Source organism: Anabrus simplex, chromosome 4, assembly GCF_040414725.1.
Source record: "Anabrus simplex isolate iqAnaSimp1 chromosome 4, ASM4041472v1, whole genome shotgun sequence".
NCBI classification, from domain to species: Eukaryota; Metazoa; Arthropoda; class Insecta; order Orthoptera; family Tettigoniidae; genus Anabrus; species Anabrus simplex.
In genome coordinates, this window is record NC_090268.1 from 127,814,562 (window position 1) to 127,886,650 (window position 72,089).

Consider the following 72,089-nt stretch of genomic DNA (forward strand, 5'->3'; position numbering starts at 1 on the left):
TAGATTTTTTACCTGAATTCTGTTGTTATAACAAAAATGATAATTATTGGAAAGTTGTTCCTTGTAGGCAATTACATTTTTCCGTTAGTCATTACTAGGGCCCGGATTATTTTTAAATGCATATGCGCATATGCAAATGCATATTTTGAACGTTCGAGCATAATTTGAGTGTTAGTGCATATACGGACATATTTTTCTCTTATCTGTGATAAATTATCTAAGATTTCTGAACGAAATGAAAAATCCAATGAACTCTGTATGTTGTACATTCCTTGGGAACATAAGAAGCATTCCCTGATCAAGGAAAAATGTTTCACTGTCGCAATACAACCAGCTAGACAACAGCTATTTCCTTCTTTCTGACATTCCTTCCTCCTCCTTAGAGTAGTTTCCCAAGGTTTGCTTAAACAAGTGTTAACTTTTAACTTGCTCTTCGTCGACTGCAGTGTTTCACCAGATTAAACTGTAAAAATGCCTAAAGTCTTTGCCAGAAGAATGTTCCGAGCAATCAGTGCCAGTGTAGAAGTATTGCCCAGTTACGTCCATCGACGTAGAACGATCATTTTTAGCTATAAATTAATTCTGGCCCACAACAGAAAGTCATTGACTCCTGAAAACATTGAAAAGCTGTTGAAACCTATTGCCATGCTTCATTTTTCAAGAAATTATTTCATGTTTATCAATTTAACAGTGAGTTAAAATTAAATAATGCTTCTGGTGAGTTTATTTTGTTTTGTTTTAGTGCATATTTCTGTGCATATTTACAACATTTTTAGTGCATATGTGCATGCATATTTTTGGAGTTTTTAGTGCATATGAATCCGGGCCCTAGTCATTACACAGTTCAATAAAAATACTAGGGTCTAGGCACTCGTATGTCTCTCTCTCTCTCTCTCTCTCTCTCTCATATGAGCTCGGCTGGTGACAGTTGCAATGTTGATTAATAGTTTATCTGCAACAGATCCTGGATCGTTGTACATATTGTGACCATGGAATCCTGCAGCAACAATGTGAGTAGAACTGTAAACAAAATTTAACTTAATAAACTAAATAAATTATACAATTTATAAACACAGAGTGTACTAAATATTGTACAGTCCATCGTTTTTGTTCTATCTTTGTACCACATCTTCAAGGTATGAAATATGCCCCCAGAAGATTTTTTCTGAAATAAATCCTGTTAACTACAAGTGCACTAATTTGGAAAATCATAAGTGAAAAAATAAAAAAGTGAATAAATGAATGAAGCGCCTAACTGACGCTGAGGAAATAAAATGTGCCAGCTGGTGAGGCCTATTGCACTCCTCTGGACAGTGATTAATCACTGAAAAATGAAGAGATTGTGAAAAGTGATGCCGGGATGAGAGATGACAGGAGAAACCTGAATAAAGTTTTTCCCACTCTGCTTTGTCCAGCACTAATCTTGCATTTAGTGATCAGTGTTTCAACCACCAGAGCAATTGTGGAAGGCCGACGTTTTACCAACTGCGTCACAGAGCTATCTTGGAGAATCATAAGTCATTTAAACTCTTTAAAACAAAAATGCAGGTCCATTTTAAAGAAAAGGAAATTATTACATAATAAGAAAGGTAATAAAACGAAACTCGCCTCAAAGAAAAATTCTGAGGGATATTTCTCCTCGCTGCAGTTCTTCAATGAGAGTAGCTTTGGTCTGCCAAGTGATGCCCAGAGATGACCCATTTGTCAGCGACGGTAACTGCTCAATCTCAAAGGGGGCCCATGGAGTTTAATAGTCATCAGAGCCTGCAAAGTGTTTACCAACAAGCGATTTCTTTCGGTTGTTTTGATGCTATAAGCAACGCTGAAACTCGTTCACAAGCGGCGGTTGACATAGGCACTGAACGAATTTTGCGTATTAATCCTTTCAAATCGAACCAAATCATTTAGGGTTTTAGAGCCTATCTTATACTCCCTCCATTGCGATACCACAGTATCACCATCCAAACCAAGCAACTCAGCTGCTTTATATACATCAGAATTGCCATAGGCTACAAACCACTCATATCACTACTTGTTTCTTTTTCAAACACTGCAAAGCACTTCAGTACTTTTTTGTTTTTTTGCTAGTGGCTTTACGTCGCACCGACACAGATAGGTCTTATGGCGACGATGGGAGAGGAAAGGCCTGGGAGTTGGAAGGAAGCGGCCGTGGCCTTAATTAAGGTACAGCCCCAGCATTTGCCTGGTGTGAAAATAGGAAACCACGGAAAACCATCTTCAGGGCTGCCGACAGTAGGATTCGAACCCACTATCTCCCGGATGCAAGTTCACAGCCGCGCGCCTTTAACCGCACGGCCAACTCGCTCGGTACTTCAGTACTTCATTTGAAGGAAATATTCTTTCTACTTCATCTACTAAACCCTGAATTGTTTGTCCTCTTACTCTGTCAAACTCCCTCTTCATTATTGGTTCCGTGTTGAATTAAGATTACACATAAAATAAAATGCAAAGGTTTAATCCACCTACTCGATACATTTACAGTAATTGCTATGTTTATAAGAACATTACAGTATATTACGAGGTACTAGTTTCGACCCTAAGTGGGTCATCATCAGCCTAGCCAAGATGCATATGCCACGAACCTACTACGCTGGCGTAGCAGGAGGAGAGGTGATAACTCCCACGTGGCGCGTCCCAGGTGGCGGATAGGGGGGTCCTAACCGGCTTGCCGGCGGACTTGAGGGAAATAAAATACCTCTCGCGGACCAAACACACAACCCCCTGTGGGTGGGGGACGCCGACGAAGAATACACCCACGCTATCCCCTGCCTGTCGTAAGAGGCGACTAAAAGGGGCGACCAAGGGATGATTGGATTGGAATCATGAAACTACTTGTGATTAGTACCACCACGCGGGGAACGCCATGGGTCGCTATTACTTGCGCGTAGTACCACTATGTTAGGTACGAAATAGGTTTGTGATTAGTAGCAATCTGGAGCACCGTGCGGTCAGACTTTTACGGTATCTGTGATTAGTAGCACTATATGAGCGATACCAGGGTTGTGGCTTGCCTATGATTAGTACCCACTATATAAGGAACACCACGAGATAGTACGAGTCCCAGTGGTTAGTACACTTAGTCTATGTGATGAACACCATAGGTTTGCGTTGCCTGTAAATGGCGCCGCTATGTGTGAAACACCATAGGTCTGTATTACCTGTGCGAATTTCATTACCTGTGAGTAGTACCATAATGTGTGGAATACCGCGAGTCTACGATACTGTTGATTAGTACCGCACCATGTCAAATACCATAGTTCTACTTTCCAAGCGATAAGTACCATTATGAGAGGCCGATGGTCTATATTTTGGACCCCTTTAACTTGCAAGGATCATCGATTCAGTATTGAGCTATAGAAGCAGTCCCTTGGTCAGTATTACTATTGTTTTCCGTCAGTTTCTGAGACTGAGGCATTGCGGGTCCGCTCCACTGATTGTTTTTAACTTCATATCCATCCGTTCATTTTTCGTCCTCACGCTTTGATTTCTGGTCAGTGGAGGATTTTGAATTTTTATTTTGTCATTGCATTTCGTCTCATTTCGTACCATCAAGGGCCGATGACCTCGATGTTAGGCCCCTTAAAACAACAAGCATCATCATCATCAAGATGCATATGGATATGCCAAAGTCCTAAAGCAGAATTACACGGTGGAATGAAATATAAAAGAATGATCTGAATATGTGATTGAATGATGTGCGTATAAAATGGTGAACCAATGAACACTTACATATGTGATATTGTTATGCTTATCAGTGACGAATAAAGTTTGGATTTATGTCGCATACAATTAAACTATAATAATATTTATCATACAATTATTGCAAAATGAATAAAAAAAGCTCCGTTGGTGAACATTCTAAAATTGCACAGTTAAAAAATGTAATATGTCGGTTTTAAAGCAAAATCCAAATGCTTCTATTGAGCTTCTAGAACTCGGAATGTGTCTTCACATATATAAAAATCAACATTCTCGCATAATGTCCAATAAATCCAAAACAGAAGTTAAATGTTGATAGGATTGTTCGACATTCTTGTAATATAATGAATCTTGCTGTGCTATGAGGAATACACACAATTCAAGTAGGAACCAATAGAACCTTGCGCGCAATGTGAACAACCTTCCCGGTGAAGTGCATCTATGCATCGCAATTACTGCGAATGTATTGAGTAGGTGGATTAAACCTTTGTATTTTATTTTATGTGTAAACTCCCTCTTTTCATCTTCCTCAGAATCGCATTTGGAATATGTTAAATACTTTTCCTTGGAAAGAGTCAAATAAACATCGTCTTTCACGCGCATTCCTTTAAGGGCCTGTATTGTAGAATTAAGCTTGTTTTCTATTTCACCATAAGAATCCGATTCCTTTTGCATTATTGTAGTTAGCAGGGACAGTACACACGACACATCTAACAGAAAACCCAACAATAGAATATTTTTTCTCTGCGACAACTTTCTGTACAGCCCTGAAAATTTACAACAATCTTTACTCAAAACTACACGGTTTTCATATTCACGGATTAGGTTCTCCATGATGCAAGGGAAATCTTTGAAAACTGCCAATAAACAGTCCTCACTTGAAATCCAATGAACTTGGAAGAGTTCTTTTGATTTTCAAGAACCCTGAAACACCTGTGACTGCCGCAATATGTCTCAGTTCAGCAGCTGCAGAAGGTCTACTGAAAAGTTTATAAAGTTCGTCTAGTACGCATTGAAAATTATGAACAGCATTCGCAACACTAAAGACTTGTTCTGAAACACGGTCCATTCTATGAGCCATACAATGCACGTTGATCAAGTGCGGAGATATGTTCCTCCTGATTCTAGCAGCAACACCTTCATTTCGGCCAGTAAACACTGCAGCTCCGTCCGAACCAAACCCCACAAATTTATCTTTGAGCATTTCTACATCTATATCATGTTCTGAAAGGGCTTGAACAATTTTCTCTTCCAGCGACTTAGCATCAGCATTTTGAACAGGCACTAGCTTATAGAAACAGCACCAAGCGTCATTCTGTTCGTCAAAGTACGTAATGTACAAAATCAAATGTTTTTCATAAAACCTATCCGTAGACTTGTCCACAGAAATTGAAAAACAGTCAGTCACTTTGATGAAATTCACTCATTTTAAACGTAATTGTTCCGCAATAAAATTGGCCATTGCCGCCGCAGTCTTGTTTGTGTTCCCATATCTAAGCCATTTGCGATCTGTGGTTTTATAAGCTCCGGGTGGTCACAGAAACTCCACTCTATTTTCGCTGCTACATAAACTGACCTTAACACTTTAACAGTTGTATCTAACTTTTCCTTTCGGCTTTTCATGAACAAATCACGAGCACTCGCTGCACACGCTTCTAGAACCTGTTTCTTACACATTTCATTCTGCTGCACACAGTGAGAATGTATTACGCTATTTTCGTGTTTCCACGAACCTGCTACGCAGGCGTAGCAGGGGGAGAGGTGATACTCCCACGTGGCGCGTCCCAGGTGGCGGATAGGGGTGTCCTAACCGGCTTGCCGGCGGACTTGAGGGAAATAAAATACCTCTCGCGGACCAAACACACTACCCCCTGCAGGTGGGGGACGCACATGTAGAATACACCCGCGGTATCCCCTGCCTGTCGTAAGAGGCGACTAAAAGGGGCGACCAAGGGCTGACTGAATTAGAACCATGAAACTAATTTTGAATCGTTCCATCACGCGGGGAACACCATAGGTTGCCTGTACTTGCGAGTAGTACCACTAAATTCGGTACGAAATAGGTTTGTGATTAGTAGCAGTTAAAGCCTAGCCTGGTGGATTCCAGTAACCGTGCGTCGTACCCATGTGTGCAACACCGCGGGTCTGGGCGTAGCCTGTGAGTTGTACCACTATATGAGCAGCACCGTGGGTCTGCGTTGCCTGTGATTAGTACCCACTATGTGAGGAACACCACAGGAATACCGGCGCCCGTGTTTAGTACACCTAGGTGGGGAACCTTCTCGGTTTGCGTTGACTCTGAGTTGGGCCATTGTGTGAGACACACCATAGGTCTGCGTTACTTGTACGTATTGCAATACTTGTGAGTAGTACCATCTTTTGTGGAACACCGTGAGTCTTCGCTACTTCTGATTAATACCCCAACATGACACATGCCATGGTTCTATTTTACTCGCGACATGTACCATTCTGTGGGGCCTTAGACGTAGATTTTGCACCCCCTTTAGACACCAAGCATCATTGTGCTTTATAAGTGGTTCCTTGGTCGGTAATAATGTTATTTTCGATCTGTATTGAGTCGCATCCACTGGTTTTTGTTTGTTTGTTTTGTGTTTTGTTGAGTTCCTGTCCATCCATTCACTCTTCATGCCATATTTTATTTTTATTTTGGTCAGTGGATGCCTTTGCAATTTTTGTTCTTTCATTTCGTACCATTAGGGGCCGATGACCTTCGATGTTAGGCCCCTTAAAACAACAAGCATCATCATCATCATCATCATTTTCGTGTTTATAAACAGTGTCCAGATTCTTCTATTTATTTTCCCCATTACACCGTATTTTGCCCAAGGTAAATCGTTAGATGAAGTTCCTACCATTTTACACACGTGTTGGGAATGTTTAACACACACACACTACACATCATTACTTGACAGTCTTTCTCATTCGTAGTAAACAACAACCAGACTCGATTTTTCTGCCTAGACATCAAAAACTTCCCGGTTGCCACCAGCATTCGACACTGTGCTCGCTGTGTGAAGGATATTCCGCAGTCACCTTATGTAACACTTCATCACATTTAGGTTTTTTATTGGATTTTTCCTGCACATCATCTTCATATGTCACTGATTGAACTTGCGTTGTGACTGGTAGTGACAGTATATAAACATTACCAGTTTTAAAGAAGTTAGTAATTAAATTATTATTACTTTTTACCGCATGTTTCATTTCTAGATTCTCGACCTCGACTGTTCGTTAACATTTACAAGCTAACAGATTGCAGTCTGGTGCCAATAGCGTATTTGGCAGCGGTAAAGTCAGACAAGTTCATCTAAAATCCAGACGGGAGGGCTGTTCTACGGAGTAAGAGAGAAGTCGGTGCAGCGAAGGAGAAATAATATCGGCTGAGAGGTTTATGAGACACTGTCCCTTTCCTAAGAAAGGCCAGGCGAGGCGCGGTTTTTCCTGATTTACTGATTTATTAATGGAACCTTCCTCTATCAGGGGTAAATTCTAACTGAACAAATTTGTCAGTACGTACACTCCTTAAGTGAATATTGTCATATGCGCTACCTATCGGAAAAACACCCTCTCTAAGAAGTACAGGAGTGGTGTACGCTCAAGCTACTTATTCTTGCCCGGGTTTCGGATGGTCCTGCCAGACTGAAACAGGAATAGGTTGCAGGTGCTACGTTGCTTCATTGCCCAAGGTCTGGCAGTCATTACATTATTTCTATATTATGTGTATTAATGGCAAGGTATTTATGAAAAGATGTACAGTAAGAATATTCATTTCAGTTAGATATGTTATACATTTTCCTCATCACTTTATAATGAAAGATTCCTCACGGGCAATTTCAGTCGGGGTGGGGGGGACTTCTGAGAAAAAATCGTCGGTGTGGGGGAAACCCCCATACCCCCGCGATTTCTCACCCTGACCTGGATTCATGAAGTCAAGAAGGATATGGAAACAAATAATATATGAGAAGAAGAAGTAACAGAGAGAGAGAGAGAGATGTTTAGAAAGAAATTCCAAGGATTCCAAAGGTCGGGAGGGAAAGAAAACGGGCTCAAAATTACTATTTTTCTTGAGGAAAAATTACAATTTTCCACAAGTCATGAAGGTGTGAGAAAACGGATTATTGGAGGAAGGAGGTTGAACAAAAAAGAATGCCACGAACCTGCTACGCAGGCGTAGCAGGGGGAGAGGTGATACTCCCACGTGGCGCGTCCCAGGTGGCGGATAGGGGGATCCTAACCGGCTTGCCGGCGGACTTGAGGGAAATAAAATACCTCTCGTGGACCAAACACACACCCCCTGTGGGTGGGGAGGCAGACGAATAATACATCCACGGTATCCCCTGCCTGTCGTGAGAGGCGACTAAAAGGGGCGACCAAGGGATGATTGGATTAGAACCATGAAACTACTTTTGATTAGTACCATAACGCGCGGAATACCATCGGTCGCTTTTACTTGCGAGTAGTACACTCTGTAAGGTACTCCATATTTTTGTGATTCGTAGCACTCGAGTGGGGTTCAGTGTGGGTTTCCAGTACCCGTGAGTCGTGCCCGTGTGTGCAACACCACAGGTTTGGGCGTTGCCTGTGAGTTGTACCCGTGTGAGCGACACCACGCGTCTGGGCGTAGCCTGTGAGTTGTACCACTATACGAGCGACACCATAGGTCTGCGTTGCCAGTGATTAGTACCCACTATGTGAGGAACACCACGGGAATGCCGGCGCCCGTGATTAGTACACCTAGGTGAGGAAACTCATTGGTTTGTGTTGGCTATGAGTGGCGCCATTTTATGAGAAACACCATAGCCCTGCGATACCTTTACGATGTACGATACTTGTGAGTAGTACCTTAATGTTTGGAACACCGTGAATTTACGCTACCTTTGATTAGTACCGCAGCTTGAGAAATACCATGGTTCTATTTTACTCGCGACATATACCATTCTGAGGGGCCTTAGACATGATTTTATACCTCTTTAGACATCAAGCATCCTCGATTCAGGATTGTGCTTAATGAGTGGGCTCTTGGTCAGTAATGAATTATCTATGATCTTTTTTGAGTTGGATCCACTCCTTTTTTGTTTACTCGTTTTTTGTTGGGTTTTTTGTTTTTGGTTCATGTCCATGCATTCCTTCTTCATGACGAATATTTTTTATTCTGGTCAGTGGATGATTTTGATTTTTTTTGTTGTCATTTCATTTCGTACCATTAGGGGCCGATGACCTCGATGTTAGGCCCCTTTAAACAACAAGTATCATCATCATCATCATCATCATCATCATCATCAAAGAAGAATGAAGCATTGAAATCGTCAAGTGATCCCTATAAGACCATAACGGAGAAATAAATAAATAAATAAATAAATAAATAAATAAATAAATAAATAAATAAATAAATAAATAAATAAATAAATAAATAAATAAATAAATAAATAAAAACCACGAACCTACTACGCTGGCGAAGCAGGGGGGAGAGGTGATACTCCCACGTGGCGCGTCCCAGGTGGCGGATAGGGGGGTCCTCACTGGCTTGCCGGCGGACTTGAGGGAAATAAAATACCTCTCGCGGACCAAACACACACCACCTGCGGGAGAGGGACGCACATGTCCCCATTAAGGCCTCAAGATATATGTAATGCCCTCAATATATGTATCAAGATTGTTCAAGCAATATCCTATCATGAAGAAATTCGTTGCCTCGAGCAAGGAAAGAACATTCACTCAGCTAGCAAAATTAGGAATTTAAGCCCGACTTGGACCAACATGGCTACCACGAACCTGCTACGCAGGCGTAGCAGGGGGAGTGGTGATACTCTCACGTGGCGCGTCCCTGGTGGCGGATAGGGGGGTCCTAACCGGCTTGCCGGCGGACTTGGGGAAAATAAAATACCTCTCGCGGACCAAACACACACTCCCTGTGGGTGGGGGGGGGCAGACGAAGAATTCACCCACGGTATCCCCTACCTGTCGTAAGAGGCGACTGAAAGGGGCGACCTAGGGATGAATGAATTAGAACCATGAAACTACTCTTGATTCGTACCATCATGCGGGGAACACCATGGGTTGCATGTACTTGCGAGTAGTATCACTAACATGGTACGAAATATGTTTGTGATTCGTTGCAGTAAAAAGCCTGGCCGGGTGGATTCCAGTACCCGTGCGTTGTACCCATGTGGACAACACCGCGGGTCTGGGCGTAGCCTGTGAGTTGTACCACTATATGAGCAACACCGTGGGTCTGCGTTGCCTGTGATTAGTACTCACTATGTGAGGAACACCACGGGGCCCTTGGGACCGGCACCCGTGACTAGTACACGTAGGTGAGGAAACTCATCGGTTTGCGTTGGCTGTAAGTGGTGCCATTGTGTGCGAAACACCATAGCTCTGCGTTACCTGTACGAAGTACAATACTTGTGAGTAGTACCATCTTGTGTGGAACACCGTGAGTCTTCGCTACTTTTGATTAGTACCCCAAAATGACAAATACCATGGTTCTACTTTACTCGCGACATGTAGCATTCTGTGGGGCCTTAGTCGTGAATTTTGCACCCCTATTGATATCAAGCATCATTGTGCTTTATAAGTGGTCCCCTGGTCAGTAACACTATTATTCACGATATTTTTTGTGTCTGATCCACTGTTTTTGTTTGTTTGTTTTTTGTAGGGTTCATGTCCATCCATTCATTCTTCACGAAATTTTTTATTTCATTTTGGTCAGTGGATGTGTTTGAAATTTTGGTATTTCATTTCATACCATTAGGGGCCGATGACCTTCGATGTTAGGCCCCTTAAAACAACAAGCATCATCATCACAACCAACATGGCTATCTTCGCGTTGGTGGAAGACTGTACAATGCATCATCCATCTCTTACGAAGCTAAACATCAACTTATATTACCTCCCAAGCATCACCTCACGAAACTTATTATTTTAAGTGAACATCAAAGATTACTCCACGCTGGACGCCAACTCCTGATATTGGATTCCAAGAATTCGACAAGTCGTTAAAGAGGGCATTCATTCATGCTTGCCATGCTACAAATTAAAACTAACAACAAATCAACAGAAGATGGGAAATCTTCCCAAAGAAAGAATCACCCCTGCAAGACCATTCCTGAAGGTGGGGGTAGACTATGCTGGTCCATTTTTATAAGAAATGGAACACTGCGAAGCAAACGAACGGGCAAGGCCTACGTCGCCATCTTCACTTGCCTTGCCACAAGAGCTGTACATTTGGAAGTTGTCTCAGACCTTACAACGGATGCATTCATGGCCGCACTGCGACGGTTCACGTCACGCAGAGGATGCCCATCAAATATCTATAGCGACAATGGCACTAATTTCGTCGGTGCTGCAAAGGAGCTGAAAGAACTGCAAGAATTTCTCCACGATTCTCATCAAAACAGAAATATTGTCGAAGCTGCAGCCACAAAGGGGATCACCTGGCATTTCATCCCTCCATCAGCACCGCAATTCAGTGGAGTTTGGGAGTCCATGGTGAAATCTTTCAAGTACCATCTGCGAAGAGCTATGCGTAGCACGATGTTTACCTTTGAAGAATTAACTACCCTTTCTTCCCAAATAGAGGCCTGCCTGAATTCTCGTCCTCTAACAAGACTCAGCGATGATCCTACAGAATAATCTTGTTTAACCCCATCTCATTTCCTAATTGGGGAACAAATTACTGCACTTCCTGATCATGGCCTTGTTCACTGTTCCATAAACAGATTTTTCAGCTGGCAACATCTTCAAAAGATGTCCCAGGACAACTGGAAACAATGGCACAGGGAATATATTAACACTCTGCAGCAGCGCCACAAGTGGACTGAGAAACATCCTAATCTTCGAATTGGAGATCTTGTGTTCATCAAAGATGACAACCTCTCACCTCTGCATTGGCGAATGGGCGTGATAGAGTAAGTTCATCCTGGTGAAGACAACCTCGTACGGGTCGCCACTGTGAGAACAAACTCCGGTATCATAAAAAAGACCCATCAAGAAGTTGTGCGTTTTGCCTGAGAATGAGAAAGAATACTAAAAGTTTCGAGTTACACAATGATGTGATTTATACCTTTATGAACTCCCTGACTATCTGTGTTATGTGTTTATTTCTGAAGTGAATTATATTTCTTCTTCCCTTCTTAAAAGGCCGGTGTCTTTTGGTGGCCGGTATGTTTGGGAAATTTTTACATTTTCTTGTAAATATGTGTGTTGGTACATATATCAAACAGTTGCATGTTAATAAATATGGTGCTCGAGGATACATTCCCATTAAATTATTTTTTTATTTTTTCTCTATATTTAGTGATCTGTACACGCTATGGGGTACATGCTATTGCGAGTGCTAGTGGCTTTACGTCGCACCGACACAGGTAGGTCTTATGGCGACGATGGGATAGGAAAGGCCTAGGAGTTGGAAGGAAGCGGCCGTGGCCTTAATTAAGGTACAGCCCCAGCACTTGCCTGGTGTGAAAATGGGAAACCACGGAAAACCATCTTCAGGGCTGCCGACAGTGGGATTCGAACCCACTATCTCCCGGATGCAAGCCCACAGCCGAGCGCCTCTTCGCTATTGCGAGTGACTGGAGGAAGGGAGTCCTAGTGCTCATTGCCTCAGTCATCCCGTATTAGGCATCGTCCAACATTGGATCCCGGGCAGTACCTGCTATGACCAGGTGGGTATTGCTTTGGCTGCTTGGTTCGGCTACAGAGACCACTGATCGAAGTGGTTGGCATTCGGGGAGGAAGTTTGTCGGGCATGGCTTCCAAACGAAGTCACCACTCTCAAGGGGGTTCCCCACCGAAGTCTTTAACTTTTTCTTCCCTAAGAGGTTCAACTCCCTGGGAACAGGCGCAGCGTGAAGGACTGGGATCAAGCTTCCCTAGGTTTCTGGTCGCTACCAGAATCGATGGGCATGATTAAAGCTGGTGAAATCGATCCTTTTTAGTAGACACATTGAAGACGACTACGACGAACTTGAGGAACTCAACAAAATGCGCAACGGTAGTTTTGCTGTTGAAGACTCGTACCGCACTGCAAGCTGATCAGTTGCTTAAGTGCGACCACTTTGGCGACATCCCCGTCAAAGTGGAGGAGCACAAGTCCTTGAACCTGGTTCGCGGAGTCATCTTTCACCGCGACCTTATTTTGAACACTGACGACGAGTTGATGGAAGACATGAAGAACCGTGGCGTGACAACGTCCGGCGCATTACGCGCAAGGTCAACGGTGAAGCCGTTGCCACTGGTGCCTTCTTTGTCTCTTTCAAGTTGTCAGTGTTACCAAAGAAAGTCAAGGTAACAACTTATCGTTGCGATGTGAGGCCGTACATCCCGCCTCCTATGCGATGCTATCAATGCCAGCGATTCGGACATATGGTATCTCGATGTTCGAATCCATCTGTATGTGGTACATGTGGACGAGTAGCTTAGGCGCCGAGGAGTGCACAACTCCGTACAAGTGCACTAACTGCTTCGGTTTTCATTCTCCTCGGGATCGGAACTGTCCGACATATCTGAGTGAGAAGAAGATCCATGAGATCAAAAACCTGGATGGTATTTCATACCAGGAAGCGCGCCGTATGTTTAATTCCACGAATACACCTGCCCATACACTCGACTATAGCATAATAGTTCACGTTCTTCCAGGTTCGTCGTTTACAACATCGTCACCTGTACTGATCGCTGCGCCCAAGGCGACTGCTGCTCCTCCGAGCAACGTCGCAAAGAGTAAAAGCTCGAAGGGGAGGACCACCCCACCTTCGACCAACCAGAAGTCTGTGCAGGCTCTAATTTCCCAGCCGGCACAGCAACGGGGTAAGGCTAAGTCTCCCCCACAAATAGGTCGGCGAAAGCTGTGCCCCAGCCGGCGGAGGCGGCATCGTCCACCAGGGCTGGGAAACCATCTTCCACCCCGTCTATACTAGAAAAGAAGGCGACGAAGAAGTTCCCCTGCGAAAGAGCTACCATGCCCCCATCTGGACGGTATGAGTCTGCGCCAGGAGGTACTAATGCTCCCAAACCTGCGCGCTCTCCTCGTAGGGGACATCCCTGCCCCCGAAAAACGTCGAAGTTCTGGGCGGCTTCCCCGTCGTCTGTCGATGACTGAATGGATGTCGCAATGTCATCTACATCTACGGATGTAGATCTTGATAGTGTTTAGGCTTACGAGCATTTTGTCGCTCATAACCTAACACTCCTTTTATAGTCCACACTATGGAACTGTTACAGTGGAATTGTAACGGTTATGACAGGCATCTTGCGGAGCTACGGCAGCACATTAGTGAGTACGTAGCGAGTATAGTCTATATTCAGGAGACCAACTTCAGACCTGGTCATCATACGGTCTTGAGAAATTTCAGACTATACTCGACAGAACGATATTATGCCGACCGGGCTTCTGGCGACGTGGGCATTTTTGTCCGTTCTGATACTTATAGCGAAGAGTTTGTTCTAAGGACCCCACTGGAAGCAATTGCGGTGCGGGTACCCCTGCCTGTCATAGCCACAATGTGTAACGTTTATTTTCCACCATTCCAGCTATTTAACATACATGATGTCACTGACCTTACAGATCAGCTTCCACCTCCCTTCATATTGTTGGGTGACTTTAATGGCCACCACCCGATATGGGGCTGTGAGACGCCATGCCCCCGTGGACGAGAGCTGGAAAGACTAGTAGCAGAGCTAAATTTATGTATTTTGAACACAGGGGAATCAACTCCCTTCAGTGTATGTTACGGCACATATTCTCGCATAGACGTAAGCTTATGCAGCCGAACGTTTGTTCCGCTGTTTCGATGGAGTACACACGATGATCTCTGTGACAGTGACAATTTTCCCATCATCCTTTCCTTGTTGAAACATAAATCCGTCGAGGTTCCCCCTCGATGGATTCTTAAACTTGCTGATAGGCAAAAGTACACATCACTAGCTGTCTTTAACGACGGTATCAGGCGGACCGTCGGCGGGGAAATAACTTACATCACCCAAATTATTCTTGCTGCCGCTGAGGAGTCCATTCCGTACTTCTCGGTGATTCCTCGCCGAAATCACGTTCCTTGGTGGAACGAAGAAATAGCAGCAGCTATCAAAGACCGCCGCCGCGCTCATAAACATTACCGTAGACAACCTACTGTGGCCAACTTGGTAAAATTTAAGAAAATCGGCGCTCAGGCGCGAGTTCTTATTCCCCAAAGTAAGAAAGCTTCGTGTGAGAGATATGTGTCGTTCTATGACGTCACATACTCCATCATCTCAAGTGTGGACTAAACTTCGACGCATTTCCGGTAATCGAGGATTATCTCCTGTTCCGGAAATTTCCATTGCAGGCAACATCGTCATTGAACAACTCTCGATTGCTAACCATCTAGATAGTCATTTCGCGGATGAATCTGGCTTCGGGAATTACCATCGTGATTTCCTCGCACCGAAGCGCGAGGCAGAACGTCATCAACTTAGTTTTGCCACTCAAGCTTCAGAGGACTACAGCGTACCATTTACGGAGTGGGAACTCCGCAGCGCCTTGGCGCTGTGCAAGGATACGTCTCCTGGACCAGACAACATCCATAACCAGATGTTGAAACACCTTAGTGAGGGCAGTCTTATATATCTCCTTCGTGCGTTCAACCGAATCTGGATGGAGGGTGATTTTCCGTCTAAGTGACGAGAGGGCATAGTAATTCCTGTTCTCAAGCCTGACAAAGATCCTAAGTATGCAGGAAGTTACAGACCGATTTGTCTTACAAACTGCCTGTGTAAACTATTTGAGAGGATGGTAAATCGCCGACTCGTGTGGTGTCTGGAGAAACAAGGTCTCTTGTCCGAGTACCAATGTGGTATTCGAGCCGATCGATCGACCACTGACCACTTGGTACGCCTGGAGAGCTCTATCCAGGATGCGTTTCTCCACAAACAGAATTTGGTAGCTGTTTTCTTTGACCTAGACAAGGCCTATGACACCACATGGCGATATGATATCCTTTCAGTCCTGCATCAATGGAGATTCCGAGGTAATTTGACGGTATTTATTGCGAATTTTTTTTCCTCCGTCTATTCAGTGTCCGAGTAAGGAGGACATATTCGCAATACCACGTTCAAGAAAATGGAGTCCCACAGGGATCGGTTCTTAGTGTCACTCTGTTCGCGATTGCCATAAACGGTGTTGTCGCTGCTGCTGGATCAGCAGTAGTACCGTCGCTGTATGTGGACGATTTCGCTCTTCGCTATAGCTCGCGTACTATGGCAGTCGCAGAGCGACAATTACAGCAAGCTCTTAGGAGGGTGGAGCAGTGGCCTTAGAATATTGCTTTCGGTTTTCTACCGCAAAGACCTCTGTTGTCCACTTCTGTCGTCAACGTAGCCTACACTCACATCCTGAACTTTATCTAGGAAATGTCGCTCTTCCCGTAGCTGAGACTTACCGATTTCTTGGGCTCCGCGTTGATGGTAAATTATCGTAGGAGCCACATGAGCGGGAGCTGAAAGTGCAATGCACCAAGAGGCTTAATCCCTTGAAGTTTCTTAGCTGCACTAATTGGGGAGCAGAACGCGCGGTGCTCCTACGATTCTATAGGTCACACATTTTATCCAGGTTAGACTACGGCAGCGCAGCATATGGCTCAGCAAGGCCAAGCGTTCTTGCGAAGCTAAACAGCATTCACCACAGCGGGGTTCGGTTGGCGACGGGAGCCTTTCGTACAAGCCCCATAGCTAGCCTGCTCGCTGAGTCTGGTGTGCCGCCTTTACACCTGAGGCGCCAGCAACTGCTTCTTACCTATGCTGCTAATTTGCGACAAATACCACTTCATTCAAGCTATTCTAGCGTTTTCAACAATGGCAACCGTTTGCTGTACGCCGCTCGTCCCCGAGCAACGCGGCTGGTTGGAATACGTTTAGATAGCAGCTTCAGATTCTTTGACGTACCTTCGGTTCCTTGCCTTGTCAGAAAACCAAGTGGGGTATCTCCGTGGGTAGTACCGCGACCTGAAATAATCCTGGACCTACCATCTTACCGTGGTACACATCCTTACGGAGTGCGTGGACCTGGTCGATCTGCGCCGTAGTATTAACGTTCCGAGTACTATCTCCCTTATCTTGCGCGATGACGAGCAGTCAGCAGACCTCGTCATCCGCTTTATGAGGGATAGCGGTCTGTTTTATCGTGTGTGATGTTGTCCTTTGTCCTAGTGTTGTTTATGTCAGTTGCGCTTTTATTTCATTGACTTCATTTTATTTTGTGTTGCGCATTTTAATGTGTTATTTGAACGTCTAACGTAAATTATGTGTTAATATCTGTATTACTGGGCAATGCCTTATTCCTTCAATTTCCTGTCCTTTCTCTTATTTTAATAGAACATAAGGCATTGCGTATTAGATCCCCTGACTGTTTTAATCTCACCCTCATTTTTCTTCATCACCATTCTTTTTTAACTCTAGTCAGTGGATACTTTTTAAAATTTTAACTTCATGTCTCATGTCATTCATTTCGTTCCATTAGGGGCCGATGACCTTCGATGTTAGGCCCCTTAAAACAACAAGCATCATCATCAGCAGCATCAATCCTGGACCTACACACTGACCCGAAGGAGAACACGGACCCTTCGATTTATCGGAGGCTCTTCCTGTCCGTTGTTGGCCGCTATCCAGGTTCAGTCGTCGTCTACACGGATGGTTCAAGGACGGACACGAAGGTGGGCTGTGCGTTCGTTGTCGACAATGATAGGCTTCTTTTCGCTCTCCCGGAAACCTGTAGTGTGTACACAGCAGAGCTCTATGCTCTCTGTAGAGCTTTGCGGTACGCACTGTACAATGAACGCCGACACTTTCTTGTGTGTACTGACTCCTTGAGTTCACTCCAGTCTATTGATACATGTTTCCCTCGGCACCCTCTGGTGCAGCGGATCCAGGAACTGCTGGCCGGGTGTTCGGATGGCGGCACCAGAATTACGTTTCTGTGGCTCCCAAGCCACATGGGCATCGAGGGAAACGAGTTAGCAGATCCGGCTGCCAAGGAGGCAGTCACACTGCCCCGTTGCCTTTCAAGGTTCCAGCAAGTGATATTCGCTCTCAGCTGAGACATCTGGTCATGTCTCATTGGGAGATGGAGTGGCAGGCCATTCCACTTCCCAATAAGCTGAGAGCGATAAAAGAAACAACGAAGGTATGGAGGACTTCCCTTCGGGCTTCGCGAAGGGAAGCCGTGGTATTATGTCGTCTTCGGATCGTCACGGTATCGTAACTCACTCGCATCTTTCGAAAGGAGAACCCCCTACGGTGTGTACCTGCGGCGACCATCTTACCGTGGTACACATCCTTACGGAGTGTATGGACCTGGTCGATCTTCGCCGTAGTCTTAAACTTCCGGGTACCATCTCCCTTATCTTGCAAGATGAGGAGCAGTCAACAGACCTCGTCATCCGCTTTATGGGGAATCGTGGTCTGTTTTATCGTATGTAATGGTGTCATTTGTGCTAGTGTCTTTGTGTCAATTGCGCTTTTATCCTATTGACTTCATTTTAGTTTGTGTTGCGTATTTTAATGTATTATTTTAACGTCTAACGTAAATTATGTGTGTATATATATATATATATACGAGCAGGCAATGTTTTATTCTTCTCTCCTGTATTTCCTCTTATTTCATTAGAAAATAAGGCACTGCGAATTAGACCCACTGATTGTTTTAATCTCATACTCATTTTCTCATCACCATTGTTTTAAACTCTAGTCAGTGGGTACGTTTTAATATTTTTACTGTCATATATCATGTCGTTCATATCGTTACATTAGGGGTCGTTGACCTTCGATGTTAGGCCCCTTAAAACAACAAGCATCATCATCATCAACATTTCATTTTCACGCCCTTCGTGGCCCTTGCCTTTCTTCGTCCGTTACTTCCTTTTTCGAAGTGACGGATCCCTTTCTTCTTCTTCTTTTCCTCTCTCATTGCCCCCTGTGTGTGGGGGACGCAGACGAATAATACACCCACGGTATCCTTTGCCTGTCGTGAGAGGCGACTAAGAGGGACGACCAAGGGATGATTGAATTAGAACCATGAAACTACTTTTGATTCGTACCACCACGCGGGGAACATCATGGGTCGCCTTTACTTGCAAGTAGTACCACTATATTAGGTACGAGATAGGTTTCTGATTAGTAGCATCAAAGAGTTGTTCTCCTGTGGGTTTCAAGTACCCGTGCGTCGTACCAATGTGATCAACACCGTGGGTCTGGGCGTTGCCTGTGAGTTGTGCCAGTATACGAGGTTTGTCCGGAAAATACGTATAAAAGTTGTATAATAACTTTATTTGACAATTATTTAGGTATTACAATATGGTCTCCTTCAAAGTACTCTCCCTGAGACAAGATGCACTTCTGCCAATGCCGTTTCCACTGTTGATAACATTGTTGAAGGTCTTCAGTTGTGATGCTATTCAGTTGCCGTGTCGTTTCTCGCTTGATGGCTTCCACATCACCCAAGTGCCGCCCCCGAAGCACCATTTTGCATTTCGGGAACAGGAAGAAGTCACAAGGGGCTAAATCGGGTGAATAAGGCGGGTGGACTGTCACGGTGATTGAGCTTCGGGCCAAAAACTCACGCACAACGAGCGACGTGTGAGCGGGCGCATTGTCGTGATGAAGGATCTACCTGCCCCCTTGTGCCAAATCCGGTCGAACTCGGGCCACACGAGCTCTGAGACTTGATGTTGATGCGCTGTTCCTCAATCAGAGAGAGCTCCATACCGACGGCAGGTGAAAACGGGTAACTTTCAACAAGCAGCCGCACACTGCTACTGACACGCAGAGCTCTCCGACTCGGACTGAGCGTTGAGAAGATTGGCGACAACAGCAGCGCCACCTGGCGGCGCCTCCACGATACGTGATACGTCACCCCGACGGATTTATACGTATTTTCCGGACAAACCTCGTATGAGCGATACCGTGGGCCTGCGTTGCCTGTGATTAGTACCCACTATGTGAGGAACACTACGGGAATACCGGCCCCCATTACTAGTACACCTGGGTGAGGAACATCATCGGTTTGCGTTGGCTATGAGTGGCGCCATTGTGTGAGAAACGCCATAGGTCTGCACTACCTCTACGAAGTACAATATTTGTGCGTAGTACCATATTGTGTGGAACACTGTGAGTTTTCGCTACTTTTGATTAGTACCCCAACATGACAAACACCATGGCTCTACTTTACTCGCGACATGTACCATTCTGAGGGGCCTTAGACCTGGATTTTGGGTCCCTTTAGACATCAAGCACCCTCGATTCAGGATTGTGCTTTATAACTGGTCCCTTCGTCAGTAATACTATTATTTATGGTCTTTCTTTAGTACCCCTTGCGGGTGGGGGACGCACATGTAGAATACACCCGCGGTATCCCCTGTCTGACGTAAGAGGCGACTAAAAGGGGCCCAAGGGGCTCTCAACTTGGGAGTGTGGATTGGCGACCAGGGGGTCCTTAGCTGTGTCTTGGCTTTGGTTCCACTTACTTGTGCCAGTCTCCTCACTTTCATCTATCCTAACCGACCTCCCTTGGTCAACTCTTGTTCCTTTCCGACCCCAACGGTATTAGAGCACGCCTTGACCTTTCCGTTCTTTCCGTTCTTCGTCCGTTACTTCATTTTTCGAAGTGACGGATCCCTTCTTCTTGTTTCCTCTCCCTCCCTACCCCCTGTGGGTGGGGGCGCAGACGAGTAATACACCCACGGTATCCCCTGCCTGTCGTGGGGGGGCGGTTAAAAGGGGCGACCAAGAGATGATTGATTTAGTACCATGCAACTACTTTTGATTCGTACTATCATGAGGGGAACACCATGGGTCGCCTTTACTTGCAAGTAGTACCATTATATTAGGTACGAAATAGGTATGTGATTAGTATAAGCAGTGAGTTGGTCCGCCTGTGGGTTTCCAGTACCCGTGTGTCGTACCCATGTGAGCAACATCGCGGGTCTGGGCGTAGCCTGTGAGTTGTACCACTATATGAGCGGCATCGTGGGTCTGTGTTCCCTGTGATTAGTGCCCACTATGTGAGGAACACCACGGGAATACCGGTACCCGTGACTAGTACACCTAGGTGAGGAACCTCATCGGTTTGCGTTGGCTATGAGTGGCGCATTGTGTGAGAAACACTATAGGTCTGCGTTACCTGTACGACGTACAATACTTGTAAGTAGTACCATCTTGTGTGGAACACCGTGAGTCTTCGCTACTTTTGACTAGTACCCCAACATGACAAATACCATGGTTCTACTTTACTAGCGATAGGTACCATTCTGAGGGGCCTTTGACCTGGATTTTGGATCCCTTTAGACACCAAGCATCCTCGATTCAGGATTGTGCTTTGTAAGTGGTCCTTTGGTCGATAATACTCTTATTTATGATATTTTCTTTAGTCGGATGCACTGTTTTTTGTTTTTTTGTTTTTTTGTTTTGTTTTTTGGGGTTCAAGTTCATCCAATCATTCTTCATGACATTTTTTTACTTTGTTCACGGATGATTTTGAACTTTGTCATTTCATTTCGTACCATTAGGGGCCGATGATCTCGATGTTAGGCCCCTTTAAACATTAAGCATAATCATCATCATCACAACGATGAGCTTTATGAACATCAGGATGACATCGATCGTCACGTATGTAAGAAAAAGGCGCCTGGTCTTCTAAGGGTACCTAACCCGCCTGAATCACTGAAGGCTTACCAACATGTTCTTCGCTGTGCTAGGCAGAGGGAAGGCATCCAGGAACAAGTGAATCTTTTCGGTCAAATCGGATCTGGAATAACTGGGGATCCCGCATGAGTCCACACATGACCGCCCACAGTTTCGGCACGCCATCCATCGGGGAACTTTTCCAACGTCACTTACTAGTAGGAAGGACAGAGACCAGCAGACTTATATGGACGAAGGAAAGAATGCTACTCAAGTGACGAGAAAATACGAGTTTCGTGATCCTCAATAGGCCTGAATGACAAAGAACAAGGAAAAAGGAGGAAGAGGAAAAATGTCAAAATAAATCCAACTCGAGATCCAGATTCTGTTGAGATAAATTTTGGGGCTCTCTTTACATTTCTACAGATAATAAACTCCATCTTTGCGATCGTGTCTTGACTCGGGGACTTACCATTTCAGTCAGTTACTTTTGTTTCAAGAAGTAGGCCTATTACATACACGGGGATGATGATTGAAGCTTCTGTATTCTCCTAACCAACAACAAACAAATCCTTCTACAGAGGTAGCACCATGCCCACGAAGGACGGATTGTGTGACCTACTTTTGCCTGTGCAGGTGCTACTTGCCGCCTGCTAGGCCTGTTCGCTAATTGAGTACCAGTCGCTTAATTATTCCATATGTGTTAGCTTTATTTATGGAATATTAACTCGATTCTATCACAGCAAATAACTCTGAACTTTCACTACAGTGCATTGGTAGAAGAAACTCATCTCTGCTAATAAACAGACCTGTAGCTTTGTCGGCACACTTCTGACTGTGTCAGTAATTTATAGTGGTATATAAGAGAGTAATCAGATGTCATCCTACACAGATGATTTGCATGAAACGTCTGTCGGTAGCCGACAACCACTGGTGGATTGGCAAACCAAAATATTCGTCACCTGTTACTTACTTCTTGGCTCAAGAAGCCTACGGCCCTCTGAGAGCCTTGGCATTCTTTATTATTAAAATAAGTTATCTTGGTACAGGTCGTGAAAGACCTTGGAGGGTTAGAAGGTAAAGGCTTGCACTATCCGTAACCTCGGCACTTGGTTAGGTTGAGTGCTTAGCTCTACGCCCGACCGCCTTTTCCCCCAGAAATTAACCTGGTACTCATTTTTGGTGTAGGCTGAGTGAACTTCAGGGCCATGTGCACCTCCAGAAGTGGAAATCTCGTTTCTTAAATATTTCGTCTTTCTGATTTCTTTATGGTAATCACACATTCTTTCGGTACCGCTGTGTAGGGGTAGCGTGCCTCCCTCTTAGCCGGAGAATCCGGGTTCGACTCCCGGCCAGGTCAGCGATTTTTACCTGGATATGACGGTTGGTTTGAGGTCACTCAGCCTACATGATTATAATTGAGGAGCTATTTGACAGTGAAATGGCGGCCCAGATCCACAGAGCCAAAAATAACGGCCGTGAGGATTCGTCATGCAGACCACATGACACCTCGTAATCTGCAGGCCTTCCGGCTGAGCAGCGGTCGCTTGGTAGAGCAAGGCCCTTCAGGACTTTTGCACCATGAGGTTTGGTGTGGTTTTATCAGACATTCTTCTCCACCCCGCCACTATCAGCTCTATTCAGTTTTCCTCTATAACCTTCATCTACCTCTGTCTTGGTCTTCCTACATTGCTCCCTCCACTGGGTGTACAATTGAACACCCCTTTCAAAAGTCTGGTTTCATCCATTCTTATCAAATGCCAAGCCATTTTAACCTTCGACTTTTAATGTCCGCCAATATGTCTCGATCTTTGTACAGGGTTCGTAGCTCATTTGTGTTCTTATTCTATAAATTCCATTCTCCAATAATGGTCCAAAGATGCGCCTCAGAATCTTCCTTTCCCAGATATTCAGCATCGTCATATGGTACCCATTTCTGACATAGGCCACATTTCAATACCGTACATAACCAGTGGCGTTATCATGGTCGAATCCTGGTAGTGCCAGAAATTTAAGAAAGGCAGGAGGACACGAGTTTACTAATATAAGCTCATGTTATATCGATAAATTTGAACAAATCTGAGGTCAAGTCACCATTGTTCCTCATAGTTGCTATTTTAGTATGTCTCTAAGAAATATTTAAATTCTGGTATCTGAAATTTATGTCAGGGTGACAGGAATTTCATTTCTTTTCTCAATTGCTTTACATCGCACCAACATACATAAGTCTTATGGTTACGATTGGATATGAAAGGGCTAGGAGTGGAAAAGAAGTGACCGTGACCTTAACTAAGGTACAGCCCCAGCATTTTCCTGGTGTGAAAATAGGAAACCACGGAAAAAACACCTTCGGGGCTTCCGACAGTGGGATTCAAACCCTCTATCCCCTGAATGCAAGCTGCCACCAACCTACTACGCTGGCGTAGCAGGGGGAGAGGTCATACTCCCACGTGGCGCGTCCCAGGTGGCGGATAGGGGCGTCCTAATCGGCTTGCGGTGGACTTGAGGGAAATAAAATACCTCTCGCGGACCAAACACACTACCCTCTGCGGGTGGGGGACGCACGTGTAGAATACACCCGTTGTTTTCCCTGCCTGTCGTAAGAGACGACTAGAAGGAGTGACCAATGGTTGATCAAATTATAACCATGAAACTACTTGTAATTAGTACCATCAAACAGGGAACACCATGGGTCGCATTTACTTGCGCGTAGTACCACTATGTTAGGAAGCACTAGGTTTGTGATTAGTAGCGACAGTGTGTGAATCGGAATGAGGGTCTTACAGTACCTGTGGTTCGTACCGTTATATGAGCGACACCATGGTTCTGCGTTGCCTATGCTAAATTCCCACTGTGTGAGGAATACCACGGGGATAGTTCGGGTCCCTGTGGTTAGTCCATTATGTGAGGAACGCCATAGGTTTGCGTTGCCTTTATAGGTTCACGTTGCCTGCAAACAGCGCCGCAATACGCGAAACACCATAGGTCTGTGTTACATGTGCGCATTACACCATCTGTGAATAGTAACATAATGTGTGGAATACCGCAAGTCTACGCTAATTTTGATTAGTACCGCAACGTGACAAATAGCATGGTTCTACTTTACTAGCGATAAGTACCATTATGAGGGGCCGATGATCTCTATTTTGGACCCGTTTCGACTACAAGCATGATCGATTCAGCATCTTGCTATAGAATCAGTCCCTTGATCGTTTATACTATTGTTTTGTGCCATCTTCTGTGCATGTGAGGCACTGTGGGTCGGTTCCACTGATCGTTTTAAATTCACATCCATCCATCCTTTCATCGTCCTCACGCTTTGAATTCTGGTCAGTGGAGGATTTTCGACTTATAATTTATCAGAACATTTCGTCTCATTTCGTACCATTGGGGGCCGATGACCTCGATGTTAGACCCCTATAAACAACAAACATTATCATCATCACTGAATGCAAGCTCATAGCTACGTGACCCAAACTACGCAGCCACTTGATGTGAGGTGACAAGAAAGGCAAAAAACATTCGAAGCGAGTCATTGTTGGTAACAACGAACTTTTGCAGTAATAGTAAATACATATACGGTAGGCCGTAATTATGTAATACATCGACGGTGCGAGAGCAATACCTTGTATCCCACAGTGTTCTCCCTATCCATTATTTTCCTCAAGACAAGTCACGCCTCCCAGCCAAATATGAATGTGCGGTCCATCAGAACAATGTTCGTTGTGTTCATTTTCCTATGTCATTCTTTAAAGGAAAATGAACCTTGTTGTACCATACGGTAGGAATACATATTTTCATGAATATTGAATTTCACAGATTTATGTGCCGCTGTTTCCCCGTGATTGTGTTGCGCAGGGCTGTTCGATATGGCAACCCTGTTTTCATAAGAGCAATACTGTTTTCTTAACGTGGAATGAGCCGTAGAGTACAGTGCGTTCGCTTACGGATGGGGCCGGAAGAAACTTCGCCTGCCTGGAACTGCCACTTCCGGGCTTCAGACGCGCCAGTCAAGGTCAAAGCATCGCTTGCTGGGCACTAGCCACGCTGTCGGGCGAGAACCAGCTATCCGTATGCTTCCACTCTCTATATTACAGTGCTACCAAGACACATTAATTAATTAGGAATTGAATCACTTAGCGATCCTCTTCTCCTTAGTTTATTAACAAGTCGTCTATCAGTTTCTCTAGTTGAAATTGGAGCTCATAGATATTTCACTGCAAATCGTCTGCGCACCTCTCTACATGTCTCTGTTTTTACGTATGTATCGTACATAAAAACTCGCTGTTCAAGCGGGTAATATCCTATTGCATTTTTAACCATTGCATTACACACGCACTGCACAGCTGGCTGTCTTACAACTGCCTTCCTTCCTCACCTTGACTGACGCTTCTCAAGCCCTCCCGGGACTAGGGAGGTTTCTCCCGGCCCCACCCGTAAGCAAACGCACTGTATAATGCGTTCATTTTTTTCTACACATTAGCACAGGGAATTGAACACAAAGAACGTTGTTCTGATAGGCTGCATATCCTTGTGTTGCCTGTGATTAATACCACTATATGAAGAACACCATGAGTGTACGTGGCCTGTGATTAGTTCCACTATGTGAGGAACACCACAGAAATACCGGCGCCCGTGATTAATCCCGCTATGTGAGGAACACCATGGGTCTGCGTTGCTTGTGAGTAGTATCCTTACGTGAGAAACACCGTGGGCTCGTGTTACCTGTGACTGGTGCCACTGTGTGTTCATACCATGGGGGTCTACATTACCTGTGATTAGTACCAATCATGCGAGAAACACCATTAGCCTACGTTACGTGTGTTAGTACCATTGTAGGAGGAACACCGTGGTCTGCTGTACCAGTGATTACTATTATGAGGAATCGGTGACCTGAATTTTGGAAGCATTTGGACAACAAGCATCATTTTGAAAATAAGCAATTGTGAATTGGATCCACTGACTGTTAATTTTTTCATCATCACTCGTTTTAGATTCTAGTCAGTGGATATATTTTGAAGTTTTAATTCGCATTTCGTTGCACCTCGCACCATTAGGGGCCGATGACCTTGCTGTTAGGCCCTTTAAACAACAAACACCATCGTCATTATCCTTTCTTTGATGCAAAAATATGTAACGGAGAAATGTGTAATTACACATAATATAGGTTTTGGTCATTAATAGTCTGATTCTCTCTTAATGGGAGTTTGGAAAAGGCAGTGATGGCATTTATTGATATTGAGAAAGCTTATGACAGTGTGCCCAGACAGTTGGTATGGGACACATTACGGGTAAAACAAGTTAACAGAGTAGAAGTGCAAATGATAAAAGCTACTGTATGTACAAAAATTGTGTTAGTAGCGTGAAGACTAGTATAGGAAAAACAAAATGGTTTAAAGCTGAAACTGGTCTCCGACTGGGAAGAGCACTATCCTCCATACTATTCATCGGCCATGGTTGAAATTCATAAGAACATTAAACAGAGATTCGGAAGACAGGCAACACAAGCCATGTTGTTTGCAGGTGATATAGTGATATGGTGTGAGAATGAAACGAAAGTGCACAAACAAGTAGATGTATGGAATCAAGAGATAGAAAAATTTGGGATGAGAGTAAGCACAGAGAAAAGTAAAACAATAGTGATGTCAAGGGGAAGGAAGGAAGGAAGGAAGGAAGGAAGGAAGGAAGGAAGATAAAACTGAATGGTAAAATTCTGGAAATGGTTAAAAGTTTCAAGTACTTGGGAAGTGTGTTCACAAAAGATGGAAAGATAACCGAGGAAATTGGGAAAAGAATACATTAAGCAAACAACTTCTACCAGAGTGTAAGGGGTATTTTGTGGAACGAAGATGTCCTTAAGAAATATAAGAAAGTATTATATTCAACCTATTATGAACCCATACTAACCTATGCAGCTGGATCGTGGACTACAACAAAACGAGAGGAGAGTACACTGACATAGCAAATGTCACAGGATAGTCACCTAATAGCGTGTGGGGCCTCCTCTGGCCCTGCGAACTGCAGTGAGACGCCCTGGAAGTGAGTCGACAAGTCCCTGGTAGTCCTCTGGACGCAGCTGACACCAAATCGTTTGCAGAGCGGCTGCCAATGCTGCTGTGTTCGTGGGTGCAGGATCCATGGCACGAAGCCTGCGTTCCAGGACACCCAGATATGCTCGATAGGGTTCATATCGGTGCTCCTGAGTGGCCATGGCAGTCGCTGGATCTCCGCTGCATGTTCCTGGGCCCATTCCCGGGCGACCTGGGAGCGATGTGGCGGCGCGTTATCATCTTGAAATACCGCAGAACCGTCTGGGCGCTGGAAGGCCAAAAATGGGTGGATATGGTCTCCGATCAGCTGAAAATCTCTTCCAGATCAACTAGGGGGCCCATTCCATACCAGGAAAATGCACCCCAGACCATAACAGAGACACCAGCGCCCTGGACCACACCTTCAAGGCAGGCGGGATCCATCGCTTCATGTGGTCTGCGGCATACACGATGCCTCCCATCGGCATGGTGCAGTTGAAATCGTGATTCTTCCTACCATATCACGTTACGCCATTGTTCCAGTGTCCATCCCTGGTGACTGGCGACAAATGCGCGTCGTTGTGCCCGATGACGTTGGGTTAACAGTGGCACCCGTGTGCGGCGCCGACTCCCATACCCCATAGAACTCATGTTCCTACGGATTGTTCACTGAGAGACGTGTCTAGCACGGCCTGTGTCGAATTGAGCCTTGGTTTGTTGCACGGTTGCCCGTCTGTCACTATTGACAATTCGTCTCAGATGTCGCCGGTCACGGTCATCGAGGGGGCTGGACGGCCGGTCGTTCGTCTGTTGTTCAACCATTCACGATACACCCTGGACACGGTTGATCGTGTGAAGCTTAATTCCCGCACCACTTCCGAAATCGCACTTCCTATCCGTCGGGCACCGACAACCATACTCCGTTCGAACGGTGTCAGCTCACGACGAAGTTCCATGTTACACCTGTCACATGCACAGCCACTGTTTACAAGGTCTCCTATACAACTGCCGCTGGCACAGGGGGCGTGTGGTGCGCAGACAACACACCTGTTCATCAGTGCTCCGCTATCCCATGGCATTTGCTCAGTCAGTGTAGAATACGGGCAGCGGAGATGAAACTCCTAAGAGGTATCGAGGGTAAGACCAGAAAGGATAGAATTAGAAATGAAGAGAGAAGGAAAAAGACAGGAATCTTGAAACTTCAAGACAGGATAGGAACAACAAAGCTAAAGTGGTATGGGCAAATGATGTGAATGGGAGAAGAGAGAGTGCCAAAAAAAAAAAGCTTTTTCAGAGAATTTAACAGGAAAGAGACCGCGGGGAAGACTCCGAAAGAGATGGACAGATTCAGAGTGAACATCATAGAGAATAGGGGAGGAAAACCAGAAGATGTACTAAAAAAAAGGGAAGAGTGGTGTAGAGACACGTAGCGATGGAGGTCCTTGATTCACAACCCGACCCGAGAAGCTGGAAACGGGAAATGAAGATGATGATTCTCTCTTAATCACTTCCCGGAATTCTTTGAATTACTCAGTACTTCCGTATTTTATAACGTCTAGAATCATCCTTCCTTGTCTTCTTTCCATTTCGAGTCTACATTTATCGAGCTATATATATTTTCGCGTTAACTTGATTGAACGGACAAGGTTACGAGGCCAAGGGTAGCAAGTTCGAATCACTCACCTTCAGCGCACAGTAGTTGAATGAGACATGCGGGTTGTTATAGCCTTAAGGAAGGCTCGATACTAGAAGGCAGATGTATCAGTAGCGACTCTTGCAGTCTGTAACAAGCTAGGCAGACTTAACAATTCTGTCATATTCGTCATTTCTGCCTTTATAATCATACGTGCTATCTAGCGTAATAATTAGTTCCTTTTAGAATGACACTAAGCTTCTATAGAATATCCGAAAGAGTTTAAAGGTCTAGTAGATTAATAATATAGTAGAACAGTCCCATCCCCCAGTTTTGGATCACATTAAATTTCGAAAAGAGTAATAATTTATTGTAAACCAAAAAATGTTTTGATACATATTCTTTATTACAATTTGTTTATCTATTACAAATTAAACATTACAATTAAGCTTATTAACTATTCCTACCCAGTTTCTAAATTTCATTTTTCAAAATTTATTTATTTATTTATTTATTTATTTATTTATTTATTTACGCCCTAGACGTTAACAGTGTTATATAGTCTAAGACAACGTGTATCTTACCCTTCCTAAGTTGAATTAGTGCGTACTTTTGTGTCACAAGTCTTTATAGCGTTATTCTGCAATATGACAACATACATTATCAATGAACTGGACGAATGGATGAATGAATCACTGCATGAATTTGTGAATGAATGATTTCATGATTGAATTGAGTTCATGCGTAAGTGAATTACTTCCACAGATAGCCACCAAATGGGGAGAGACCATTCATAAATGAATGAATGCTTGATTGAATGAATGACTGACTGACTGAATGAATGAATGAATGAATGAATGAATTAAATGAATCGAATTAATGCTTTCATCCTACCGCTGCAGAACGCAGCAGCTAAGGAGAGAACATTACATTCTGAATGAATGAATGAATGAATGAGCGGATTGGTCATAAAATGACTGACTGAATTCCTGCATGGAAAATATGAAAAAACCTCTCTCCCATCATGGATAACCACCAACTGGGGAGAGAGTTTCATGAATGAATTAATTAAATTAAAGAAGATTGTACCGGGCGGTACACCTCTACTCTGTTTATTTAAAAGTTGCGCCAGTTGAAACTCCTCTTCTGGAGGAAGTCTGAACTTTATCTACACTATTAATCTACTAATTTCTCAGAAGATGTCACTACCTGGAAATTTTTGAGTTTGTGAACTGTGTCATTTTTGATGTGTTTTTGTTTCGCTTGAAGTAAGAAGTGTGAACTTTCTCTTCTAGAGGACACTACTGAAGAATTACAATAGTGCAACCTAGTGCGAAATCAAAGAACTATTTTGTTGGAGAAATTTTTATTTCAAGAGTTTGTTCTTTGTTAAATTTCTTTCTGTCATGGTTTAAGTTGGCTGTATACCCCTCTTTTTCCCCTTATTTTGGATCTAGCCAATCCCGAATTTCTTTAATTAATTTTCCACCAATAATGTGTTTCTTCTTCCTCTATGTAGGGGTTTCGTTTCCCTAGCCAATAAAAACTTTGAGGGAGGGTGTTTTATTTCCCCTAACGCCTAGAATCTTCCGCGAGAGGATATAAACTGCTGATTTTGGGGTCTCCGGGCCACTTCTGTTCCATCTTTCAGTGTATTAAGTACATAGCAGGAGGCGGGAAGCGCCTCTTTCCTCGGCAGCGATCTACTACCAGGTAATGGCCTATTAATATCTTCTTTTCTTGCTAGGTCGGCAGTTTAACTCTCGCGGCGGGTTCGAAGCGTTTTCCATCATGTAACCTTTTCCTAAAATGTAACTACTCTTTTCTTCTATTCTCTTGTAAAGCTACGTTATGGGATAGAGAGTGCTAACCCTCTCGAGTTCCCACTCACATCGTCTTGAGGTGAACTTATTTTTCTCAACCAATTTTCCCGTAATGTAATGTAAATTGCCTTTAAGTCACCTCTGTAGTATGGGATTAGCCCTTGTATTAACGGCCTAGTGCCAAGTAGGTCTTAAGCAAAGTGTATTAGGAGTGCAAGTTCGCCTCCTCTCAAGTTGTATTTTAGAGGTCATGTATTAATCTTTTCTCACCTAATAGACCTCAGTAGGTTGGGTATTTTACCCCTGTGTATATGTCCTTTGAGGACAACTTGAAAGTTGAGTTTGGTGTGGCCTGGGAGAGGCTTAACTTTAAGAGCGAGTGGCTCTTTTCTAAAATTGAGAGTTGTATGCCTCGAGGAGGCTTTGCTGTGTAATTTGGAGCAAGGGCTCCAGGGTTTGAGTGGGGTCTTCTGCCCCTTTTGTTGAAATTGGTATATCGTAAAGTTGAGCTAGTTGCTCAAGAATTGTGTTTTCAGGGCTCGAAGCCCAAATTCTTTAATCCCTGTAATTGTACATTTCAAGTTGTATTTCGGCTACTAAGTACCTGTTCTATTTGTTGTTACCTAATTTTGAAAAGAAAATATAACCTTGTTAAATTTTAAAATTTAATTTCTCTTTAGTAGCTTGAGACCTATTCACCACCCAGCACCTTCTTTCATGCTTAACTACCACAAAACTCGGTAACAAGTGGTAGCAGAGCGTGGTTGAATGGGTCTCAATTTTGCCCCTCTTGACGGTCAAACATTGCTTTAATTCAAACTCTAACCATTTTCTCAGTTGCTGGCATTTGTGAGTTTTTCAAATTCGTTCTGTCATCATGCCCGGCCCTCGCGATGTTCTCCTTCTTAACTATTTGCGCAAGGAGGAGTTGATATATGAATTGACTATTAGAAATGTGCAATCGGGAGGCACGGTTGCAATAGACACTAACAAGCTTAGAGAGTCCCTTGATTTACCCATTTCCATCCCCAATTTGGGAGAGAAAGAAATTGATGATTCTCTTTCCACGATCGTCGAAAATATTACTGGGCTAGCATCTGTAGTTAGTTTTTTTGATGAAAACGATCCGTCTCCTAATCAAATTAAGCGTGTGCAAGGCAGGCTGTATCACTTTGCAAATAGAGTTAATGATCTGTTGTCTCTAAAGGTGAATGACGTTCAGAGGAAGGACGCTAATACACTCCTTGAAACTATTTCTGAATTGTCTAATAAGGTCACTCAATTGCTAACCGGCGAAGTTCCTCCCAAAACTGATCAACCCGCCACAGTGAATGTAGGTAGTGATGAAGTGCCTCCTCAGGGAGAAGTCAATAGGATAACCGTGGCTGCTCAAACTATCTCTGCCCCATCGAACAACGAATCTGAACGCCGTGCGTCATTGAGTAACATCCGCTCTGAATTAACTTCTTTGCCATTGAAACCTTTAACGACTATGTCACCTGGGTTCAGCAGCTTGCCTCATCCATTGGCAATGTTGCTTAGAGGTATCTCTAAGTTTTCCGTCAACACCACCAGTGACGTAATTTCATTTTTAAGATTTCTAGTGGAATTTCAGGATCATGCCCTTGTGTTTTCTCTTTCCCCATGTCAAATTTTGCAAATTATCTATCCTTATGCTATTGGTGTCCTATCTGACAAAATAGTTAGAGCCATCGCCGAGCAATCTTCTATTGAGGATTTCCATGCCCATTTGCTAGCTAACTTCATCCCGGCTAGGGCCAGGTCCTCCCTTATTCAGAAATACTATTATCGGGTACAGCGCTTGGATGAAAACCTGGCAGACTTCATCCAAGATATTAAGTTTTATACTAGGGTGTTTGCTCTCCACTTCCCTGAGGATCAGATCGTGCAAGCTATTGTCGAAGGGATTTCACCACCCTACAGGTCATATTTGTGTTTCGCGGCGTGCCCGCAAACCTTCTCTGAACTGGAAGCATTAGCCGTCTCTGCGGAAGGAGTTAGGTATGCCGATTCCTTGCGTGTGGCGAAAGAACCCCCGCCTTCCTTTAGTAACACTCGGCCTCCACCTCGCCGATCAGTCAATCCCCGTAAATGTTATGCTTGTGGGTCGCCTGACCATCTGCGGAATAAGTGTCCTCTGATCAAGTCAAGTGGGACAAGGAATGGAGCAGAGTCATCACAAGGCTGTTTTAAGTGTGGGGCCTTCTCACATATCGCCAAGAATTGCCCAAACTCAAATAGCACCCCCTCCTGCTCAACTTCTGGTGCAAATTCCAGCTATGCCAATAATAAAAAGTGACTAGTGGCGTCGGCTGAGCCGACTAATCCATCTTCCCGAGACTCAGCCCCTAGTAAACAGGTTGTAAATGCAGAGATCGACCAACCTTCAAATTCATCTTTTGAATGCCCTAAAGAGTGTCTTAGGATTGCGGCGGATACCCCCGCACCTGTTCCTTTTCTTAAGATTGAGTTAAATAACGAGCCTATAACAGCTCTCTTAGATTCAGGCAGTGTTTGTTCCATTATTTCGGCTGATTGGTATTCTAAATTGAAATCTGTTTGTAAACTCCCTGACTATGACTCATCTCCTGTTAAATATGTTTCGGCTAATTCATCTCCATTAGAAATTCTAGGTTCCTTACATGTCAAAATTCGGGTTTTTAAATTTACATGGAAGATCAAATTGTTTGTGGCCAAGCGTTTGTCTTGCCCCATCATATTGGGAGCGGACTTCATTTCTCACACTGGTCTTGTGCTCGATCTCCAGAGTAGGTCGTGCACATTCAAATTTGCGTCCAATTGTAGAATTCCCTTGTTAAAGTGTAATTCTGTATCATGTTCATCTATTTCGCCTACCCAGGATGAGATGTTGTTAGACCTTAGACATCTACCTGAGGAGCAGGCTGATAGTATTCGGAAATTGTGTCAGTCGTTTCCCGAGGTGTTCTCTGATACTCTTGGTGTTACTGACCTTATTGAATACAAAATTGAGGTCACGGATTCAATTCCTGTCCGTTTTCCACCGTATAGGCTATCTCCACCTAAAATGAAGGCTCTGAAAGAAATCATCGATCAGATGTTGAAGGATGGTATTATTAGGCCCTCTAAGTCAGCGTATTCTTCGCCTATTTTTCTAGTCCCGAAACCCCAAGGAGGCTTCAGGCCTGTCATTGATTACAGGGCTCTCAATCGGAAGGTGGTGTTGCAATCTGTGCCCCTTCCCGACCTTCATTCTTGCTTTTCATGGTTTCGTAAGGCCAAGTTCTTCACCATCTTGGACTTGAATCAGGCCTATAATCAAATTCCCCTTGCCGAAGAGTCTAAACATCTTACAGCGTTTGCCACGGACTGGAATTTATATGAATACAACCGCGTGCCTTTCGGGCTCCCCACCGGGGCAGCTGTGCTCACTAGGCTACTAGATAGGGTCTTTTCCGACATCAAATTTGAGTACTTATATCACTACTTGGATGATGTCGTCGTATTTTCCGAAACCTTTGAAGAACATCTAGATCATTTGCGAGAAGTTCTCAATCGCCTTCGTAAGGCTGGGTTAACTGTTAAGTTGTCCAAGGTTGCCTTCGCTAAGCCCTCTATGTCTTTCCTTGGGCATATTGTGTCACCTGATGGTGTAGCTGTCGATCATTCTAGAACACAGGCCATCCGTGATTTTAAACCTCCCAAGGACATTAAAGGTATCGCCAGATTCATTGGTATGGTGAATTTCTTCAGAAAGTTCATTCCTAACTTTGCTAATAGAGCGGCGCCCTTAAACCTTCTTCGTAGGAAAGGCATCAAATTCGAGTGGGGACCTTCTCAACAAGCCGCTTTTGAAGACCTTAAATTAGCTCTTTGTAATGCCCCTGTTCTTGCTATGCCTGATTTCTCGAAGAAATTCATCGTCCAAACCGACGCGTCGTCGTCAGCGGTAGCTGCAGTCCTTCTTCAAGAGACTGAACTAGGGAGGCGCCCCATCGCCTATGCATCTAGGACTTTGTCGGCTCAAGAAGCCAAGTATTCCATCTATGAGCTCGAAGGTTTGGCAGTTTTATTTGCCTTAGAAAAGTTCCGTCTCTATCTGGAACATGTCAAATTCGACCTGGAAACAGATAACCAAGCCTTAAGCTGGGTCTTAGGTAGGCCGCGTCGTACTGGTCGTATAGCCCGTTGGGCTATCCGTATTTCTGCCTTCCAATTCGATGTCAGGCATATCAGAGGTACTGAAAATGTGGTTGCTGATGGACTCAGCCGTATGTTTTCAAACGACGTTGAGAACCATGAACCGGTCGACCGTTCATCACCTCCCGAGTCCACACTATTTGATGTTAATGCCATTTTAACTGATACCCCCATGCTCTTTAGGGATATCGAGAAATACCAACGTGAAGATCCGACGCTGGCTCCGATAATGGAAACCCTTTCTTCTGGGGAGCATGTCGTCCCTTATGTTCTGAGGAATGGTGTTTTATGTTGCCCTTCGAGGCATGACAAGATGATGAAAGTTGTCGTTCCAGCTGTTCTCGTGCCTATGATCTTCAAATACTATCATGAGACCCCATTGGGGGGGCATCTTGGAATCTTTAAAACCCGTGAAAAGATTCGTGAAAGGTTCATCTGGAAAGGTATGGACGGTGAAATTCGTGAACTTGTAAAAGCCTGTAAATCTTGTTTGCTTAGTAAACCAACCATGTCCACTAAGGTGGGCCTTTTGTCTTCTCATCAAGCATCGCGCCCCATGGAACGCCTGTATATTGATTATGTAGGACCCTTCCCCCAGTCGAAGGGAAATGCCAACAAATTTATCCTTGTATGTGTAGATGGTTTTACTAGATTTTCCTGGTTATTTCCGACTAAGCTGGCTACCGCTCAGTCCACCATTACCTGCTTAAATTCTATTTTTGCTTCTTTTGGTCCGTGTCAATATATTGTATCTGATAATGCTAAGGCTTTTACATCTAATTTATTTCGTAAATTCTGTTTTGACTTATCAATATCTCATGTAACTACTTCTGCTTATTACCCGCAACCATCTCTGGCTGAACGAGTTAACCGTAATCTCAGGTCCGCTCTCATTGCTTATCATCATGAAGATCCTTCCAGGTGGGACACGTCCCTGCATTGGTTAGCTTTTGCTTTGAATTCGGCGGTTCATGAATCTCACAAGTTTACTCCAGCTTCTTTGATGTTCAAGTTTGTTCCCAACTCGCCGCTCTCTAACCTCTGGTCTCTGAGTGACATTCTGCCCGAGACAATAGATCCGGACAACATCAAAGATCTTTGGAAGAAGGCTAAAGCCAATCTTAAAGTGTCTCATGAAAAGGTTAGGGAAAGGTATGATCGTGGACGGAGACCCACCCCTTTGAAGGTAGGTGACCAGGTTATGGTCAAAAATTTTGTTCCCGCGGGCAAGCTTGCCCCCAGATTTCATGGGCCTTGTATCATTCTCGATTTTCTTACGCCGGTTACCTTATTGCTAAGTAATCCAGCCACCGAGCGGATATTTAGAGTTCACCTGTCCCAGGTGAAACCGGTGTAATTTCTGTGTTAACTTGCTCCATATTATTTTGAAAGGATATGAAGGTTATATTTTTTTTTGAGTTTCACTTTTAAGGCATTCTGCCCCTTCTATAGGATTTTGTTTCTTATGTAAGCATGTTTGTGAAACCTGCCCCGACCCATTAAACTGCCATCCTGTCTTTGCCACGGCCATTACCACGCTCCCGTCTCCTGCTCCACTCTACACAGTGGCTTAATGAATACCATGAATATCTGCACGCCGCTGGCCCCTCACTCTCTCTACAAGCCTGTGCCCTCAAAGAAAATGATTGTCCAACACAATTCTGCCGCCTAGCTTTAATGTTTCAGCGCCCCCGCAGCCGCGCAGCACCGTGCAGCGACTGGGGAGGGGGATGGGCCCCCTCCTCTCCAGCGAGGACGACATGTGCACGGCGAGCCGGAGCTCTCCTCCCGGCCAAGGCTGATGTGCGGCGCACGACCTACTACATGCCCGCAGCCTGTATCTGTTCACCGCGGGCGCGGCGTACTTCAACACCTCTGCTCCCCTCATAGTGCGGGCGAGCGGTATCTCAGGGTACTTGAGGGGTCCGAGCGGCCTCCGTTGGACGCAAGCTGCAACGGCCGGTCCGGCCATTCGACTCAATCTACATCAACTATATGGACAGTCACCATAAGCAATAACTACACTTGGGCATTCAACTACAATATTTGGTGGACATTGCAAAATTTTTCTTCACCTTTAAGTATTAAAAGTTTATCTTCAGAAATTCAAATTCTACAAACATAAAGACTTTCACCTGCAACAACAATATTTTGAAACTGAATTAAGAAATCTTGTAAATGCTTCTGCTATCTATCTTCGTATCAACATCATTACTTGGACTTTGTTTCAAACTGATTTCATGTGTCACCCCTGGAGGAACTTTTGGGGGGGGAGGTCTGTACCGGGCGGTACACCTCTACTCTGTTTATTTAAAAGTTGCGCCAGTTGAAACTCCTCTTCTGGAGGAAGTCTGAACTTTATCTACACTATTAATCTACTAATTTCTCAGAAGATGTCACTACCTGGAAATTTTTGAGTTTGTGAACTGTGTCATTTTTGATGTGTTTTTGTTTCGCTTGAAGTAAGAAGTGTGAACTTTCTCTTCTAGAGGACACTACTGAAGAATTACAATAGTGCAACCTAGTGCGAAATCAAAGAACTATTTTGTTGGAGAAATTTTTATTTCAAGAGTTTGTTCTTTGTTAAATTTCTTTCTGTCATGGTTTAAGTTGGCTGTATACCCCTCTTTTTCCCCTTATTTTGGATCTAGCCAATCCCGAATTTCTTTAATTAATTTTCCACCAATAATGTGTTTCTTCTTCCTCTATGTAGGGGTTTCGTTTCCCTAGCCAATAAAAACTTTGAGGGAGGGTGTTTTATTTCCCCTAACGCCTAGAATCTTCCGCGAGAGGATATAAACTGCTGATTTTGGGGTCTCCGGGCCACTTCTGTTCCATCTTTCAGTGTATTAAGTACATAGCAGGAGGCGGGAAGCGCCTCTTTCCTCGGCAGCGATCTACTACCAGGTAATGGCCTATTAATATCTTCTTTTCTTGCTAGGTCGGCAGTTTAACTCTCGCGGCGGGTTCGAAGCGTTTTCCATCATGTAACCTTTTCCTAAAATATAACTACTCTTTTCTTCTATTCTCTTGTAAAGCTACATTATGGGATAGAGAGTGCTAACCCTCTCGAGTTCCCACTCACATCGTCTTGAGGTGAACTTATTTTTCTCAACCAATTTTCCCGTAATGTAATGTAAATTGCCTTTAAGTCACCTCTGTAGTATGGGATTAGCCCTTGTATTAACGGCCTAGTGCCAAGTAGGTCTTAAGCAAAGTGTATTAGGAGTGCAAGTTCGCCTCCTCTCAAGTTGTATTTTAGAGGTCATGTATTAATCTTTTCTCACCTAATAGACCTCAGTAGGTTGGGTATTTTACCCCTGTGTATATGTCCTTTGAGGACAACTTGAAAGTTGAGTTTGGTGTGGCCTGGGAGAGGCTTAACTTTAAGAGCGAGTGGCTCTTTTCTAAAATTGAGAGTTGTATGCCTCGAGGAGGCTTTGCTGTGTAATTTGGAGCAAGGGCTCCAGGGTTTGAGTGGGGTCTTCTGCCCCTTTTGTTGAAATTGGTATATCGTAAAGTTGAGCTAGTTGCTCAAGAATTGTGTTTTCAGGGCTCGAAGCCCAAATTCTTTAATCCCTGTAATTGTACATTTCAAGTTGTATTTCGGCTACTAAGTACCTGTTCTATTTGTTGTTACCTAATTTTGAAAAGAAAATATAACCTTGTTAAATTTTAAAATTTAATTTCTCTTTAGTAGCTTGAGACCTATTCACCACCCAGCACCTTCTTTCATGCTTAACTACCACAAAACTCGGTAACAAAGATAACATAACAGCATAATTAATTAATTAAATTAATTAAGTAATTAATTTAAGGAATATAATATAACGACACGGCACTACAACAATCTGTTACTACATTTAATATTATATTTAAACCTACTAATAGTTATATCCATTCCCCATGTTATCACCCATCGTTCTTCATTTTTGTTCTGCTGTAGATGTAATACCGTTAATAATGTCTACTATCCTACGAACGCCGCACCTCTCAAAGGAAAAGTACCAGTGGCTACTCATTCAATAATACTGTTCAACAAAGAAAAATGGTTCGAACCCCCTGTCGGCAACGCGGACGATACTTTTCCATTTTCACACCGGGCAAATTACGGGGATGTACCTTAATTAAAGCCACGGTCGCTTCCTTTCTACTCCCTTCCTATCCCATCTACGAACCTAGTACGCTGGCGTAGCGGGGAGGAGAGGTGATACACGTGGCGCGTCCCAGGTGGCGGTTAGTGGGGTCCAAACCGGCTTCACCCCCTGTGGGTGGGGGCGCAAGTGAAGAATACACCCACGGTATCCCCTGCCTGTCCTAAGAGGCGACTAAAAGGGGCCCAAAAGGCTCTCAACTTGGGAGTGTGCGTTGGCGACCACGGGGCCCTTAACTGAGTCCTGGCATTGCTTCCACACACTAGTGAGTTGTACCATCATGTGTGGAATACCGTGAGTCAACACTACTTTGATTAGTACCCCAACATGACAAACACCATGGTTCTACTTTACTAGCGATAAGTACTATTATGACGGGCCGTTGACCTGGATTTTGGACCCCTTTAGCCAACAAGCCTCCTCGATTCAGGAGTGGTCCCTTGGTCAGTAATACTGTTTTTATGTTAGTTTTGGGGTCAGATCCACTGATTGCTTTAAATTCATATCCCTCCATTCATTCTTCATGACATTTTTTATTTTAGTTAGTGGATGATTTTGAACTTTTAATTCGTCAATACATTTCGTACCATTAGGGGCCGATGACCTAGATGTTAGGCCCCTTTAAACAACAAGCATCATAATCTAACCGGCTTGCCGGCGGACTTGAGGAAAATAAAATGCCTCTCGTGGACCAAACAAACTACCCCGTCTGGGTGGGGGACGCAGATGAAGAATACACCCACGGTATCTCCTGCTCGTCATAAGAGGTGACTAAAAGGGGCGAACAAAGGATGATCAAATTAGAACCATGATACTACTTGTAATATTAAAACCATCACGCAGGAAACACCATGTGTCGCTTTTACTTGCGTGTAGTACCACTATGTTGGGTACACAATAGGTTTGTGATTACTAGCGACAGTGTGTGCTCAGGATGCATTTTACAGTACCACTATATGAGCGACACCACGGGTGAGCGACACCATTGTTCTGCCTTGCCTATGATTAGTACCTACTATGTGAGGTACACCACGCGACAGTGCGAGTCCCTGTGGTTAGTCCACATACGTGAAGAACACCATGGGATTGCGTTGCCTGTAAATAGCGACACGATGTGCGAAACACCATAGGTCTGTATTACATGTGCGGATTACATTACCTGCGAGTGGTACCATAATGTGTGAAATACCGTGAGTCTACGCTACTTTTGATTAGCACCGCAACATGACAAATACCATGGTTCTACTTTCCTAGTGATAAGTACCATTATGAGGGGCCGATGACCTGTATTTTGGACCCGTTTAGACTACAAGCGTCATCGATCCAGTATTGTGCATTTGATGCAGTCCCTTGGTCAGTAATACTATTGTTTAACGATAGTTTCTGGGAATGTGGGGCATTACAAGTCGGATCCACTGACTGCTTTACCATATCCATCCATTCATTCTTCGTCCTCAACGTTTAGAATTCTGGTCAGTGGAGGATTATGGATTTTTAATTGTCCTTACATTTCGTCTCATCTCTTGCCATTAGTGGCCGATGGCCTTGATGTTAAGCCCCTTTAAACAACAAGCATCAACATAATCATAATCCTATCCCATCGTCGCTATAAGACACGTCTCAGTCGGTGCGACGTAAAGCAATTTTTTTACAATGATATGGATATGAAATAAGTCAAACTTTGTTAATTTGTTGCCATTGAACAAGAAGGTGATGTTAAAATTCGTAACTTACCTCTAGTTTTCGAATTGCAGCCATGGACTGCAATTATCCTTTTCGCATGAAATATCGGGTCCGCATGTACAAGGTATAAGCAGCTGGCACCACTACCTAGGCACTTCATAATTTTCACAGCATGGTTTGAATTAATGCTAAGAACAAGGAGAAAACAGCATGGCAATCATTCGTTTAAGAATTTTTCGAATGTTTCCAGAGACGTAGTGTCGTTATTTCGGGTAGACACCGATAGGTGACCTGCGCGAATGTGAGTATGGGGCCATACCTATGATGAATTCTAACGGCGAAAACATACACCCAGCCTCCGAGCCATAGAAATTAACCAGGGAAGGTTAAATTTTCAGTCCCGGGCGGGAATCAAACCCGAGACCCCTTGGACAAAAAGTCAGCGCGCTAACCATTTAGTCATGGAGCTGGAAATGTTAAGTGATGAATAGTGAAAGGGGACGCTCCTGCATCACAGTATCAAGACAGGCAAAAAAAAAAAAAAAAGCCGCTATTAAGTAATTGACTTTTATCATAATTTCTTCCAAGATACATACAATAAATATAATCATCTCAAAACTGAGAAACGGTCAATAAATGTAAGTTTCATTTTAAGGTTCCGTGACCCAAAAAGAACATAAAGAAATCATATTCTCTTCACCATAACATTAAAGTCCGCCTTCGTGATGTAGTGGTTAGAATGATTAGTTGCCAGCCGTGGAGACCCGGGTTCGATTCACCGCTCTCCACGAATCTGCTACGCTGGTGTAGCAGGGGGAGAGGTGATACTCCCAAGTGGCGCGTCCCAGGTGGCGGATAGGGGGGGTCCTATCCGGCTTGCCGGCGGACTAGAGGCAAATAAAATACCTCTCGCGGACCAAACACACAAGCCCCTGTGGGTGGGGGACGCAGACGAAGAATTCACCTACGGTATCCCCTGCCTATCGTAAGAGGCGACTAAAAGGGGCGACCAAGGGATGATCAAATTTGAACCATGAAACTGCTTGTGATTAGTACCGCCACACGGGGAACGCCATGGGTCTCTTTGACTTGCGCGCAGTACCAATGTTGGGTACCAAATAGGTTTGTGATTAGTAGCAAACGAGGGCTCGACGGCTTTCACAGTACCTGTTATTAGTAGCACTATATGAGCGACACCATGGGATAAGGGAATGCATGGTTCTGGCTTGCCTATGATTAGTACCCACGATATGAGGAACACCACAGCATAGTACGATCCATATGGTTAGTACCCTTACGTGATAATAACAATTTCGTGTGGCTATTTCTAGCCGAGTGCAGCCCTTGTAAGGTAGACCCACCAATGAGGGTGGGCGGCATCTGCCATGTATAGGTAACTGCGTGTTATTGTGATGGAGGACAGTGTTATGTGTGGTGTGTGAGTTGCAGGGATGTTGGGGACAGCACAAACACCCAGCCCCTGGGTCAATGGAATTAACCAAGGAAGGTTAAAATCCCCGACCCGCATGGAATCGAACCCGGGACCCTCTGAACCGAAGGCCGGTACGCTAACCATTCAGCCAACGAGTCTGACACCCTTATGTGATGTACACCACAGGTTTGCGTTTCCTGTAAATGGCGCCACTATGTGTGAAACACCATAGGTCTCTATTACCTGTGCGAATTTCATAACCTGTCAGTAGTACCATAATGTGTGGAATACCGCGAGTCTACGATACTGTTGATTAGTACCGCACCATGTCAAATACCATGGTTCTACTTTCCAAGCGATAAGTACCATTATGACAGTCCGATGACCTATATTTTGGATCCCTTTAGCTTGCAAGCATCATCGATTCAGTATCGAGGTATAGAAGCAGCCCCTTGGTCAGTATTACTATTGTTTTCCGTCAGTTTCTGAGACTGAGGCATTGCGGGTCGTCTCCACTGATTGTTTTTAACTTCATATCCATCCGTTCACTTTTCGTCCTCACGTTTTGAATTCTGGTCAGTGGAGGATATTGAATTTTTATTTTGTCATTGCATTTCGTCCCATTTCGTACCTCACGAACCTGCTGCGCAGGCGTAGCAGGGGGAGAGGTGATACTCCCACGTGGCGCGTCCCAGGTGGCGGATAGGGGGGTCCTAACCGGTTTGCCGGCGGACTTGAGGGAAATAAAATACCTCTCGCATACCAAACACACTACCCCCTGCGGGTGGGGGACGCACAAGTAGAATACACCCGCGGTATCCCCTGCCTGTCGTAAGAGGCGATTACAAGGGGCGACCAAGGGATGATTGAATTAGAACCATGAAACTACTCTTGATTCGTACCATCATGCGGGGAACACCATGGGTTGCATGTACTTGCGAGTAGTATCACTAACTTGGTACGAAATAGGTTTGTGATTAGTTGCAGTAAAAAGCCTGGCCTGGTGGATTTCAGTACCCGTGCGTTGTACCCATGTGGGCAACACCGCGGGTCTGGGCGTAGCCTGTGAGTTGTACCACTGTATGAGCGACACCGTGGGCCTGCGTTGCCTGTGATTAGTACCCACTATGTGAGGAACACCACGGGGCCCTTGGGACCGGCACCCGTGACTAGTACACCTAGGTGAGGAAACTCATCGGTTTGCGTTGGCTGTAAGTGGCGCCATTGTGTGCGAAACACCATAGGTCTGCGTTACCTGTACGAAGTACAATACTTGTGAGTAGTACCATCTTGTGTGGAACACCGTGAGTCTTCGCTACTTTTGATTAGTACCCCAAAATGACAAATTCCATGGTTCTACTTTACTCGCGACATGTACCATTCTGTGGGGCCTTAGTCGTGGATTTTGCACCCCTATTGACATCAAGCATCATTGTGCTTTATAAGGTGTTTTTTTTTTCTCTAGGGGCTTTACGTCGCACCGACACAGATAGGTCTTATGGCGACGATGGGATAGGAAAAACCTAGGAGTTGGAAGGAAGTGGCCGTGGCCTTAATTAATGTACAGCCCCAGCATTTGCCTGGTGTGAAAATGGGAAACTACGGAAAACCATCTTCAGGGCTGCCGATAGTGGGATTCGAACCTACTATCTCCCGGATGCAAGCTCACAGCCGCGCGCCTCTACGCGCACGGCCAACTCGCCCGGTGCTTTATAAGTGGTCCCTTGGTCAGTAATACTATTATTCACGATCTTTTTTTTGTGTCTGATCCACTGTTTTTGTTTGTTCGTTTGTTTGTTTGTTTGTTTGTTTGTTTGTTTGTTTGTTTGTTTGTTTTGTTTTTTGTTGGGTTCATGTCCATCCATTCATTCTTCATGACATTTTTTTATTTTATTTTGGTCAGTGGATGAATCTGATTTTTTTGTTATTTCATTTCGTACCATTAGGGGCCGATGACCTCGATGTTAGGCCCCTTTAAACAACAAGCATCATCATCATCATCATCATCATCACCATTTCGTACCATCAGGGGCCGATGACCTCGATGTTAGGCCCCTTAAAACAACAAGCATAATCATACTTTGCCTGTGATTAGTTGCACTTATTGAGGAACACCACGGGAATACCGGCGCCCGTTATTAGTCCCACTATGTGCGGAGCACCGTGGGTCTGCGTTGCTTCTGAGTAGTACCCTTAAGTGCGAAACACCGTGCTTTTGTGTTACCTGTGAGTGATCCTATTTTGTGCGTCATACGATAGGTCTACATTTCTTGTGATTAGTACCACTATAGGGGGAACACAATTGTTTCCACCTCCCAGTTATTAGTACCATTATGAGGGGCCGGCGACCTGGATTTTGGATCCTTTAGATAATAATGCATCATTTCAGAAATTGAGGCTTTGTGAATTTGATCCACTGATTGTTTTTGTTTCACTATCATTTTTTCATCATCGTTCGTTTTAGATTCTAGTCAGTGGATAAACTTTGAAGTTTCAATTTTCGTTTCGTTCACCTCTTGCCATTAGGGGCCGATGACCTTTATATTAGTCCCCTTTAAACAACAAACATCATCATCATCATCATCATCATCATCATAATTTCTCGTGTACCGGTACTAATCAAAAGTAACGCAGACTCACGTTGTTCCACACATTATGGAACTACTCACAAGTATTGTACGTTACACTGGTAACGCAGACCTATGGTGTTTCTCACATAATGGCGTTCCTCATAGGCAACGCAAACCTAGGGTGTTCCCAACATAGGTGTACTAATGACGGGCGCCAGTATTCCCGTGGTGCTCCTCACATAGTGGGTACTAATCACAGTCAACGCAGACCCACGCTGTCGCTCATATAGTGCTACTAATCACAGGCAACGCCTAGACCCGTGGTGATTCTCGCATATTGGTAGTGCAAAATGAAACTTCGCGTCGTCATCCCGAGGTGGTGCAGCTCTTTTCAGGCACATCCCCAATGGAGGCGAACAGCATGTACCATTTCAACCACATACCAGCCCTCCTGCCATTCTCAAATTTCTAGCAGTACTGGGAATCCAACCCGGGCCCCATGGTGTTCCCCGGGTGATGGTACTAATCACAAGTAGTTCCATTGTTCTAATTCAATGATAACTTGGTCGTCCTATGTAGTAGCCTCTTACGACAGGCAGGGGATACCGCGGGTGTATTCTTCGTCTTCGTTGCTCACCCACAGTGGTTGGTCAATAAAAGAATACACCTTACAGGGCATAACAAGGAATGAAGACCTAAGATAGGAATTGTGTATATTGTCACTTCCAGAAGAAGTCTTGAATAATAAAAAAAGTATGTAGTAGAACCATGTACACAGGATGATGGAATACAGGATTCCAAAACTTGCCTTCAAATACAATTCTGTAGTAAGAAGAGATGTTGTTGGGCCTAATAAGAGGTTCGAGATGCATAGCAGAGTAAATAACAGTGTGGTAGGTTCACCCGGAAGAACATATTGTGTTCGATCAGGAATTCAGGAAATTTAGATTCGAAACATACTCTTCTAGAGATACACACGGCTCTAAGGTTCACTCACCCTCCATCAAAAAGTGTGTACCAGGTTTACTCCTGTGGCAAAATATCTCGTTTTAAATAATTTTATAAGAAAATAAGGCACTGCGAATTACGTCCACTGATTATTCTAAATGCATAATCATTTTCTCATCGTCTTTTAAATTCTCGTCAGAGGGTAAATTCTAATTATCGTTACATTTCGTTTCATCTCGTACCATTGGAGGCCGATGACCTAGATGTTATGCCCCTTTAAGCAACAACCATCATCACACAGACAGTGGAAGCCTTAAATTCCCACTCCTCCAAGGACCTTCAAGACCTTACGGAGTTTCCATTATTATTATTATTATTATTATTATTATTATTATTATTATTATTATTATTATTACCGAGGGGAGTTGCCTTCAACCGAAAAACTCTCTGTTGTCCACTTTTATCGGCAACGCACTCTTCATCCGTATTCTGAGCTTCATTTAGGAAATATCGCTCTTCCCGTAGTTGACACTAACCGATTTCTTGGGCTTCTTTTCGATAGCATATTATCGTGGGAGTCACACGTACGACAGTTAAAAGTGCAATGCACCAAGAAGCTGCATACCGGTATCTTGAAGATTCTTAGCAGTACTAATTGGGGTGCTGACCGCACGGTACTCCTAAGATTCCATCGGGCAAATATTTTATCCAGGTTAGACTACGGCAGTGCAGCATATGCCTCAGCAAGACCAAGCGTCCTTGCGAAAATGAACAGCATCCACCACAGCGGAGTTATTTTGGCGACGGGAACTTTTCGAACAAGACCCATAGATAACCTGCTCGATTAAGCAAATGCTTCTGTCGTATGCTGCAAATTTGCGACAGATGCCACTTCACCCAAGCTATCCTTGCGTATGCAACAGTGGACACCGTCGGTTGTCCAATGCTTGTCCTCCAGCAACGCGGCCGGTTGGAATACGCTTGGATAGCAGCTCCAGACTGTTTGATGTACCTTTGGTCCCTTGCCTGGTCAGAAAACAAAGTTAGGTACCTCCGTGGGTAGTACGACGACCGGAAATAATCTTGGATCTGCACACCGGTCCGAAGGAGAACACGGACACTTCGATTTATAGGAGGCTCGTTCTGTCCCTTGTTCGCCGGTATCCAGGTTCAGTCGTCGTTTACACGGATGGTTCGAGAACAGACACTAAAGTAGTCTGTGCGTTCGTTAGCGACATTGGTAGGTTTATTTTTGCTCTTCCGGCAACCGGCAGTGTGTACACAGCAGAGCTCTATGCTATCTGTGAAGCCCTGGGGTACTCGCTGTCCAATGGGAGCCGACACTTTCTTCTGTGTACTAACTCTTTGAGCTCGCTATACTGTATTGCTACCTGTTACCCTCGGCACCCTTTGATGCAGCGGATCCTGGACCTGCTGCCCGAGTGTTCGGATGCCGGCACCAGAATCACGTGTATGTGGCTCCTAAGCCACATGGTGTAAAGGGAAATGAGTTAGCAGATAAGGCTGCCAAGGAGGCAGTTACACTGCCCCCGTTACCTTACAAGGTTCCAGCAAGTGATATTCGCACTCGGCTGAGACAGTTTGGTGATGTCCCATTGGGATATGGTGTGGCAGGCCACTCCAATTCCAAATAAGCTGAGAGCGATGAAGGGTACAACGAAGGTATGGTGGACTTCCCTTCGGGCTTCTCGGAGGGAAGTAGTGGTATTATGTCGTCTTCGGATCGGCTACAGTATACTAACGCACTCCCATTTATTGAAAGGAGAACCCCTCCGGTGTGTACTTGGGGCGATCACTTTACCGTGGTATACATCCTTACGGAGTGCGTGGACCTGGTCGATCTGCGCCTTATGCTAACACTCCCGAGTACCATCTCCCTCATCCTGCGAGATGACGAGCAGTCAGCAGACGTTGTCATCTGTTTTATGAGAGATAGTGGTCTTTTTTATCGCGTGTAATAATTTCCTTTGTCTTAGTTTTAGTGTATTTGTGTTAACTGCGCTTTTATCCCTTTGACTCTATTTTAGATGTTATTTGGGCATTTCAATGTGTTTTTGAACTTCTAACATGAGTCATATATATATATATATATATATATATATATATATATCTGTACTTCCAGGCAATGCCTTATTCCATTATCACCTCTATTTTCTACACTTTTATTAGAAAATAAGGCGTTGCAAATATGATCCACTGATTGTTTTAATCTCATATTCATTTTTCAACACCATTTATTTTAAGCTCTAGTCAGTGAATATATGTTATTATTTTAATTATCATCTCATGTCGTCCCTCTCGTACCATTAGGGGCTGATGACCTTAGATGGTAGGCCTGTTAAAACAACAACAAGCATCATCACCACCATCATGATTCCAGATGAAATGAAATGGCGTATGGCTTTTATTGTCGGGAGTGTCCGAGAACATGTTCGGCTCGCCAGGTGCAGGACTTTTGATTTGACGATCGTAGGCGACCTGCGCGTCATGATGAGGATGAAATGATGATGTAGACGACACATACACCCAGCCCCCGTGCCAGCGAAATTAACCAATGGTGGTTAAAATTCCCGAACCTGCCGGGAATCGAACCCGGGACCCTTGTGACAAAAGACCAGCACGCTAACCATTTAGCAATGGAGCCGGACATGAGTCCCGGTGGAAATCGTCAACTTGGGATGGGAAGGCCAACGCTCTTCCACCTGACCTACTAGCCCGTCTGTCTAGGTTTTCCACAGCAGGTAATGATGGAATTTTTGGGTATCCGACCAGCCTTTAGGCTACGATCTCAACTTTATATATATTGACGACAAAAGAGATAACTCATCATTATGCTGGCCGTGGAAACTGTATTATAAAATTATATGGTAGAAAATAATCCGGTTGGTAACTCACAGCCGATAAGAAAACTGGTTTGTGGAGGAAGTGTATTGTGCATATTTTACGTACATTTCACCTAGTATGGGGCTTAACATTTTGAAGTTTCTTTCCGCTAATTCTTCCAGAAAATATTATCATATCTTTCTTGTTCTTCCTCTAGAGAAGGAAAGAGAATGCTATGAAGACAATTCCAGTCATAGCAGACCAGTAACGACCTTTGAATTGATATGGATAATAACTTTGAACAATAGAAGATACACTTTATATCCAACTGTGAGCGACGTCAGGAACACCTTCATGAACCGACTGTGAACTATGATTACAATTACATGTTAAACGTCGAGCATACAGTTAAATGCACTGATAAACATGTATTCTGTCTACAAATAACTCCATGACCTCGCTATTCCCTCGAGAAACCTGGGCCAGTGCTTTCCACTGAGGGAGCCTTGGGTAGTCACCTGGAAAGGTCGCATTTTATTTTTCACCCGCATCATATACTAATATTATATAAACTGGACGAGATTTCAGTCTAACTGTTTAGTGGTCCAGGTGTGCCTGAAGAACGACCAGTTGTGAAGCCATATGACCCCACGTGTACTCGACCAGGAAACCTCGCATACCATGCATTGCCTTCCCTATTACGCTAATCTCTACACTAAAGAGTAATAAATGAGACGACGTCTTACTGTCAGTTTTCTGAAACAACCGAATGAGTTGGCCGTGTGGTTAGAGTCGCGTAGCCCTAACCGGCTTGCCGGCGGACTTAAGGGAAAAAATACCTTTCGCGGACCAAACACACTCCCCCTGTGGGTGGGGGAGGCAGACGAAGAATTCATCCACGGTATCCCCTACCTGTCGTAAGAGGCGACTAAAAGGGGCGACCAAGGGATGATCCAATTAGAATCATGAAACTACTTGTAATTAGTACCATCACGCAGGGAACACCATGGGTTGCATTTACTTGCGCGTAGTACCACTATCTTAGGTACGCAATAGGTTTGTGATTAGTAGTGGCAGTTTGTGAATCAGGATGGGGGTCCTACAGTACCTGTGATTCGTACCCTTATATGAGGGACACCATGGTTCTGCCTTACATATGCTCAGTTCCCACTATGTGAGGAATTCCCTGTGGTTAGTCCACTTATGTGAGGAACGCGATAGGTTTGCGTTGCCTGCAAATAGCGCCGCAATGTGTTACATGTGCGCATTACACTACCTGTGAATAGTACCATAATGTGTGGAATACCGTGGAGTACCGCAACATTACTCATAGCATGGTTCTACTTTCCTAGCGATAAATACCATTATGAGGGACTGACGACCTGGATTTTGGACCCGTTTCGACTATACGCATAATCGATTCAGCATTGTGCTATAGAAGCAGTCCCTTGGTCGGTAATACGATTATTTTGTGCCATCTTCTGTGCATGTGAGACACTGTGGGTCGGATCCACTGATCGTTTTAAATTCATCTCCATTCATTCTTCGTCCTCATGCTTTGAATTCTGGTCAGTGGAGGATTTTGGAATTTTAAGTTGTCATTACATATCGTACTATTAGGGGCCGAAGACCTCGATGTTAGGCCCCTTTAAACAACAAACATCGATCATCATCAATCAGAATTGAGCCGGACATGAACATCTTTACGTTGTACGAGGGTTGTAAATAAAGTCCTGGTAATATTGATAGAACTCATTATTTAATTAGTACAATTCCATTACATTCCTTCAGTGCAGTTACTCGCAAGCTTTATTACCTTTTACCAAATGTCGGGAAGCCGTAGCGGACCGTTGGCAAGGCGTTCGCTCTTGATGACAGTGGCGAAGCGCCCTACTGCGTGAAGTACAGATGCCACGTCAGGACATCGGCAGCAACTTCGGAAACAAGTCGAAGTCAGAACGACTCATGTCTGGTGAGTGCGGAGGTGTTCCAAGACTTCCCAATACCACCATTGCAATACGAGCTTGACATTGTTTGCGACATGACAACGTGCGTTGTCATGCGACAGGATAGGGCATCGTCTCGTAATAAATGTGGACGATTGACGCCCACGTCTCATCAATGGCGACAATACGTTGCAGAAATGCGCCTCCTTCGTTGCGGTATCTGTACAGGTGGATGCCAGCCAGTGCATACTGCTCCCATTTCTGTACGTCGGTGAGATGGTGTGGAACACAAAGGGACGCAATTTTACTCATATTAAGACATTTCATATTATGTGCCACACCGTTTGATGACTAAGACCAACCTCTATGGATTCTTCTCGGACAGTCCCTCGATGACCTACGGAAACGAGACCACTCACGATGTTAATATGATCTTGAGGAATAGATGGCCAGCCTATGCGGTGCAAATCTGCAGTGCCATTACGACCCGCACGAAACGTCCTGGTCCATCATGCAACCGACCTATATGGTAATGCATTCTCGCCACAGGCTTAACGTAATCCTCTATAACATTCTGATGTATTTTTGCCACGGACGACCTCGATTTTAATCCGCGAACGTTGATCATCTTCCGAAAACATGATTTAGAGCGGTTAAATCGACACTCCTTATTTCAACGCCACACAACACCACCACACCCAACTGGATCCCCGTCAAATGCACACTCCACGAACCTACTACGCTGGCGTAGCAGGCGGAGAGGTGATACTCCCACGTGGCGCGTCCCAGGTGGCGGATAGGAGGGTCCTAACAGGCTTGCCGGCGGACTTGAGGGAAATGCAATACCTCACGCGAACCAAACACACAACCCCTGCGGGTGGGGGACGCAGAGGAAGAATACACCCACGGTATCCTGTGACCGTCGTAAGAGGCGACTAAAAGCGGTGACGAAGAGATGATTATATTAGAGCCATGAAACTACTTGTGATTAGTACCACCACGCGGGGAACACCATGGGTCGCTTTTACTTGCGCGTAGTACTACTATGTTGGGTACAAAATAAGTTTGTCAATAGGAGCAAAAGAGGGCGTTGCCGGCTTTTAGAGTACCTGTCATTAGTACCATTTTAGGAGCGACACCATGGTTCTGGCTTGCCTATGGTTAGTACCCACTACATGACGAACACCACGGGATAGTGCGAGTCCGTGTAGTTAGTACAAGTATGTGATGAACACCATAGGTTTGCGTTGCCTGTAAATGGTCTGTATTACATGTGCGAATTACGTTACCAGTATTGTGCTTTAGAAGCAGTTCCTTGGTCAGTAATACTATTGTTTAACACTAGTTCCTGGGAATGTGGCGGATTGCAGGTCGGATCCACTGATGGTTTTAACTTCATATCCATTCATTCTTCTTCCTCATGTTTTTGAATTCAGGTCAGTGGAGGATTATGGATTTTTAAATTGTCATAACATTTCGTCTCAATTCGTACCATTAGGGGCCGATGGCCTAGATGTTAGGCCCCTTTAAACAACAAGCATCATCATCATCAAAATTATTTACAGCTCTCGTATGTATGTTCAGTCTTCAGCTCGAATGCTGGTTGGATCCTGAACAGCTCCACCATTAGCTGTCATAGGAGGTCCAGACATCACTGCAGGCGTGTACTAAGGAAACGAGGAGTGAAGTATTTTCCCGTTGCTTTCCTGACTGAGCCAGAAGTTGCTATTAGATATCAGTCTGCCAAGCCCACTGAAATGCACGCTCCAACCGAACCTATGAGCGATATTCTCATACCATTCAGAACAGGGACCAGCTGCATGACATTACTAGCATCACTCATACCTCGGTCACTTTTATATTGCCAAAAGCAAGGATGAGACTGTGACAGATCAATGAAAGTATTCTATGAAACATGACCACTTAAAAAGTCATATAACTAAGCCGAAAAACACATTTTCTTTAAGTACTGATTCACTGCATTTATACGCATTCCATTCAATTCTAATTAAATATCATAAGAATGAGATTTTAACACTATGTTTATGAAAAAATGTTATTCATCTTTCTGTGTTAACTGGGAGTATGTTCCTTGAATCATATCATCTGACTGAGCTGTGTATTAATTCTCAAGGAACCCCCTGCGGTTGGGGGACGCACATGTAGAATATACCCGTATCCCAAGCCTGTCGTAAGAGGTGACTAAAAGGGGCCCAAAGGGCTCTCAACTTGGGAGTGTGGATTGGCGACCACGGGGCCTTTAGCTGAGACTTGGCATTGCTTCCACTTTCTTGTGCCATGCTCCTCACATTCGTCTATCTTGTCCGACCTCCCTTGGTCAACTCTTGTTTCTTTCCGACCCCGAAGGTATTAGAGCATTCGAGGCCTAGGGAGTCTTTCATTTTCACGCCCTTCGTGGCCCTTGCATTTCTTCGTCCGTTACTTCAGTTTTCGAAGTGACGGATCCCTTCTTTCTTCTTATTTTTTTCTCTCTCTGCACCCTGTGGGTGGGTGACGCAGACGAAAAATACACCCGCGTATCCCCTGCCTGTCGAGAGAGGCGACTAAAAGGAGCGACCAAGGGATGATTATCTTAGAACCATGAAACTACTTTTGATTAGTGCCATCATTCGGGGAACACCATGGGTCGCCTTTACTAGGGCGTAGTACCCCACTATATTAGGTACGAAATAGGTTTGTGATTAGTATAAGCAGTGAGTTGGTCTGCCTGTGAGTCTCCTGTACCCGTGAGTCGTACCCATTTGAGCAACACCGCGGGTCTGGGCGTTGCCTATGAGTTGTACCACTATATGAGCGATACCGTGGGTCTGCGTTACCTGTGATTAGTACCCACTATTTGAGGAACACAACGGGAATACCGGCACCCGGGACTAGTACACCTAGGTGAGGAACCTCATCGGTTTGCGTTGGCTATGTGTGGCGCCACTGTGTGAGAAACACCATAGGTCTGCGTTACCTGTACGACGTACAATACTTGTAAGTAGTACCATCTTGTCTGGAACGTTGGTTCCACTGTTTCGGTGGAATACACACAATGATCTTTGTGACAGTCACCATTTTCCCATCATTCTAACTTTGTTGAAACATAAACCCGTCGAGGCTCCCCCTCGATGGATTCTTAAACATGCTGATTGGACAAAATACACATCAATAGCTGTCTTTAACGATGATATCAGTTGGACCGTCACCCAAGTTATTCTTGCTGCTGCTGAGGAGTATATTCCGTTTTTCTCGGGGACTCCTCGCCGAAAACTCGTTCCTTGGTGGAACGATGAAATAGCAGCAGTCATCAAAGAACGCCGTCGCGCTCATAAGCGTTACCGTAGACAGCCTACTGTGGCCAACTTGGTAACATTTAAGAAACTCCGCGCTCAGGCGCGAGTTCTTATTCGACAAAGTAAGAAGGCTTCATGGGAGAGATATGTGTCGTCTATGACGTCACATACTCCATCATCCCAAGTGTGGACTAAGCTTCGGCGGATTTCGGGTATCCAAGGATCATCTGCTGTACCGGGAATTTCCATTGCAGGCGGTGTCGCCACTGACCCTCTTGCGAAAGCGAACCATCTAGCTAGTCATTTCGCGGATGTATCTGGCTCCGGGATTTCCTCGCTCTGAAGCGGGAGGCAGAACTTCATCACCTTAGTTTTGCCACCCAAGCTTCAGAGGACTAAAACGTGTCCTTTACGGAGTGGGAACTCCGCAGCGCCTTAGCGCTTTGCAAGGACACGTCTCCTGGACCGGACAACATCCATAACCAGATGCTGAACACCTTAGTGATGATAGTTTACTATATCTCCTTCGTGTGTTCAACCGAATCTGGATAGAGGGTGATTTTCCGTCTCAGGGGTGAGAGGGCATAGTCATTCCTGTCCTCAAGCCTGAAAAAGATCCCAAATGTGCAGGAAGTTAGAGACCGATTTGTCTTACAAACTGCCCGTGTTATCTGAGAGGCTGGTAAATCGCAGACTCGTGTGGTGTCTGGAGAAGCAAAGACTCTTGTCCGAGTATCAGTGTGGTTTTTGAGCCGCTCGATCCACCACTGACCACTTGGTACGCCAGAAAAGCTCTATCCAGGATGCGTTTCTCCGCAAACGGCACTTGGGAGCTGTTTTCTTTGACGTGGAGAAGGCCTACGACACCACATGGCGATATGGTATCCTTTCAGTCCTGCATCAATGTAGATTCGGAGGTCACTTGCGGGTATTAACTGCGATTTTTTTGTCCCTCCGTCTATTCCGTGTCGGAGTGAAGAGGACATGTTCGCAATACCACTTTCAAGAAAATGGAGTCCCACAGGGATCGGTCCTTAGTGTCATTCTGTTCACGATTGCCATAAATGGTATTGTTTCTGCTGCTGGTCCAGCAGTAATACCGTCCCCATATGTGGACGACTTCGCTCTGCTCTATAGCTCGTGCAGTGTGGCAGTCGCAGAGCGACAGTTACAGCAGGCTATTAGGAGGTTGGAGCAGTGGACCTTAAAAAAAGGCTTTCGGTTTTCTGCCGCAAAGACCTCTGTTGTCCACTTTTGTCGTCAACGTACTCTTCACCCTCATCCCGAGCTCTATTTAGGAAATGTCGTTCTGCCAGTTGTTGACACTTACCGATTTCTTGGGCTCGTTTTCGATAGTGAATTATCGTGGGAGCCACATGTGCGGCAGTTGAATGTGCAATGTTCTAAGAAGCTTAATATCATGAAGTTTCTTAGCAGCACTTCTTGGGGGGCTGACCGCGTGGTGCTCCTACGATTCTATAGGGCACATATTTTATCTCGCCTAGACTACGGCAGTGCAGCATATGGCTCAGCAAGACCAAGCGTTCTTGCGAAGCTAAACAGCTTCCACCACAGCGGCGTTCGGTTGGCGACGGGAGCTTTTCGTACAAGCCCCATCACTAGCCTGCTCGCTGAGTCTGGTGTGCCGCCTTTACATCTTCTAACCTATGCTGCTCCACTCCACTCCACTGGTTTTTGTTTGTTTGTTTTGTGTTTTGTTGAGTTCCTGTCCATCCATTCATTCTTCATGCCATATTTTATTTTTATTTTGGTCAGTGGATGCCTTTGCAATTTTTGTTCTTTCATTTCGTACCATTAGGGGCCGATGACCTTCGATGTGAGGCCCCTTAAAACAATAAGCATCATCATCATCAGCCTAATCCTTCCCTGTCCCATCGTCGCCATAATATCTATCTGTGTCGGTGCGACATAAAGCAACTAGCAAAAAAATATAAAATAAAAAAAATTTAAAATAAATTGAAACCTGAGGGCTTGTAGCCCAGAATTGTGTAGGTCTGAATCCTGAATTTTTCAATTTTTGAAATTGTCATTGTACCTGTAATGTAATGTTGTTCACTCAGTGATAAGATTAAGTTTGCGATTTAAAGAAAAATATAACCCCACGAACCTACTACGGTGGCGTAGCAGGGGGAGAGGTGATACTCCCACGTGACGCGTCCCAGGTAGCGGATAGGGGGGTCCTAACCGGCTTGCCGGCGGACTTGAGGGGAATATAATACCTCTCGCGGACCAAACACAATACCCCTGCAGGTGGGGGACGCACATGTAGAATACACCCGCGGTATCCCCTGCCTGTCGTAAGAGGAGACTAAAAGGGGCGACCAAGGGAATATTGAATCAGAACCATGAAACTACTTGTGATTTGTACCATCACGCGGGGAACACCATAGGTCGCTTTTACTTGCGCGTATTACCACTCTGTTAGGTACTCAATAGTTTTGTGATTCGTAGCAGTTATGTGAGGTTCACTGTGGGTTTCCAGTACCTGTGATTCGTACCACTAAATGCGGAACACCACGGGTTTGGGCGTTGCCTGTGATTAGTACCATTATGTGACACACGCACCACGAGTCTGGGCGTTGCTTCTGATTAGTAACACAATATGAGCGACACCGTGCGTCTTCGTTGTCTATGTTTAATACCCACTATGTGAGGAACACCACGGGAATACCGGCGCCCGTGATTAGTACACCTAGGTGAGCACTATGTGTTTGCATTGGCTATGAGTGGCGACATTCTGTGAGAAACACCAGAGGTCTGCGTTACCTGTACGACGTGCAATACTTGTGAGTAGTACCATAATGTTTGGAACACCGTGAGTTTACGCTACCTTTGCTTAGTACAGCAACTTGAGAGACACTATGGTTCTGCTTTGCTAGCGATAAGTGCCATTATGAGGGACCGTTGACATGGATATTGAACCCCTTCAGACGAGCATCATCGTTTCAGTATTGTGCTTTGGATGCAGTCCCTTGGTCAGTAATATAGTTTCTGTTATTGTGGGGCAATGCGGGTCAGATCCACTGATTGTTTAAAATTCATATTCATCAATTCATTCTGCATCACGTTTTGAATTCTGGTCAGTGGATGAATTTTGTACTTTTAAATAGCATTTCTTCTCATTTCATGTCATAGGGGCCGATGACCTCGATGTTAGGCCCCTTTAAAGAACAAGCATCATCATCACCTATGCTGCTAATTTGCGACAGATGCCACTTCATCCAAGCTATCCTTGCGTGTTCAACAATGGCAACCGTTGGCTGTACGCTGCTTATCTTCGAGCGACGCGGCCGGTTGGGATACGCTTGGATAGCAGTTCCGAATTGTTTGACGTACCTTCGGTTACTTGCCTTGTCAGACAACCAAGTGGGGTACCTCCGTGGGTCGTACGACGATCTGAAATAATCCTGGATCTGCACACTGGCCCACAGGAAAACACGCACCCTTCGGTTTATCGGAGGCTCTTCCGGTCCGTTGTTGGCCGCTATCTAGGTTCAGTCGTCGTCTACACGGATGGTTCAAGGACAGATACGAAGGTGGGCTGTGCGTTCGTTTTTGACAATGATAGGTTGCTTTTTGCTCTTCCAGCAACCTGTAGTGTGTACACAGCAGAGCTCTATGCTATCTGAGAGGCTCTGCGATACGCACTGTACAATGAGCGCCGACACTTTCTTCTGTGTACTGACACCTTGAGTTTGCTCCAGTCTATTGATACCAATTTTCTTCGGCACCCTCTGGTGCAGCGGATCCAGGACCTGCTGGCCGGGTGTTCGGATGCCGGCACCAGAATCACGTTTCTGTGGTTCCTAAGCCACATGGGCATAGAGGGAAACGAGTTAGTGGATCAGGCTGCCAAGGAGGTAGTTACACTGCCCCCATTGCCTTTCAAGATCCCAGCAAGTGTTATTCGCTCCCAGCTGAGACATCTGGTTATGTCCCATTGGGAGTTGGAGTGGCAGGCCACTCCACTTCCCAATAAGCTGAGGGCGATAAAAGGAACAGCGACGGCATGGAGGACTTCCCTTCGGGCTTCGCGGAGGGAAGCCGTGGTATTATGTCGTCGTCGGATCGGCCACGGTATCTTGACTCACTCGCAAATTCTGAAAGGAGAACCCCCGCCGGTGTGTACCTGCGGTGACCATCTTACCGTGGTACACATTCTTAAGGAGTGTGTGGACCTGGTCGATCTGCGCCGTAGTCTTAACCTTCCGAGTACAATCTCCCTTATCTTGCGAGATGACGAGCAGTCAGCAGGCCTCGTCATCCGCTTTATGAGGGATAGCGGTCTGTTTTATCGTGTGTAATGTTGTGTTTTGTGCTAGTGTTTTTTGTGTGACTTGCGCTTTTATCCCATTGACTTCATTTTAGTTTGTGTTGCTTATTTTAATGCGTTATTTTAACGTCTCACGTAAATTATGTACTACTAGGCAATGCCTTATTCCTTAGTTTTCCTGCATGTTCTCTTATTTTATTAGAAAATAAGGCATTGCGTATTAGATCCACTGATTGTTTTAATCTCACCCACTTTTTTCTCCATCACCCGTTTTTTTTAAACTCTAGTCAGTGGATACCTTTTAAATATTAACTGTCATATATCATGTCATTCATCTCGTTCCATTAGGGGCGATGTCCTTCGATGTTAGGCCCCTTAAAACAACAAGCATCATCATCTAACTTCTCAGCTGATTGGAATAACGTTCTAATATTTATTATTCTCGTTATAACAACAAAATTCAAACAAATAGATCCAAAATTTACATTTTTCTGGGGGTAATAAAATTACAGGGAATGTTTTTTACCCCCTCCCCGCCGGATACTGCCTAAAATGAGCACTGGTAGCTAAGCCCTATGTTCGTTCTCCCCCTCCCCCCACCACATCTTTCTGATTTCGCACCCTGAATCTTGTCAGTGTTGAAGGTTCGTCTGGATCTATGTTAGGCAAAGATACTGTTTCTACGTATTGTTGGGCAGAAGATCAGTATGGCAAAGGTGCAAATGTAGTAGCCTCATCTCTCTATTGATAGATTAAGTAAGACAGACTTCTCAAGAGCTGATAAAGTGTAATTTTTCGCAGACGGATGAGCAGACAAAATAAGAATAGCATAATACTTGGCATGTGTATTAGTTGGTTACAACGCTACGCTCCACGGAACTTGAAAATGATGGAAGTAATTTTTCCTGCAGTGGGACATAGCTTCATTCCACCCGACAGAATTTTCAGAAATATTGAAAAAGACGTTCGCAAGAATGAGGTGATTGGAAATCCTACATAGACGTTATTGAAGAGCATGCTACTGTTGTAAATTAGGAAAACAATGTGCATTGTGTGACTCGAAAAGTACTGTTCAGGAACATGGCACTTAAAAATGCGAGAGATTCTACATAAAGATAACCTTTCTATAAATTCGATATAGGTACTTTTGGCTCCGTTAATAAGAAGTACAAAGGTGGAACGCGCTTGTATCTCAGGTAATTCAGGAAAGGAATTATGTTAAGGAAACAAAAACGGATGACGTCCGAAATTTACTGATTAAACATCACGCAGAAAACTGGTACAACGCCAACACTGATCTGTTTGCAAGGGATGAAGGGAATGAAGGGAATGAAGCTAGGCCTTCTCATGGAGAACCATTGTGCGACAGAATTGAAGAATTAGACGACTTAGTGGTGTGAGATTTGAATGCTATTAGTGGCTGAAATTTGTTTAAACATTTACGAATTAATTAGACTTTTGAGACCAAATTGAAGAACTAAATTACTAAATAGTGTGAGAGGAAATATTTCGATTATAGAAGTGTGTAATATATATTACCCAATGAATAATGGTGAAGCATTTATATGTTTTCTTTACTCAGCCACGAACCTACTACGAAGGCGTAGCAGGGGGAGAGGTGATACTCCCACGTGGCGCGTCCCAGGTGGCGGATAGGGGGGTCCTAACCGGCTTGCCGGCGGACTTGAGGGAAATAAAATACCTCTCGCGGACCAAACACACTACCCCCTGCGGGTGGGGGACGCACATGTAGAATACACCCGCGGTACCCCCTGCCTGTCATATGAGTCGACTAAAAGGGGCGACCTAGGCGCGGACATGGATTTCGGTTTGGTATAACGTGTTGGACCTCCTGTGGATGGGAGGGGTCGAGTACATTCACAGGTAATCCCTGCCTGTCGTAGAAGGCGACTTAAAGGGTCATGTGGCCATGGTCCCCTCTTTATTTTATTATTTTTATTTCCGAGGGTCAGATGTAGACCATTCGAAATTTTGATGTGCGTGCTGCACGGAGATGGGCCTCTTACGTGTGCGATTACGCCCAAAAGCCCGCAACTGTCCACCCAGGACCATTGCGTGGTGGGAGCGCCATGTACCTTGGCAGTGGTATCCGCCTGACAACACAGGTCCCCGCACAGCCGAATGCCAGAAGGACATATTATTATTAATTATTTTTATTTTTTTCTCTATATTTAGTGCTCTGTAAACGCTATGGGGTACATGCTATTGCGGGTGACTGGAGGAAGGGAGTCTTAGTACTCATTGCCTCAGTCATGCCGTATTAGGCATCGTCCAACATCGGACCCCGGGCAGTACCTGCTATGACCAGGTGGGTATTGCCTTGGCTGCTTGGTTCGGCTACAGAGACCCCTGATCGGAGTGGGTGGCATTCGGGGAGGATGCTATCGGGCATGGCTTCCAAACGAAGTCTGCTCTCTCAAGGTGGTCGCCCACCTAAGTCTTTAACTTTTGCTTCCCTGAGAGGTTCAACTCCCTGGGAACATGCGTAGCGTGAAGGAATGGGATCCAGCTTCCCTAGGTTTCTGGTCGCTACCAGAACCGATGGGAACGATTTTAAGCTGGTGAAGTCGATCCTTTTTAGTCGGCACATCGAAGGCGTCTATAGCGAACTGGAGGAACTTAAGAAAATGCGCAACGGTAGTTTGCTTATGAAGACTCGTACAGCACTGCAAGCTGATCAGTTGCTTAAGTGCGAGCACTTTGGCGAAATCCCCGTCAAAGTGGAGGAGCATAAGTCCTTGAACCTGGTTCGCGGAGTCATCTTTCACCGCGACCTTATTTTGAACACTGACGACGAGTTGATGGAAGACATGAAGAACCGTGGCGTGACACACGTCCGGCGCATTACGCGCAAGGTCAACGGTGAAGACGTTGCCACTGGTGCCTTCATTGTCTCTTTCAAGTTGTCAGTGTTACCAGAGAAAGTCAAGGTAACAACTTATCGTTGCGATGTGAGGCCGTACATCCCGCCTCCTATGCGATGCTATCAATGCCAGCGATTCGGACATATGGTATCTCGCTGTTCGAATCAGGCTGTATGTGGTACATGTGGACGAGTAGCTCACGGCGCGGAGGAGTGCACAACTCCATACAAATGCACTAACTGCTCCGGTTTTCATTCTCCTCGGGATCGGAATTGTCCGACATACCTGAGTGAGAAGAAGATCCAGGAGATCAAGACCCTGGATGGTCTTTCCTACCAGGAAGCGCGCCGTAAGTTTCATTCTATGAATACATCTGCCCGTACACTCGACTATAGCTTGATAGCTCAGAGTCTTCCAGGGTCGTCATTTACGACCAAGACACCTGTCCAGACCGCTGCGCCCAAGGCGACTGTTGCTGCTCCCAGCAACGTCGCAAATAGTCAAAGCTCGAAGGGGGGGACCACCCCACCTTCGACCAACCAGAAGTCTGTGCCGGCTGGGAACTGCCAGCCGGCACAGCAAGGGGGGAAGACTAAGTCTCCCCCCCCTAGGAGGTCGACGAAAGTCGTGCCCCCGCCGGCGGAGGCGGCTTCGTTGACCAGGGCTTGGAAACCATCTTCCAGCCCGTCTAAACTTGAAAAGAAAAAGGGGAAGAAGAGCGCCCGTTCTGAGCGCTCTCGGACTTCCCCTGCGAAGGAGAAGTCATGCCCTCCATCTGGGGGATATGAGTCTGCGCCGGGAGGCACTCCTGCTCCCAAACCTGCGCGCTCTCCTCGTAGGGGACCCCCTCGCGCCCGAAAAGCGTCGAAGTTCTGGGCGACACCCCTGCCATCTTTTGATGACGGGATGGATGTCGCGCTGTCCTCTACATCTACGGATGTAGAACTAGATAGTGTTTAGGCTTACGAGCATTTTGTCGCTCATAACCTAACACTCCTTTTATAGTCCACACTATGGCACTGTTACAGTGGAATTGTAACGGTTATGACAGGCATCTTGCTGAGTTACGTCAGCTTATTAGTGAGTACGCAGCGAGTATAGTCTGTATTCAGGAGACCAATTTCCGACCTGGCCATCACACGGTCTTGAGGAATTTCAAACTATACTCGACAGAACGATACTATGCTCACCGGGCTTCCGGAGGCGTTGGCATTTTTGTACGTTCTGATAGCTACAGCGAAGAGGTTCCATTAAGAACCCCTCTTGAGGCTGTAGCTGTTCGCGTCTCGCTGCCTGTCATAGCAACAGTGTGTAATGTTTATCTTCCACCAGGCCAGCATCTGAACATCAATGATGTCGCTGATCTTATAGATCAGCTTCCACCACCCTTCCTCTTATTGGGCGATTTTAACGCCCATCACCCCATATGGGGCTCTGAGACGCCTTGCCCCCGAGGAAGAGAGCTGGAAACACTCCTATCAGATCTGGATTTATGTATTTTGAACACAGGGGAACCAACTCACTTTAGTGTACGTTACGGCACATATTCTCGCATAGACGTTAGTCTATGCAGCCGAACATTGGTTCCACTGTTTCGGTGGAATGCACACGATGATCTCTGTGACAGTGACCATTTTCCCATCGTTCTTACTTTGTTGAATCATAAACCCGTCGAGGCTCCCCCTCGATGGATTCTTAAACATGCTGATTGGCCAAAGTACACATCACTAGCTGTCTTTAGCGATGATGTCAGGCGGACCGTCGGCGAGGAAATAACTTACATCACCCAAGTTATTCTTGCTGCTGCTGAGGAGTCCATTCTGTTTTTCTCGGGGACTCCTCGCCGAAAACTCGTTCCTTGGTAGAACGATGAAATAGCAGCAGCCATCAAAGAACGCCGTCGCGCTCATAAGCGTTACCGTAGACAGCCTACTGTGGCCAACTTGGTAACATTTAAGAAATTCCGCGCTAAGGCGCGAGTTCTTATTCGACAAAGTAAGAAGGCTTCATGGGAGAGATATGTGTCGTCCATGACGTCACATACTCCATCATCTCAAGTGTGGACGAAACTTCGACGACTTTCGGGTATTCAAGGATCATCTGCTGTACCGGGAATTTCCATTGCAGGCAGTGTCGCCACTGATCCCCTCGCGATTGCTAACCATCTCGCTAGTCATTTCGCGGATGTCTCTGACTCCGGGAATTACAATCCTGATTTCCTCCCTCTGAAGCGGGAGGCAGAACGTCATCACCTTAGTTTTGCCACCCAAGCTTCAGAGGACTACAACGTGCCCTTTACGGAGTGGGAACTCCGCAGCGCCTTCGCGCTTTGCAAGGACACGTCTCCTGGACCGGACAACATCCATAACCAGATGTTTAAACACCTTAGTGATGATAGTTTACTATATCTCCTTCGTGTGTTCAACCGAATCTGGACAGAGGGTGATTTTCCGTCTCAGTGGCGAGAGGGCATAGTCATCCCTGTCCTCAAGCCTGACAAAGATCCTAAGTATGCAGGAAGTTACAGACCGATTTGTCTTACAAATTGTCTGTGTAAGCTATTTGAGAGGATGGTAAATCGCAGACTCGTGTGGTGTCTGGAAAAACAAGGACTCTTGTCCGAGTACCAATGTGGATTTCGAGCCGCTCGATCCACCACAGACCACTTGGTACGCCTGGAGAGCTCTATCCAGGATGCGTTTCTCCGCAAACAGCACTTGGTAGCTGTCTTCTTTGACTTGGAGAAGGCCTACGACACCACCTGGCGATATGGCATCCTTTCAGTCCTGCATCAATGGAGATTCCGAGGTAACTTGCCGGTATTTATTGCGAATTTTTTGTCCCTCCGTCTATTCCGTGTCCGAGTAGGTAGGACATATTCGCAATACCACGTTCAAGAAAATGGAGTCCCACAGGGATCGGTTCTTAGTGTCACTCTGTTCGCGATTGCCATAAACGGTATTGTCGCTGCTGCTGGTCCAGCCGTAATACCGTCCCTATATGTGGATGATTTTGCTCTGCACTATAGCTCGTGCAGTATGGCAGTCGCAGAGCGACAGTTACAGCAAGCTATTAGGAGGGTGGAGAAGTGGACCTTAGAACATGGCTTTCGGTTTTCTGCCGCAAAGACCTCCGTTGTCCACTTTTGTCGTCAACGTACACTTCACCCTCATCCTGAGCTTTATCTAGGTTATGTAGTTCTTCCAGTTGTTGACACCTACCGATTCCTTGGGCTCCTTTTTGACAGTAAATTTTCGTGGGAGCCACACGTGCGGGAGCTAAAAGTGCAATGCACAAAGAGGCTTAACCTCTTGAAGTTTCTTAGCAGCACTAATTGGGGAGCTGACCGCGTGGTGCTCCTGCGATTCTATCGGGCACACATTTTATCTCGGTTAGACTACGGCAGTGCAGCATATGGCTCCGCAAGGCCAAGCGTTCTTGCGAAGCTGAACAGTATCCACCACAGCGGGGTTAGGTTGGCGACGGGAGCTTTTCGTACTAGCCCCATCGCTAGCCTGCTCGCTGAGTCTGGTGTGCCGCCTTTACACCTGAGGCGCCAGCAACTACTACTTACGTATGCTGCAAATTTGCGACAGATGCCACTTCATCCGAGCTATCCCTGCGTATTCAACAATGGCAACCGTTTGTTGTACGCTGCTCATCCTCGTGCGACGCGGCCGGTTGGGATACGCTTGGATAGCAGTTATGAATTGTTTGACGTACCTTCGATTCCTTGCCTTGTCAGACAACCAAGTGGGGTACCTCCGTGGGTTGTACGACGACCTGAAATCATCCTGGATTTGCACACTGGCCCGAAAGGAGACACGGACCCTACGATTTATCGGAGGATCTACCTGTCCGTTCTTGGCCGCTATCCAGGTTCGGTCGTCGTTTACACGGATGGTTCAAGGACAGATACGAAGGTGGGCTGTGCGTTCGTTGTCGACAATGATCGGTTTCTTTTTGCTCTCCCGGACACCTGTAGTGTGTACACGGCAGAGCTCTATGCTATCTGTGAGGCACTGCGGTACGCACTAGACAATGAACGCCGACACTTTCTTGTGTGTACTGACTCCTTGAGTTCGCTTCAGTCTATTGATACCTGTTTCCCTCGACACCCTCTGGTGCAGCGGATCCAGGATCTGCAGGCCGGGTGTTCGGATGCCGGCACCAGAATTACGTTCGTGTGGCTCCCCAGCCACATGGGCATAGAGGGAAACGAGTTAGCGGATCAGGCTGCCAAGGAGGCAGTTACACTGCCCCGTTGCCTTTCAAGGTTCCAGCAAGTGATATTCGCTCTCAGCTGAGACATCTGGTTATGTCTCATTGGGAGATGGAGTGGCAGGCCATCCCACTTCCCAATAAGCTGAGAGCGATAAAAGGAACAACGAAGGCATGGAGGACTTCCCTTCGGGCTTCGCGGAGGGAAGCCGTGGTATTATGTCGCCTTCGGATCGGCCACGGTATCTTGACTCACTCCCATCTACTGAAAGGAGAACCCCCTCCGGTGTGTACCTGCGGCGACCATCTTACCGTGGTACACATCCTTACGGAGTGCGTAGACCTGGTCGATCTGCGCCGTAGTATTAACCTTCCGAGTACTATCTCCCTTATCTTGCGCGATGACGAGCAGTCAGCAGACCTCGTCATCCGCTTTATGAGGGATAGCGGTCTGTTTTATCGTGTTTGATGATGTCCTTTGTACTAGTGTTGTTTATGTCATTTGCGCTTTTATCTCATTGACTCCATTTTAGTTTGTGTTGCTCATTTTAATGTGTTATTTTAACGTCTAACGTACATTATGTGTTAATATCTGTATTACTGGGCGATGCCTTATTCCTTCGATTTCCTGTACTTTCTCTTATTTTAATAGAACATAAGGCATTGCGTATTAGATCCACTGACTGTTTTAATCTCACCCTCATTTTTCTTCATTACCATTCTTTTTTAACTCTAGTCAGTGGATACTTTTTAAAATTTTAACTTCATATCTCATGTCCTTCATTTCGTTCCATTAGGGGCCGATGACCTTCGATGTTAGGCCCCTTAAAACAACAAGCATCATCATCATCATCTTTACTCAGCAAGCAAGGCAATCTCCATCACTTACCAGCATACCTGACAATCTCCAAATTTTAATTGCAATTTACCAGACCACTGAGCAATACATTATCTTCTACTTCCACGAACCTACTACGAAGGCGTAGCAGGGGGAGAGGTGATACTCCCACGTGGCGCGTCCCAGGTGGCGGATAGGGGGGTCCTAACCGGCTTGCCGGCGGACTTGAGGGAAATAAAATACCTCTCGCGGACCAAACACACTACCCCCTGCGGGTGGGGGACGCACATGTAGAATACACCCGCGGTACCCCCTGCCTGTCGTATGAGTCGACTAAATGGGGCGACCTAGGCGCGGACATGGATTGCGGTTTGGTATAACGTGTTGGACCTCCTGTGGGTGGGAGGGGTCGAGTACATTCACAGGTAATCCCTGCCTGTCGTAGAAGGCGACTTACAGGGTCATGTGGCCATGGTCCCCTCTTTATTTTATTATTATTTTTCCGAGGGTCAGATGTAGACCACTTGAAATTTTGATGTGCGTGCTGCCCGGAGATGGGCCTCTTACGTGTGCGATTACGCCCAAAAGCCCGCAACTGTCCACCCAGGACCATTGCGTGGTGGGAGCGCCATGTACCTTGGCAGTGGTATCCGCCTGACAACACAGGTCCCCGCACAGCCGAATGCCAGAAGGGCATATTATTATTAATTATTTTTATTTTTTTCTCTATATTTAGTGCTCTGTAAACGCTATGGGGTACATGCTATTGCGGGTGACTGGAGGAAGGGAGTCTTAGTACTCATTGCCTCAGTCATGCCGTATTAGGCATCGTCCAACATCGGACCCCGGGCAGTACCTGCTATGACCAGATGGGTATTGCCTTGGCTGCTTGGTTCGGCTACAGAGACCCCTGATCGGAGTGGGTGGCATTCGGGGAGGATGCTATCGGGCATGGCTTCCAAACGATGTCTGCTCTCTCAAGGTGGTCCCCCACCTAAGTCTTTAACTTTTGCTTCCCTGAGAGGTTCAACTCCCTGGGAACATGCGCAGCGTGAAGGAATGGGATCCAGCTTCCCTAGGTTTCTGGTCGCTACCAGAACCGATGGGAACGATTTTAAGCTGGTGAAGTCGATCCTTTTTAGTCGGCACTTCGAAGGCGTCTATGGCGAACTGGAGGAACTTAAGAAAATGCGCAACGGTAGTTTGCTTATGACGACTCGTACAGCACTGCAAGCTGATCAGTTGCTTAAGTGCGAGCACTTTGGCGAAATCCCCGTCAAAGTGGAGGAGCATAAGTCCTTGAACCTGGTTCGCGGAGTCATCTCTCACCGCGACCTTATTTTGAACACTGACGACGAGTTGATGGAAGACATGAAGAACCGTGGCGTGACACACGTCCGGCGCATTACGCGCAAGGTCAACGGTGAAGACGTTGCCACTGGTGCCTTCATTGTCTCTTTCAAGTTGTCAGTGTTACCAGAGAAAGTCAAGGTAACAACTTATCGTTGCGATGTGAGGCCGTACATCCCGCCTCCTATGCGATGCTATCAATGCCAGCGATTCGGACATATGGTATCTCGCTGTTCGAATCAGGCTGTATGTGGTACATGTGGACGAGTAGCTCACGGCGCGGAGGAGTGCACAACTCCATACAAGTGCACTAACTGCTCCGGTTCTCATTCTCCTCGGGATCGGAATTGTCCGACATACCTGAGTGAGAAGAAGATCCAGGAGATCAAGACCCTGGATGGTCTTTCCTACCAGGAAGCGCGCCGTAAGTTTCATTCTATGAATACACCTGCCCGTACACTCGACTATAGCTTGATAGCTCAGAGTCTTCCAGGGTCGTCATTTACGACCAAGACACCTGTCCAGACCGCTGCGCCCAAGGCGACTGTTGCTGCTCCCAGCAACGTCGCAAATAGTCAAAGCTCGAAGGGGGGGACCACCCCACCTTCGACCAACCAGAAGTCTGTGCCGGCTGGGAACTGCCAGCCGGCACAGCAAGGGGGGAAGACTAAGTCTCCCCCCCCCCTAGGAGGTCGACGAAAGTCGTGCCCCCGCCGGCGGAGGTGGCTTCGTTGACCAGGGCTGGGAAACCACCTCCCAGCCCGTCTAAACTTGAAAAGAAAAAGGGGAAGAAGAGCGCCCGTTCTGAGCGCTCTCGGACTTCCCCTGCGAAGGAGAAGTCATGCCCTCCATCTGGGGGATATGAGTCTGCGCCGGGAGGCACTCCTGCTCCCAAACCTGCGCGCTCTCCTCGTAGTGGACCCCCTCGCGCCCGAAAAGCGTCGAAGTTCTGGGCGACACCCCTGCCATTTTTTGATGACGGGATGGATGTCGCGCTGTCCTCTACATCTACGGATGTAGAACTAGATAGTGTTTAGGCTTACGAGCATTTTGTCGCTCATAACCTAACACTCCTTTTATAGTCCACACTATGGCACTGTTACAGTGGAATTGTAACGGTTATGACAGGCATCTTGCTGAGTTACGTCAGCTTATTAGTGAGTACGCAGCGAGTATAGTCTGTATTCAGGAGACCAATTTCCGACCTGGTCATCACACGGTCTTGAGGAATTTCAAACTACACTCGACAGAACGATACTATGCTCACCGGGCTTCCGGAGGCGTTGGCATTTTTGTACGTTCTGATAGCTACAGCGAAGAGGTTCCATTAAGAACCCCTCTTGAGGCTGTAGCTGTTCGCGTCTCGCTGCCTGTCATAGCAACAGTGTGTAATGTTTATCTTCCACCAGGCCAGCATCTGAACATCAATGATGTCGCTGATCTTATAGATCAGCTTCCACCACCCTTCCTCTTATTGGGCGATTTTAACGCCCATCACCCCATATGGAGCTCTGAGACGCCTTGTCCCCGAGGAAGAGAGCTGGAAACACTCCTATCAGATCTGGATTAATGTATTTTGAACACAGGGGAACCAACTCACTTTAGTGTACGTTACGGCACATATTCTCGCATAGACGTTAGTCTATGCAGCCGAACGTTGGTTCCACTGTTTCGGTGGAATGCACACGATGATCTCTGTGACAGTGACCATTTTCCCATCGTTCTTACTTTGTTGAATCATAAACCCGTCGAGGCTCCCCCTCGATGGATTCTTAAACATGCTGATTGGCCAAAGTACACATCACTAGCTGTCTTTAGCGATGATGTCAGGCGGACCGTCGGCGAGGAAATAACTTACATCACCCAAGTTATTCTTGCTGCTGCTGAGGAGTCCATTCCGTTTTTCTCGGGGACTCCTCGCCGAAAACTCGTTCCTTGGTGGAACGATGAAATAGCAGCAGCCATCAAAGAACGCCGTCGCGCTCATAAGCGTTACCGTAGACAGCCTACTGTGGCCAACTTGGCAACATTTAAGAAACTCCGCGGTAAGGCGCGAGTTCTTATTCGACAAAGTAAGAAGGCTTCATGGGAGAGATATGTGTCGTCCATGACGTCACATACTCCATCATCTCAAGTGTGGACGAAACTTCGACGAATTTCGGGTATTCAAGGATCATCTGCTGTACCGGGAATTTCCATTGCAGGCAGTGTCGCCACTGATCCCCTCGCGATTGCTAACCATCTCGCTAGTCATTTCGCGGATGTCTCTGGCTCCGGGAATTACAACCCTGATTTCCTCCCTCTGAAGCGGGAGGCAGAACGTCATCACCTTAGTTTTGCCACCCAAGCTTCAGAGGACTACAACGTGCAATTTACGGGGTGGGAAATCCGCAGCGCCTTAGCGCTTTGCAAGGACACGTCTCCTCGACCGGACAACATCCATAACCAGATGTTTAAACACCTTAGTGATGATAGTTTACTATATCTCCTTCGTGTGTTCAACCGAATCTGGACAGAGGGTGATTTTCCGTCTCAGTGGCGAGAGGGCATAGTCATCCCTGTCCTCAAGCCTGACAAAGATCCTAAGTATGCAGGAAGTTACAGACCGATTTGTCTTACAAATTGCCTGTGTAAGCTATTTGAGAGGATGGTAAATCGCAGACTCGTGTGGTGTTTGGAGAAACAAGGACTCTTGTCCGAGTACCAATGTGGGTTTCGAGCCGCTCGATCCACCACAGACCACTCGGTACGCCTGGAGAGCTCTATCCAGGATGCGTTTCTCCGCAAACAGCACTTGGTAGCTGTCTTCTTTGACTTGGAGAAGGCCTACGACACCACCTGGCGATATGGCATCCTTTCAGTCCTGCATCAATGGAGATTCCGAGGTAACTTGCCGGTATTTATTGCGAATTTTTTGTCCCTCCGTCTATTTCGTGTCCGAGTAGGGAGGACATATTCGCAATACCACGTTCAAGAAAATGAAGTCCCACAGGGATCGGTTCTTAGTGTCACTCTGTTCGCGATTGCCATAAACGGTTTTGTCGCTGCTGCTGGTCCAGCCGTAATACCGTCCCTATATGTGGATGATTTTGGTCTGCACTATAGCTCGTGCAGTATGGCAGTCGCAGAGCGACAGTTACAGCAAGCTATTAGGAGGGTGTAGAAGTGGACCTTAGAACATGGCTTTCGGTTTTCTGCCGCAAAGACCTCCGTTGTCCACTTTTGTCGTCAATGTACACTTCACCCTCATCCTGAGCTTTATCTAGGTAATGTCGTTCTTCCAGTTGTTGACACCTACCGATTTCTTGGGCTCCTTTTTGACAGTAAATTATCGTGGGAGCCACACGTGTGGGAGCTAAAAGTGCAATGCACCAAGAGGCTTAACCTCTTGAAGTTTCTTAGCAGCACTAATTGGGGAGCTGACCGCGTGGTGCTCCTGCGATTCTATCGGGCACACATTTTATCTCGGTTAGACTACGGCAGTGCAGCATATGGCTCCGCAAGGCCAAGCGTTCTTGCGAAGCTGAACAGTATCCACCACAGCGGGGTTAGGTTGGCGACGGGAGCTTTTCCTACTAGCCCCATCGCTAGCCTGCTCGCTGAGTCTGGTGTGCCGCCTTTACACCTGAGGCGCCAGCAACTACTACTTACGTATGCTGCAAATTTGCGACAGATGCCACTTCATCCGAGCTATCCCTGCGTATTCAACAATGGCAACCGTTTGTTGTACGTTGCTCATCCTCGTGCGACGTGGCCGGTTGGGATACGCTTGGATAGCGGTTATGAATTGTTTGATGTACCTTCGATTCCTTGCCTTGTCAGACAACCAAGTGGGGTACCTCCGTGGGTTGTACGACGACCTGAAATCATCCTGGATTTGCACACTGGCCCGAAAGGAGACACGGACCCTACGATTTATCGGAGGATCTACCTGTCCGTTCTTGGCCGCTATCCAGGTTCGGTCGTCGTTTACACGGATGGTTCAAGGACAGATACGAAGGTGGGCTGTGCGTTCGTTGTCGACAATGATCGGTTTCTTTTTGCTCTCCCGGACACCTGTAGTGTGTACACGGCAGAGCTCTATGCTATCTGTGAGGCTCTGCGGTACGCACTAGACAATGTACGCCGACACTTTCTCGTGTGTACTGACTCCTTGAGTTCGCTTCAGTCTATTGATACCTGTTTCCCTCGACACCCTCTGGTGCAGCGGATCCAGGACCTGCTGGCCGGGTGTTCGGATGCCGGCACCAGAATTACGTTCGTGTGGCTCCCCAGCCACATGGGCATAGAGGGAAACGAGTTAGCAGATGAGGCTGCCAAGGAGGCAGTTACACTGCCCCCGTTGCCTTTCAAGGTTCCAGCAAGTGATATTCGCTCTCAGCTGATACATCTGGTTATGTCTCATTGGGAGATGAAGTGGCAGGCCATCCCACTTCCCAATAAGCTGCGAGCGATAAAAGGAACAACGAAGGTATGGGGGACTTCCCTTCGGGCTTCGCGGAGGGAAGCCGTGGTATTATGTCGCCTTCGGATCGGCCACGGTACCTTGACGC